At 46.8% G+C, this 72,089-nt stretch overlaps 1 protein-coding gene across 1 annotated transcript; it reads right to left on the reverse strand.

Moving 5' to 3' along the window:
- Positions 1-8,579: 8,579 nt before the first annotated feature.
- HTR1D (5-hydroxytryptamine receptor 1D) lies at positions 8,580-20,792 on the reverse strand. The gene is given in 12 exon segments (XM_032710229.1): positions 8,580-9,516; positions 9,519-9,551; positions 9,554-9,619; positions 9,622-9,780; positions 9,783-9,884; positions 9,887-10,096; positions 10,099-10,185; positions 10,188-10,233; positions 10,235-10,356; positions 10,359-10,394; positions 10,397-11,646; positions 20,729-20,792. Coding segments are annotated over 11 exon segments (1,149 nt in total). The 5' UTR covers positions 10,563-11,646; positions 20,729-20,792; the 3' UTR covers positions 8,580-9,394.
- Positions 20,793-72,089: the final 51,297 nt, after the last annotated feature.

Here is a 72,089-nt window from a genome sequence, read left to right on the forward strand (position 1 = left end):
CCATGATCTATGGTTTTATGTTTCACACTAAGCAGGTGAACAATCAGAAGAAATTCTGTGGAGACATTTGGCCTCTAGATCCCTGTACACGTGTACGCGCTGTCTCAGCTTTCTCAGCTGGGAACTTTCCTTGGCTTTGAGTACTGATGCCAACTCAGCTCTTTCCTAGAAATGCCAGCCTCCCAAGGCAAGGGCCAACATACTCTGCTGGGAAGTCTGTTTTTAAACAATGTCACTCCCTAGATACTGAAGGACAAAGTTCACAGTTTCAACTGCTATTGTGCATAAACCCTCTACTACTTATTAGAGAACTGACTTGACCCTCTGTCTTCTGCTTTCTAGGTGTGTTCTAACCAGTGGGCTGTACTGCCAAGGTCTCGCTTTCCTTTCCGTCTTCCTAGCTTCATTTGTATATGTGCAAATATCCTGGTTTTGGCCAGGGCAGGGTTAATTTTTGCAGTAGCCAGGAGGGGGCGTGGCCAGGACACAGAGCTTATTCTGTACCACCTCACAGCATTGCCGGAGTGGGGGAAGAGGCTGTCTCCCAGCGAAAAGGGGTTCCTTCTGGTCGAGTAAATGTTGCGAATGGAATAGTCGGGTATTGTTTATTGTTGGGGGCTTTCCATGTAAATAGTCTCTTATACCTTTTGTTACTATTGTTGCTGGTTTTGTTCTTTTTCTTATCTCATTACTGTTTCCAGTAAGTTTTTGTTACCTCAATCCCTGACCTTTGCCTTTTGTGTCTCCAATTGAAGAGGGGAAGGGGAAGTGGAGCATGGTTTTAGAGGAAGTACTAAATGGGAGAATACCCTTCCTAAACCATGACAGCCTTAATTGGCACACAATGTGGGGCTTGAAGGGTTGAGACAACAGATCTGCCCAGAGCATGTTGGAAACAAATATGATCTAGCATTTGTTGTATTAGGTACAAAGCTGCTGGTCACAATGTTGCTTGGTCTGTTCGTGTGGGTGTGTTACCGAACCCTGATATGTTTGCATATATGCACTGTGTGACCATCATGATGCTCTGTTTCAGAGCAAGGAGAGGGAGTGGGATTGTTCTGTTGCTGTACTGTGTGATATCAGTGTGAGGGTTATTCAGTGCTACTGTCCTGCCCTTACCTTGGGCACTGCCTTTGGGAGTCCATTAATAATTGTATCCAGCCTGTAGGGGGAACAGGGGAGGATGATTTTCCCTAGCTTTTCACCCCCTTTTCCTCCTTCAGGGCTGTTACAACAGCTTTTGAGACTTTTGAATTTCCTTTGGGTGTTAAGGAAAGCATGCTCTTGTTGCTAAGCCTGACAGGTCTCCGTAGTGCAGTCCACGCCATGTTTAGAGCCAAGAAAGAAATTTCTAGGAAGTTCATTTGGGTATCTGCCACGAGGGTGGATAGTCATCAGTGGCATGGAAATGTGGGAGAAAATGGGCCAGTTTTTGCATAAATTCTCTGCTCCAATGATTTAGGAATTCTCCCCTGAAGAAGTACAGGACCCTAGTAAAATGAGAGGTAATCTGCAAGGAGAATGCTGTGGCAGCTCCAGAGGAACAATTTATTGCAGTGTGCTGGGTCCTGGCTACTGTTTATCAGACACTGCTTGCTATTAGACAGCACCCTCAGGGGGAGGAGGAAAGCAGACCAACAGGCACCGGGGCCACTCAAACTACAGCTGAACCAGAGGAACAACCCGTGATGGTAGCATTTACCCCTACACGTTCAACATCAGTTTGCTTAGTGAGGGATGAAGAGGAAGAAGGGCCCTCAGAACAGAAGGAAGAGGCAGGGCTAGAGATAATCAACTGATCCCTATCCCTGGGTGAGCTGCGAGATATGAGAAAGATTTCAGTCACCAGTCATGAGAGCCCCTGGTGACCTGGCTGCTCCAATGCTGGGATATCGCAGCCCACATATGAAACTAGATGGGAGTGAAGCCAAGCAATTGGGATCCCTGTCCTGGGATGAGGGCATTGACAAAGGGATGGGGAAGAAGACGAAAACTCTCATGTCAAGGGTGAAGGAAAGGTATTCTCTTAAGGATGATCTAATAGTGCATCCAAGCAGGTGGAACGCCATGGAGAAAGGTGTCCAGTACCTGAGAGAATTAGCTGTGCTGGAGGTAATTCTATAGGGATCAAATAACAACCAGTCCTTCTAGATCCAGATGAGGTCCAGTGCACACAAGCCATGTGACAGAAGTTTGTATGGGACGTGCCATCATCATACACCAACTCATGGGCATTGATGTCATGGAAAGAAGGAGAACAAACAGTGCTTCAGGTGACTGCCTGACTCTGGCAATATGAAGATCAGGTCCCTCCCTACTGACCTGCATCTCGACTGTGGACAGGTTCAAAAGACACACTCCCTTCACTGAGACGGTTCCTGCTGTATTGTAGGGATACATTGAAAATGGAAAACTGCTATGTGGAGTCCTAAACAGTGAGTCACAGAAACTGTTAGGACAGTCACTGAATATAGAAATGATACCTGTGCTTGTGTATATTTACATATATATATATAGATATATGTATATATATATATATATGTATAGTATATAGTTGGAAGGTGTAGGATCTGGGTATGACATAGATGGTATAAAAACACGGGGTGGATAGTGCCCTGGTTTCAGCCAGGACTGGGTTCATTTTTTGGCATGGCCAAGGACCCAAGGTTATTCAACACTTCACCTCATTGCTGGAGGTGGGGAAAAAGGGACTCTCCCTCTTCAGGGAGAAGGGGTTCCTTCTGGTCCAGTAAATTTGGCAGACAGAACAGTGGTATTTTTATTGTCAGGAGCTTTTGTTCATTTTCTTCTCTTATTGCTGTTTCCAGTAAATAGTTCTTATCTCAGTCCTGATCTTTGTTTTTGTACCTCCAATTGGAGGTGGGGAGGAGAAGTGGTGTGTGGTGTTAGTGGGAGTACTAAATTGGAGAATGCCATTCCTAAACCATGACAGCAAATAGGGGAATAATTTCAAGTTGATCAGCTCATAATACAGGAGTTATGGGAAGGATGGTGGGTGGAAAGGTTTCAGATTTTGTTGAAGTCAGGTGAAGTCCCTGATGACTGGTGAAAGGAAAATATAACCTCCATTTTTAAAAAGGGGAAAGCAAAAGGCCCTGGGAACTACAGACCAATCAGTCCCACCTCTGTGCCAGGCAAGAACATAGAGCAGAGTCTGCTAAGGCATATGAAAAACAAAGAGGTGATTGGCTTTACAAAGGGAAAATCATGCCTGACAGATTTGGTGGTCTCTTATGATGGGGCTGCAGCAGTGGTGGATGGGGCAGAGCAATGGACATAATCTACCTGGACTTATGCACAGTATTTGACGCTGTCCCACACAACATCACTGTCTCCAAATTGGAGACGTGGATTTGATGGATGGACCTTTGGTGGGTAAAGAACTGACTGGATGATCGCACACAAAGAATTGTGGTCAATGGCTCATTGTCCACATGGAGACCAGTGACAACTGGGGTCCCTCAGGGTCAGTACTGAGGTCAATACTGTTCAAAATCTTTGTTGGAGACACTGAGAGTGGAATTCAGTGCACCCTCAGCAAATTTGCTGATGACACTGAGCTGTATGGTGCAGTCAACATGCTGGAGGGAAGGGATGCAATCCAGAGGGACCTGGACAGGCTGGAGAGGTGGGCTGATGCAAACCTCATGAAATTTAACAAAGCAAAGTGCAAGGTCCTACACCTGGGTCAGGGAAATCCCAAACACACCTACAAGTTGAGTGGAGAAGTGATTGAGAACAGCCTTGTGGAAAAAAGACTTGTGGGTAATGGTGGATGAAAAACTCAACATGAGCCGGCAGTGTGCGCTCACAGCCCAGAAAGCCAAACATGTTCTGGGCTACATCAAAAGGAACGTGGCCAGCAGGTCAAAGGAGGGGATTCTCCCCCTCTACTCTGCTCTTGTGAGACCCCGCCTAGAGCACAGTGTACAGTTCTGGTGTCCCCAACATAAGAAGGCCATGGAACTGTTGGAGCAAGGCCAGAGGAGGCCACGAATTTGGTAAGAAGACTGGAGCACCTCCCCTACAAAGACAGGCTGAGAAAGTTGGAGCTGTTTGGCCTGGAGAAGAGAAGGTTGAATGGAGACCTCATAGCAACCTTCCGGTATCTGAACGGGTCATACAGGGAGGGGGACTGTGCCTCAGGAACTGTAGCGACAGGACAAGGAGTAATTGGTACAAACTGAATGAGGGGAAATTTAGGCTGGATATTAGGAAGAAGTTCTTTACTGTGAGGGTAGTGACATACTGGAACAAGTTGCCCAAGGAGGTTGTGGACGTCCCAAATGTGGCAATGTTCAAAGCCAGGTTGGATGAGGCCTTGAGCAACCTGGTCTAGTGGAGGTGTCCATCCAACCAAGGACCATCCAACCCTTTCACATTCTATGATTCTCTGATTCTACGCCCATCTGAATAGTGGGAAGAAACAGAGGACACCAGGTCCTTCCCAAAGAACAGGCACAAACACTGGCACGGAAGCAGAGGTAACATCCTTCAATCCAAAGGGGTGAGAGGAAGAAGGGGCCTTTCTCTTTAGACTTCCCTATGATTTGGCTTTCTACATACCCTGCCTCCATTTGCCCACTGGTCTTTAATCCTTTTGAGCCATCTTCTTCGGGACTTGCAAGCGTGAAGAAATCTCAATTCAGCAACCACTTGGAGCCAGCCCTAAAGTTACATCAGTGAAATATTATTTATCAGAACTCCTCACGTAGCAGACATAAACTATGTGCTCTCCTCCTTCTCTTGTTTCTCTGAGACACTTTCCCTGTGGGCTGTGGTCTAAGTGAAAAGGTGCTGCACAGGTCACTCAGACTGACCTCTTTTGAGCTCCTGTTTTCCTGTGCCATCCTGCCCAGACATTTTCTCTTGCACATGGTCTGAAAAAAGAATGGCAAAGTTCTGGCCCTCATCTGTAATGCCTTGGGAGTCTGGATCTGAGCCAAGAGCACAGTGAACAAAGTGAGCAGTCAGCATGGATTTGCAGAGGGTAAATCATGTCTGCCCAGTTTGATTGCCTTGTACGAGACATTTACTGGGTCTGTGCATGAGCCTTGACAAACTCAAGGCTTTCAACACTCACACAATATCCTTGAATCCAGTTTGGGATGCTGGGGTCTGTATGGGTGGACAGCCTGATAACAGGCAGAGTACTAGAGGGGAGTGTCCTAGGACCTGTCCTGTTTCTTTATCAATTGCCTGGAGGAAGTGATGGAGTGCACTCAAGTCTGCAGCTGACACTGAGCTGGGGGGTTCAGTGCATACATTCAGGGGCAGAAACACTATTCAGAGTGACCTAAACAGTCTGGAGGAAGGGGCTAACAGGAACCTTCAGAATTCAACAAGGACAAATGCAAAGTCCTGCACCAGGGAAGGAAGAACCCTTTGAGATGATACAGGCTGAGGACTGACTGGCTGGATAGCAGCTCTGCTGGAAAGGACCTGGGGGTCTTGGTAGACAGCAAGCTGAACAGGGGCCAGCAGTGTGACCTGGTGCAGAGAAGGCTATATTAGCAGAAGCATAGTTAATAAATCAAGGAAGTGATTGTCCTGCTCTACTCAGCCCTTGCTAGCCCACATTGGAAAACCGTGTCCAGTTTTGGGCCTCTTAGTACAAGAAAGGCATAGCTAAAGCAGCGTGAGGTTGATGGATGGACACCAGAATGGTCAGGAGACTGGAGAACTTACTTGCCACAGGAACACAGAGGAGAAGCTGAATGAACTGGGCTTGCTCAGCCTGGAGAAGAGAATGATGTGAGGAAACCTGACAGCAGCTTCCCCAGGACCTAGCAGGAAGTGATTGGTGGGAGACTGAGAGACAGTAGACATAAGTGAAAAAAGAGAAATTCAAACTGGATATAAGGAAAATCTTTGTCTAACAAGATTACAACTTCGAAATTAAGAGTCTGCAAGTGAAAGTGTGGAAAAGGACAAGAACAGCTCTTTATTACCAAATCCGAATAAACAACAATGGTGCAACCAAAACTTTCAAAAGAAACAAAACAAAGTCCTAATTCCCCAGGGGGGAAAAAAACCCGCAGCAAACTGGGTGGGGGGTGGGAGGGAGGGCTGATGGCAAAACTGTCCCTGCAGCTCAACAGCTGCTCGCAGCACGGGAGCGGCCGGTGGCCTTCTTAGAAGAGTCCTTCTTCCCAAGGCGCAGTCTCAACTCAGGCAGCTCTGATACTGAGCCCCCACGCCCCAAGAGCATCTCGCTCCGAGATGCCGTGGTCTCTCAGTCGCTCTCCACGCGGTATCCGGCAGGGAAAGAAAAAACTTCCCATCAGGAGAAAGAAAAAAAAAAAGAGGCGCCGAAAAAAAAAACACCCAAAGCAGCTCCCGCTCTGTCCATCGGTGGAAAACCCCCCAGTCCTCCGGACAAAAGGGCTTTCGAGGCGTGGCCCTGGCCCGGGTCTTTAGAGGGGCCCCCGCCCCGCTCCCGCACTGCGCAGCGCTGTGGCGTTCGCTCCTCTCCCCCTCCTGACTCCCCCCCCATCCCGAACAAACAGATTGGGGAGGGGGGGGCGGGAGACACTGGGGAAAAATTCCCAGATCTCTTTTTCAAACTATGACAATCTTTTTCGCCAGAAGACAGTCAAGCACCGCTCAGGTTACTCAGAGTGGTTGTGCATCCTTATCCTTGGAAAGCTGAGGAAAATCGCTGTGGCTATGCTTTGGACTAGCGACCTCCAGAGGTCCCTTCCCACCTGAATTACTCGATTCTATTATTGTACATCCTAGATCTGAGAGGGAAGACAACTACACTCTCATTGCCCTGTAAGTATTTCTAATGAGATGTGCCATACAGCTGCTCACAAGGCTCTGATTTCAAGTTAGAACCAGGCATGAGACCACTCGAAGGGACACTGTGGAGAAAGTCCCTAAGTGAGTGCAGACCAAAATTCAGCAATCATTTAGACAACAGAATGACAGTCTTGCTGCCAAGTTTTTGCAGGAGCACTGTGACCCAAGGCTCATGCTAGCACGACGTCCTGAACATGAGATAGGAAGAGAATAGGTATGTAGAGGTAGTTCGGAAGTAACCTGGCTGAAGACAAGCCCTGCCTCAGGCAGCATGAAGCCATATGGTGGGAAGGCCAGACTAGCTCTCAGCAGAGACTGGTACAAAGCAGGAGGCACCAACACTATGCTGGTGCTGCTGGAGGAGAGGCAGAGAAACCATGTTTAATTCTCTTATTCAAGTCCCCGAGGAACCCAGAAGATGCCACTGTTCTGGAATATGCAATGTTTCTGTGTTTAAGCTAGGAGAGCTTTCTTGAGTGTCTACAAATGGTTCTTTGAGTGACAAGACCCTGTAAGATTCTGCAGTTGTATCTCTGAATCTCATGTAGTCACACAGGTCCCCTGTTGCAGGCCCAATATGGAACTATGTATCCCATTTTCTAGCAGAAGTGGTTATAACAACGTTTTGTGATGCCTCCGTACCTCAGCTACCTCCAGAGCAAGACTGGACTGGTAGTGCCATACCGTCTTGTCCCTTAACGGTAGCAGCTCTGAGTGCCTGGGCACAGGGATGGCAGCCCAGAAGGGAATCTGAAGCTCCAAGTTGGACACTGCTGTAACACCAAATTGAATAATGCCAGGACTGGCCTTCAGGTGTGAAGGCTCAGTTGTCAACACTAGTTAATGGTTCAGGCCTTCCCCTGTGTGGCTATGGCTTTTGCAGCTCACGTGTCCCTGGTGAAGCAACAGCACAGCTAAGGAGTGAGCACAGGCGAGAACCACCACAGCCGGTGGGCACTCTGGAGGCACTTTAGAAGCAGACTGTGTGGACATGGCCAGGTAGCAGCACCATCAAAATCTTGAGCTGGATTGAGCTAAATCAGCACACTTCTGGAGGGGAGGAGAGTTGTGTCCCAAACAGGGCAGCCTTACAGTGCCCTTGGTGGATACTGTGAGAGAGAAGAGTACAGTTCTGTGACCAGACAACTACTCTGCTTGACTCTGCAGCATACAGGTGGTCCCAGGCCATCACTTTATGGTCCAAGTTCTCAGCAGAGGCACCGGCAACAGGGAGAAGCTGTGAGGCTGTGCCTCAAATGCAAAGGAGAGGCTGAAAGCTGTGGTGGGCCTGGGCTGTGGTGGAGTGCATTGGAATGGCCACAGCAGCTGATAGTGGAGATGAACTTGGGGCAGGACAAGAGATTGAAGGGCTCTCAGAAGGAATATGGCTAACTTTCAAGCAGTGGGTGCCTCTCATAACACAGTATGGACCTTCTGCTGTAAAATGCCCAGAGACTAAAAAGTTGAATGAAATTTGGGCTGCACCACGTGGTGTGCTGTCCTGTCCAAGAGTTCAACCAAGACCTCCATGTGCCAGCTTCCACTGTCAAGCAGGGAAATAATCCCAAAAGCAGAGAAGTGCAGATTTAGAGGGGACTTGCTCCACCCTCCGCAGCCCCAGTAGAGGGTTCTGACAATATGATTCCTGACAGATGTTTGTTTGACCAGTATTTAAAGACTTCCAGAGACAGTGATGGTCCATCCAACCCAACCACCTTAATTACTAAGAAAATTTTCCTTAGTGTGTCACTTCATTCTCTCCTCTCTAAATTCCCATTTCTTATCACCAAGGAGTGAAGCTCCTGGCTGTTTTCTGAGGTTCCAGTCATTCCACACTGGCACTAACCATATTCTCCTGTTTCAGCTTGCGCATGCAAAAAAATGAAATAAAAATATAAGATCAAGGTACTTTGCAATAATTTTCATGCTATTTATTTTGTAGTATTTCTGCACTGGCTATTCTATTCATGATAAAATGTGTAAAAATTGCTTCCAATAAATGTCTCTTTCTGCAGTCACAAAAAACATAGCTTCAAATGCAACAGTTGTGAAATATTCATATAACTTACATGCCTCTCTACCCTGCTGCTCGTTATAGTCAGGCTGTGTCACACAACTTCTGAAAAAGTTACAGGTCTTATCAGCTTCACGTGGATATGATACAGACTATAGAAAATGTAGATATCAGATCCTGCTCTCCAGAAACTTTCTCAGCCTACATAAATGATTAATAATATACAGCAGAAATACTGACATACACAATTTCCTCCCACCAGGTTACAAAGCATGGTAGAATTGGATAATGTGTCACCTCCTCACACAAGCCCAGCTCCTGGTTTGCACACCTTCCCTCGTTACAAAGCTTATTCATGTGTTGTTCATCTTATATACACACATGATCACTGCAGAGACCACAGACAAGTTCTGTTACGGAATGCAGAATTCCAGACAGAAAGTATCAAATTGGCGAGAAGTCCCCAGTTACATGCACAGAACAGGGTTGCAGCAGAGTTGGCAATTACCACTCTGTTCCTTAGGAATAAAAGCATGGAAAGTTTCAGGTAGGCTATGAGATTGCACAAGGGTCAGTAACACAAGAGGAGAGTCTCAAGATGAACACTTTTGAAAGTATTAGTTTTTGGAAAGCCTGTTTAAATTCTTCATTAAAAGCTGTATAAATGACTGGATGATCAATGAATTTAAGTAACCCAGCCAGGTAAAAAGTCCAGTAGGATGGGATGAAACCAACAGGCATCTTGGCAAATGGGTAGGACTAGGGACATGACAAAAAAGGCAGCCAGCAGAAAATGAAAGCTCCCAAAATAATGCCTAAAGTTTTGGTGGCTTTCCTTTCTCTTGCAGCAGAAATTCTTTTCCTTTCCAAGACGCTATCTGCAACTTTTATTTTAACATGACTGATAAATATTGGGGATCCACCTGAAAGGGAATGCCTTCATGGAGGCTAGCATTAATGGAACAGAGAGAAGACCCCGCAGAGCCGGTGATCAGGTGTGCAGTAGTAAAACGTTTCCCACATAATGAGGGTGGCTTCAGAATCTGGATCGAGCTGCTACATAAATTCTACCATATAATATCAGGAGGAGCACAGTTGGGATGTAGAAAGCTCCACAAGTGGAATAGATTGTGTAGGTAATTTGATCTGTGTTCACAGTACACTTTGCAATTTCTTCATGAGCTTTCACTTGCCTCCAGAAAAATGGTGGCACAGAAATACTAATAGATATCATCCAGACCACTGCAATCATGAGGCTGCTCGGCCAGCAGTCCGGCGTTTGGTGTATTCCAAAGCATCTGTGATAGCCCAGTATCTGTCCAGGGCAATAACACAGAGGTGCGGATGGAGGCTGTGCAGCATGTGATGTCTGATGACAACCAGATATCACACTAGCACTTGGCCAAAGGCCCATGTATGGGTGACAGTGTAAGCAATATCTGATGGGCATTACAAGGACAGACACTAAAGATCAGTCACTGCCAAGGAGCCAATGAGGTAATTTGCAGGTGTGGGAGCTTTCTAGTCAGAAAAATTGTAATAATAACAAAACATTTGCAAGGATTGTTGCCAAAGTTATAACAGACAGAAGGATTGACAGTGAAATCTTCAGCCCTAAGAGTGTCCTTTCATCCCAAGCCAGTGGTGTTTCAGTGAAATTTAATGACTTATTTGCTGAGCTGTGGAGAGAGAACTCTGCTGAATGGTTATACTGAGTCATCCTCTGCTCTGGTTTCACCTTCCAGTGTAATCTTTCTAGGACAATGAAGAAAGATGCTCACTTTTTTTGATGAAATAGAACTTTTCATACTTCAGTCCAACATGGAAGAAATATTAACTTGTTGAAACTTCAGCTGACACAGTAGATGAGGTACTCTCCAAAACAGGATCTTCCATCACATCACATCAATGACATCATTGTTAAAGCAAAATGCTAACATAATCATCCAGATATCAATCTGGTGTACAACAATGCAAGCAGTACTATTAAGTGACGAGTGGGTTTCATTTTCATCTTGAAGATGACTGAATCATTCTTTGTCTTTTTTCTGAACTAACCATCTGCAAAGCTGCATAAATCAATACTGAAGGGTGAGAGACAGAAAAGAAACATCTGGGCATGTAGTTAATGCCCCTTTGCTTGGGATAAAGCTGCCCTCAACAGTATTTCCCCTTTCTCTCTAATAGCTGACTGTCATGTTTTGGTATTTACAAGGGACACTTTATTAGTAGAGTACCTAAGATATAAAACAATACCATCTGCATTCCTTCTGTAACACAATTTCTGCCAGAACTGCAAATCAAGACTTCTTTTTGAAAAGTACAGATCTTTGGTTTCATTTATTTCTCCAGACCATTCAGGTTTTCTCTCAACATTTAGTCTTCGAATGCTGAAGTTAGGTACCAGAACTCAATGTGTTGTCACACATTATAGCACAGTATGCAATCTACAGGCTTTCCATACTTTTCCTTGGATTCACTTAGTGTAACATGAAGTCTTCACAAACCTGAGAAAACATCCTAAGATAGATTTCCCTCAGGCCTTTCACTCACTTCCACCCATGAGTACCAGAATGTTACTTACATTATGCCAGCCCAACCCTTCTTGAAAGACATCCTGAATGTGGGTCACAAACGGCTTTGCAGTGTGCGAGGAGGGCTGCAAAGAGAGACACTGAACTTCTTCAAGGAAATAATCATCAGGCCAGCCCTCTCCCAGTCATCGAGGAGAAATGCCTCTCTCAGTCATCACTGGTACAGATTCATGCATCCAACAGAGAATGGACAGTCACTTGATTGGGAATCTGTGGAGCAAGAGCAGCATATATTCTACATGAAACATTAGCACTTTGATGTCAAACAGCCTCTCTGAAGCTCCTAAATCCTAACATAAGAAACACTTTTTGGTTTGGTGTGTTTGATTTTTTTTTATAAACAACCACCTTCTGTGAGTTAAATTGATTTTTAGAGATGCTTTTTCTTTTGAGGTGTACTTTTCCAATTAGGGGACATGAGTCTCATATTTCATACTAGACTATTACTTTCTTGATTTTTTTTTTTCCAGGAAGGGGAAGATCCCTTCCTAATAACCATTTTTGCGACACTGAACAAAGGTGCGATTTACAAGAATTTTTGAACATAAAAATGCTCATAGTGACCAAGTCCATCAAATCCTGACAATGACCCATACATTCAGCTCAACCTCGTTACCTTTTTCTGACACTTTGCCAACACTGATATGTTCTTTTGGAGACAGAGACCAGAACCACAAACACCTGTTGAAGATGTGGATACACCACAGATTGATACTGCAGCATAATGGTGTTTTCTGTTCTCAGTTTCTTTCCTCATGATTCCTGAAATTTACTTTGCTTTTTGAATCATTGCATAGCACTGATCTGACATTTCCACAGAGCAGAGCAGTCCCAATTAATATAATTCCAAATACCTTGAGTGGCATATCAGCTTTTTTTCCCTGGCAGCTCACTTTTTACATCTATGAGCACTATATTCCTTCTCCCACTTTTTAACTAAGGTTCTTTGCAACTCTGCACAGTCAGTCCTCTGCACAGTCAGTCCTTTATTACTCTGAAGACCTTTGTTTCATCATCATATGTCATCACCCCACTATTCATGTACTTTCCAGATCACTCAAAGTCTCTTGAGAGTCTAAGTAATTGTATGGGTTGGACTTCACTCACTCCATATACTCATCTGCTTTTCTTAATTACTTCAACAGATTGGTGAGACATAACTTACCTTTACTAAAGCCTGAACTGTGACTGTTCTCCAAAACACTATATTTACTATGTGTACAGTAATACTATTGTTTATTGTAATTTCTGCCAACTGGCTATATGTACAGATGTTGGGTTATGGCTCAGCAGTTGTCCAGATCTCTTTGGAAAGTGACACCACAGTGGTTGTCTTGCAGTTAGCAGGTGCAAAGGGAGTTGAAGTAGAGGCTGACCCTCCCACTGATACCATTGCACTTTGGATCTTGAGTTGCACTGAACTCTCTAGCTGAGCACTGTCTCACAGTGAAGTTATGTTGTTGTTCCCTTTGGCCAGAAATAAAGAGTCCACTTGTAAATATCCCCCAGTTCCTCTTTAGTGAACAGGGATGCTGAAGTTAATCTAGTTTTTCTGTGAGAAATTTCCTTTATCTTCTCTGGATTTATTTTTTTTCCATAGCTTTACCATCCCTTTAACTCTTTGACACAGTAATGGCTCACTTCAGAGCTCTCACTTAGAGAGTCTAAGAAACCTCTTACCTGAACACTGGGCTGACTGCACATCCCACGCAGAAGAAAAACTAAACCAAAACCACCAGACAGACTGATTAGCAGTATTAAAGACAATGACTGTATTTCTTTGTAGTAGTTTGAATCAAGTTTTTCCCCCCTGCAGTTGAAAGTGGTAACCCCCAGGGGGTGGTAACTCTTGAAGTTTTGAAGTTTTGTCCAATGAGTGCTTCTGCAAAATATAAACATATCACACCAAACAGAAGAGAAGAGTTGTAGTTTGGGTAGTAGAAGTGGTAGCCATGTTGTAGGAGCCACGAGGAGAGGGCAAGAGCCCTCTGGGGGGCCTCTGCCCCCCCAGCCCCAGTTGGGGGCTACAGAGACTTGGAACAGTGTTAAACTGGACTATGTGACTGTAGCTATGAGCTGGGAGATGTTTTCTTCACTGTGAGCAGCAGCGGCAGCAGCAGAACTGCACTGACCGGAGCGGTGGCAGAGAGCCAGAAAAGATAAGATGCGGCAGGAGGCATTACAGCCAAGCAGGAGAGAGACAGTGTTATCCGAAGAGAGAGAGACAGCAGCAGAGAGACAGAGTTTTGGGGCTAAGAACTGAACCAGACCCTCCAAAAACCCTTGGAGACCCCTCTTAGAGAGAGGAGGATGATGAACTAAAGTGAAGTGCACCTCACCCACCCACCTGTACATGAACAAGCTTATTAGTAGTCCTACTGCTTCCAACAGCTCTCAATCACCATGGGAAAAAATAAGTTGATGTGAAACGTGGCATTTTCAGTGAAATGAACTAGCCTAGAGTTCAAAGGAATTATTAATCTTCAACATACCAGTAAACAGGACACTCCTACACTGGGAGAAAGTCTTACTGAAACCAAATAATGCGTTAACATATATTGAGTTACTGAATTAATTAAGTGATGTCTCAGAACAAATTTTTTACAAAAATGCTCCAAGTCAGGTATTTATCCTGTATTCAGAAAAAGTTACCGTCTAGATAAAATGAACATACTCCAGTAATTTAGCATTTCAATTAAGTTACCTTTTACTCAATAAAAAAAATGCTGAACAGAGGTAAATTATTTTCCCATAAAAAAAGAAAAAGAAAAACATTTGCATAAACTACAGACACTGAAAAAATAACACTAGATGTTGAGCAGTCATTAAATTAAGTCAAGTATAAGGCCGTGCACATAACTGCCTATTAATAAAAGCAGAACACAAATGCACAGGCACAGACATCCTGAAACCCCAGAGCCCAGGAGTAGTGACTGGACGTGCTGCCTGGGCAGAGCGCATGTTGTCTCTGGAGCATGAGGAGCACTGGGCAGAACCTGGTTGTTGAGGAAAACATTCAGTGCCAGTAGCTCAGGGTGCAGCTGCAGCAGAGCTGCAGGTTGAGCTCTGTGGGACAGCAGCCTGAGTCCGAGGCAAGAGGCCATGAACTGTCGACTCTTTGGACAACAAAGGGCCCCAGGAGCTGTGACCCAGCCAGGGGACCGACACTCAGAGACACAGCAGGAGCCGACAACCCCCAGACCTTCCTGTGCTTGGACTGTGCGGGGATAAAAGCCCAGGGGTTCCTTTGTTCTGGGTCCCTCCTCAGAGGCACCAGCTCAAGCTGTTATTTTGGTACTGCACCATGATCAAATTACTTTTAGGAGTCTGAGACTCAGCAATGGGAAACGTGGGGCGAAGCTGGTGAGAAAACCAGGTCTGACTGTATGAGTGTGGGGTGAGCAGCTGCGAAGGGGCTTCTGTCCCAGCTCAAGTGGTGCGAGAGTGAGTGCCAGAGGGGCTCCTGGAAGGTCAGACAGGGAAGTTTCCTTAATACTGGTGATGTTATCACCCCTAGATAAGATAGCATTATTGCCTCCAGTGTGTGCAACTCGCAGCCTGGGTCAGTGCTCCTGCTGCCTGCAGGCAGTTGTGTGCACAGTGTGGATCAGCCCGCACCAGCCCTCTGGCCCTGCCAGGCAGGGCATAGCAGGTTTGTCACCCACGCTTTACAGGATGGGAATCCTCTCAGATGCCTTGGCTGCATCAGCACTGTCCTTGGTTCATCTTTTCTTGGGCTTCACCTGGTGCTCTTGGCCATGGACTGTGGGTATTTTTTTCACTTCAAAGTTTCTGAAATAAATTGATGTCACAGCCAACCAGAGTGAGGTTTTCACAGTACAGCACGTGTGATGTACAATGCCTAGCTGGAGCAAACCAGCATTGTCTTAGATGCTTGCAGGTGAGGCAAGATGCTTGCAAGAGCAGCCAGGAACAGCATAGAGCAAAGGAGGGTACACCTGTCCTTGGTTTATCCACGCTAGTGTCCCCAGTAGTTTATCCACACTACTGTCCCTGTGGATTGTGCACACTACTGCACTGAGTAGCATGGAGGTGTGGCAGTTGGGGGAGGATAGGGCAAGTACAGAGCCGTGCAGTGAGAATGATGAGAAACCAAGGACAGTGTGACCTGGGGGTGAAGAAACGGATGATAAAACCACAGCAAAGCAGCCCAGTCACCAGAGCCTCTTCTGTAACGAGTAGGGACAGAACACCACGTCTGATTGCAAGACCACAGAACCAGGACTGCCCTCTGCAGCTGCCTCCCTCCTGCATCCCAAATTTGATCTGGGCTGACTGTGGCTCTCATTTATAATACCTCAACAGTACTGAAGGTTGCATGGGAGGGACCTTTTGATCCCTGTGTCCACACACTCAGTAGTTCCTGTGAAAGTCCAGGAGGTAAGGAGATGTGTAATAATGTCTTGGTAACCTGGAGAGATTCTTTTTCATTAATCAGAAAGAAGGCAAGAGCATTTAATATGGAGAGACAATTTCAGACACTGCAGTGCTATGTAACTTAGCAGAAAGCTCAGCTCAAGGACTGGAAGGTGAAGCAAGATCATGTGGCATGTGAAAAGAAAACACCACTTTAGCTGTTGGTGATAGCATGGGACTGCTTCACTGTTCAGGTGTCCTCACTTAAAACTAGGCACTTCTTAAGAAAAGGTGCTTTGCGTCCCAGCTCTGCAGTTAAACCACGAGCAAGGGCAAGGGGCAGGGCAGGGGTCCCTAGGAGGAAAACTGAGTTCCAGGTGTGCCAAGGCAGGAACACCGGCGCAGGAGGAGCTGGGTGGCACCAGGAGCTCCTTAGGACTGGAGTGCCTCGTATAGGATCCAGCATGGAGCTGCAAAGACCACTCCAGATTGCCAGAGCTACTCAATCCAAGGGTAACAAAGTCCTGACACATTTCTGTCCTTTCTGGAGTACAGCCATTAGCAGAGAGTGGGGTAACTCCCACAGACTGCAATTTCATGGTGCAGCTGATACACTTTCTGAGGATGCTGAGCTGCAAGGAGAAGGCTTTGGTGCACTCTGAACTGGGCTGGAGGTGGGTAAATAGTGTGTACAAAATAGGTATGTTGAAATCAAAATTCAGAAATTTACTCTTTCACTAAATAGAACAGTAAAAAAATGGAGAATAAGATAAAGGAAATGTGCAACATATTAAGGAACATTTTAAGTTCACACCAAAGTTAGAGGAATTAGGAGATTCATTCTCTTTCCTTGAAGCTGGGGAACTGCAAAGGGATGGCTGAGAACAGAGTTAAAGTTCAGCAAACTACTGAAAATCCATTTTGTAACTGATTCTCACTTTTTACACGTAGAATCCACTTTCTTACCTAAATAGACCAGGTCTATTCTGTCATGCTGAAAGCATGACCAGCAGTGAAGCTGCTCCCAGTGTGAGCTAACAGCAGGTGGCTAGGAGGCACCCCTTGGGACAGGAGGTGGCACTCCAGCCAGGAGGCACCCCTCTAAAGGCATATTTCAGAGCAGAACTCAAAAAAGGGAGCAAGTTTTGAATAAGTTCTTGTAGATTTGGGACAACTGACTCAAGCTGTGGTGTCCAACTTGGAGACAAAAGCCCTTTTCAAACATCATGAAACACATTTAGAACTAGCTCTAGGAATCTGCCTATCCAGAGATCATAATCACATGCAGATGCAGCTTCTGGCAGAAAACCAGGCAATGCCATAGTGCACTGAAAAGGTGAGAGGTACAGTCTGTAAATTCTGTTTGCACCTGAATTTCTGGTCAGCCCCAGCAGCAGCTGGGCCCTTTAGGTCTGAGCATCTCTCTTCACTGCCTGTGAGAGGAGCTGGCACAGAAGAGTTCATGTTTCTAAAGAAGTGAACTGACACCGCGAGTGTTCACTCCGGCATGGCTCATGCAGCACAGCTAAATCTCTAATGATATGGTTATTGTGACTATTTCCAAGGAAATCAGGCATTTTCTTTCTTTGACACAGAAAACAGCACTCTATGTGAGAAACTGTAGAGAAAACATTTCTCATTTTAAATAAACAACTATAGTAATTGTCACGCAAATATTGGCAATGTTTAACACTTTTGCTGCCTTCTCCCCACCTTCTATTTTGCTCGGCTTTCAAGAAAGTATTGTTTTTTTTCCTTTCTTACCTTTATTTATGCACAGCCAACATGTATTAGCAATTAACCCATTGCTAACTACCAAGTTACAAATGCTGTTATAACTAAATATTACTTATCAAAGAGACAGGCTGAGATTCAGGAGCAGTAATGTTGGCAAATACTACATCGCAAAAACAGACTCTATAGTATGTTACCATAAGTTCTTTGAAGGCAGCACGGTCTGGAGCACTTAGCTCCGCGTACTCCCTCAGCCATAAACAAACACACACAATGCAAACACACACAATGCAAAATCTCCAGTTAATTATTTCTTTCTCGCATTTCATCTTCCATTATTATTTGGTGTCATGAAATCAGTGGAATTTTAAGTACCAAAAAATACAGTGGGGTGTGAGATTGTAGTGCCAGCTGTGTCCAAGTGCCTGCAAGGTGGGATCTGGGACAAGCAGTGACATGACTGATCTTGGGGAAACAGAGCCCCCAGCCTCCAGCATTTCAGAGCATGAACAGGAGGAAGGAACTCCCCATAATTGTGCCAGGTAGGAGGACTGCACCACAATGTTCTCTTGACACACTAGGGCATCAGCCCCATGAGTATTTTCCACATGCCACTGACTTTCTGAGTGTTGCTCCCTACCAATGCTCTACCCTCCTCTCTTGCTGCACTCTGAGCTTTAGTATACTCCTCTGCCTTCTGGTTCACTTTTTAGGATGCAGACACAGGCTTCTCTGATATGCAATGCTTGTTCCTTTGGTTCCTGAACGTTTGTAAGGCACTATGAAGTAGCATTCCCCCATATGACCTATTAGGAGCTCTCCAGTTTTGGCAAAGAAGCTGAACGGTTATTGCTCTGACCACAGTGTTTATGGCCACGATGCTGGTTATTTTTTTCCCTGGTTTAGAATAACTACTCTCCCATCACCCCAATTTCAATGAGCTCAGAGATGGAAAATATCTGAACTGCCCTCTGCACAATATCTCTGTGCTCATATAGGTCAGGAATGGGCAGGCTGGGAGTGGGCAGGAAGGAACATCTTAGCTGAGTCCTGCACTGTGCCTCTGGGGATCACAGAGAATGGATCATGGCTTGTGTGCACACTGAGGGATATCTCTCTTTACATGCATCTCTGAGTGCCTCACCAAAGGGCAGAAAGGAATCTTTACTCCAAAGACAGAGGAAAAACCAGTCAATTTTTATTCTAATTTTTGATATCAGGCTGGTTCCTGTATGTAGGACAGCTCTAGCCAGGCAAACAGTTGCAAGACGACTGCATCACCTTGCTGTGTACATGCCAGAACAGAGTGATACTTGCCATTGGGTTTTGTTCTGCATTTAGGTGAGGATGGTGCACTGCCATCATTCTTACTTTGTGTTAGATGCTGAAAGTAGCCAGGCCCCTCACATCTTCCTGCATTTTGACATGTTTCAGTTTAAGAAATACATTTCCCAGATTTCTAAGGAAGCTGCAAACCAGCAGTGGGTTTGATTTTTTTTTTTTAATTTCCTTATTCTCTGCCATTTACTCACACATGCTTGCATTACATGTGCTCAATTACCAGCCCTTCAGAAGTGTGATACATTAGAAGAAAATGAATGAATGATGACTGGTGAGGATGTTACTCTGAGATCATCCGGATGTGGGGGTAAATGGGAAAACCAGAAAATGTTACAAGCAACATGAAAAACAACAAATTGACTATTTGTTTGATATTTGTTAACTTTACTATTTGAGAAGCATGTGTGATATACAGCCTAAATCCTTTGTTATGATGCTGCCCTGACTTTAGGGAGAACATGAAAAATAAAAGGAAATTTGTCTTGAGAAACCTCACACATCCCAGCCATGGTTTTCTGGAATAATCTACATAACACTCCACTGACAACAGTTCCTATGAAGTTACAATTACCGGCAAAGTAGTCCCACCTCTCTGAAGTCAGCTGTCCACTTAGTTTTGCAAAGGGAGTTTCTTCCTCGGCGTTTACATCAGGCTCACTGCTAGGAAAGGGACTGTCTGTCTGGGGAAGCATTATTCTCATTGAAATCTGTGTTCAAGTCTCAAGCATTGCTGCCTGCAGTATCCTGGAAAAATCAGGATCATCTCATGACTGCAGGGCAATGCAGTCCTTGTTCTTGGCTACGTCCTGCTCTTCGCTGTGGGACCAAAGCTCATCCCAAAAGTGGTTCACATTCACCACTGCTGCAACAAGTGACAGGTGGTCCACTGGCTCCATGTGAGAAAACAGTGTGTTCTGTCCTGGAAAGCCTGGCTTGCATCCAAGCAGGTACATACATATGGATAGGTGAGGACTCCAGAAGTACAACATTACAGCGGCAACTCCTAGCTTTGCGCTAGCACCTCATCGGAGGTGACATTTCGTCACCATCATACCTGAAGCAGGAGTGAGGAAGAAGCCAGGTTAGCTGGTTCAGTCATGGAATACAAACCAGGATGGCGTGGGATAATGACAGAATAACCCTAAGATGACATATCCTCAGAGCCACAGTAACCCAAAGCTGTCCCCAGGTCAATCCACATAAAATTACATTTTTAAAATGGTCACTTCATTTACCCAATATCATCCTGTACTTGGAGGAAGAGACCTGCAATACGCATTTAAAGCTCTAAATCCCCTGTGAGAGCAAAGCCTCCCTCTCAGATACACGGCATACAGGGTCATTACAAGCTGCCCAGAGAGGTCGTGGCTGGAAACATTCAAGGTCAGGTTTGACGGGCTCTGAGCAACCTGATCTGGTTGAAGATGCCCCTCGTGTCAGGGGGAGGGACTAGGTGACCCCTAAAGGTCCCCTCCACCCGAACCATCCTCTGATTCTGTGACAAAGCCCCGTGTCGGTGCGCGGGGTTCCCCGCTCTCCGCTGGCCAGGGCTCCGCAGGGCAACGCCGCCGAGGAGCTGTGCCGCCCCACCCACCGGCGCTCGCCGAGCCAGGGCGATGCCGCCGCAGGCCCCGGCCTCCAGCTCCTGCCCTCGCCCCCGTTCCCCCTCCTCCGCCGGCGGGTCCTGGCGCTTCTCCCGGGGCCACAGTGGCGAAGCGCCCGGCGCTCCGTCCCCGGGAACCAACTTCAGCCGGGGCTCCGCGGGCGCCCCCGCGCCTGGCCGGGCCATGCGGCGGCGGGAGCCCGCCCCGTCGGCAGCGCTCCGGCCGCCAGCACTCACCCGGCTCCGCGCCGTCCCGCTCTCGCCCGGCTCCGGCAGCGCCCGTCCTCAGCACCGGCGGCCCCGGCCAGGCTCCTTCGCGCCCCGCGCCCCTCTGCGCTGCCCCTCCGCTCCGCTGCTGCCCGCTCCCCCGCTCCGCTCCGCCGCTCCCCCGCTCCGCTCCGCCGCTCCCCTGCTCCGCCTCCGCCGCTCCCCTGCTCGCTCTGCTCCTCCGCGCCGCGGGGGCCCGACCGCTCCTCGGCGCGGCGGCGGCGGCGGGCTCGCTCAGCGTCGGGGGCCGGGCCGGTGCTCTGCCCGCTGGCTGGGTCGGGGCAGCGCGCGGCCCCGGCCCAGCCTCCAGCGGCCGCCTGTAAGGGCAGCCCGGGTCGGCGGCGGGTGCAGGGGCAGCGCTGCCCGGGGGGGGCGGGGGTGGGGCCTGCCGACCCCCTTCCCAGGAGGTCTCCTCCCGGACCCACCACGCCAGCCCGGGCCTTGTCCCCGGTGCCGGGAAGCGCCGCCGTGGCAGGCTGCGTGGTCGGAGACCTCGCGCTGTTCCCGTTGGTTCGAGGATCAATAACTTGCAAGATAACGGTGATGCCCTGAGCGGCAGCGGAGGCCCCGCCGATAGCCAAGGATAGAGGATTGTTCAGAGCTCACCTAGATGGGCTTGACCCAACTGCTGCATCAGCTTTGCTCCGACCCGGGGCTCGCAGCCCCCTTTGCAGAGCAGCCCTTCTGCATCCAAACCTAAAAGATCCAGAGTGTTAATTCCAGTTTTTATAAGCTATGCAGTTGGTGGGTTTTAACTGGTTTAGTTGCTAATGAGAAATAAAAGCTCTTTTTTTTTTCAGAGAAGCAGTAACTTTTCACGCTAGACAAAACTTTTACAGAAAAGTAATGCAAAATCCAAGGTCTTGAAAGAGCAATGCTAAAATCTCAGCCCCTTTGCAGCATCATTTAGGGTTCTAAATAGATTCTAAATTAGCCATTGCCAAACAACTGTCTCCATTTCCCTCTCGCAGCTAATTTACATGTTGGATTATTTCAAATACAGATAATCTCCTGATTTTTGAAACACTTACTACTGTTGATAGCCAGGCTCTGCCCTCTCCACCACACTGTCTCAGTGAATGGTTTTTGACCCTGAGCCCAAGTCTGCTCGAGCTGCCCTCAGCTCAGTCTCAAAAATGTCACACACTTTCCAAATATTTCAAAGGGTTTTGTCCCAACTTCAACACGTCAAATAACTGGCTGCTCACACAAACAGCAGCATTTCATCTATTCTCCACTGCAATGTAGGACTTAGAACACGCTTTTGAACCCAAAGAGGCTGGGTATTGTGTAAGTCATAAAGCTAAAGCCTCATTTGAGACTGAGAGGAAAATGGGAGCTTTTTAAACTGCAGACACATGGTGTGAATCTTATACAAGAAATAATTCCCTGCAGCATCACTTCACTTCCAGGCTGGGAGAGGACACATGGTGAATCTTTTGAGCCTCCAGAATTTCCCAGAGACAAACTGAGACAAGAGTAGCTACAATACGTTTTCTTCGAAAGTCTGAAGATGCCTCTCAGTTTATTTTCTTCCCAAACAATGTGGGTGTTGTTTCGTGGGTGGGAACGTGTTCGATGTGATACAATGTACAAGGAAAGAGGTTGGCTCCTTTATATCTCCAGCTGAGGAATAAATTCTGCCCTTAGGGTAGAGATACTCCAGGGAACCTTGCAGAGCTTTGCAGCAGAGTGCAGGCTGGTCTGGGATCTGTGGCCACCCCAAGACAGCTCCTGCTGCTCTGCAGTCCCTTGTCAGGAGAAGGGAACTCATGGGCCACAGGCAGAGGCCAGATTCCTCCTAGCACAGGAAAAACATTTGCTGTAAAGTCATCGTTCTCCCATGCCAGGGCTTCACAGATGTCAGCTATTTTTCAGAACCGTTAGTTCTATGCAGAAAAAGGAAGTGCCTGGTGTCTTTCCTTAGGCTGACTGGGAAAATCAGAGAAAATTTTGGGGTGTGGACTAGTCTGATCCTCCAGATACTCTTTTGCCCCATAAGAGCTATAGCTCATTCTTTTATGCTTTACAAGGTCGAGAACAGTATTGTATTTAATATCCTGTGTTAAATGCGCTTAGAAAAATAACACAACTACTCTTTTTTTGAGATATTTTTTGAGATTTTTTCATTTTTGTTCAGGCTGGTGCACAGAGAGAATTCATGCGCAGGCCAAGAGCCAGTATGTATGTGCATCAGTAAGACAGGCAGATCTACAAATAAAGGAGATCTACAAATAGAGGCAGATCTACAAATAAAGAAGCCTTTGAAACAAGTCTGCTCTTTTGCTTAACGCTAGAGAAATAAACCATAGCTGCGTTGGCAAGGTTGGCAGAGTCACAGCAGTGTGTTGGTGATGCTTAGTCTATAGACCCCCATGTTGAAGTAATCAGAGCTGTACATCAGTGGAGCTCAGGCATGTTTGTACCCACTTGGTACTGGCTGAGGCAGGTCCTTGGGAGAAAATCTGAACTTCACACACAGCTTTTAGTGAGTTTCTTCCCTTAATCCAGTTATTTTACTTTCGCAAGACTGATTTCAGTTTTCAAACTGAGCTCATCTCAGCAGTCCTACCTCTAATTTTGTTTCCTATTATGTGTGACTCTCAGAATTTCTCACCACTGTTGCTCACAGTTTAAACTTTTCCCCAGCAGCCTGAACCAAAGTTAGGATGCAGCTGAGTCTTCGGTCCTTGGGACTGCAGGAGGGTGTGGGTGGGGTAGGTCACAGACCCCTACAAGGAGAATTAAACCTCATTCCTTAGAATCCTGAGTGAATACCTCACCACATCGACCAGACTGTTGATTGCTCTAAGGTGGTGAAGTGCATGTCCCGGATGTCTGATCTCAAAGGGCTCAGGTTTTTATTCTCTTGCTGCAGAAGAAAGTCTGAAAACTTCGTATTTTCACAGTGCGGGAAACAGTTTCCTTTCTTGGTGTAGCTGGAAGACCATGAAAGGCAAAATGGATGCTTTCCTTCCCAAGAGTATTGGCTGTCCAGGCTGTCCCGGACTGAGCCCAGGATCTGTGGCCTGAGCCCTGCTCTGGTCTGATCTATCTCAAGTTCAAATACATTGGAGTGATGTTGCTTTTCCTACTGTGACTTCCCTGTGAAGTGGAATAATAGTAACTATTTAACTTTCCCAGACATGCTGGAGAAGTGTTTTTACTTGTTTGAGCTGGCAGGAGGAGTGGCAATCAGTAATAAAGGGCTCTGCAGGACTGTGCATAGGCACAAACTAATCTGGTTCTGGTTAAAGACTGCTGAGTTGTTATACTGAAACCAGCACTACTTGCACAAGTGAGAGACACGCAGCACCACTCACACAAGTCAAGGCAAAACCTCTGAGACTGGAATTGTTTTGCTGCCCTAATTGAAGTTCTCCAAGTGCTGAAAACTGTCCTGGTCATATTGTCCAGCAAATGGGAGGGACAGTAGACCAAGCAATTGCAGTGAGTTCAGCATGGAAGCCGTCACCTGAATACAACCTCCTCACAAGATGGGAAATGACATTAAAATGGCTGTGGCCTGGATAGTGTTCAAGTAAAAATACCTCCTTCCTTGCCAGCAGCGTGGCTCCCTGTGGATGCACCTCGGTCAGATCCATTGCTTATGTGAACAGAGAGAATTCTTTTTCTCTCTGTAGATCTTGCCAAGCCCAGACTAGAGAGGAGGGGAGGCAGATGTCATTCTGAGAACTACTCTGAGTACTTCAAAACTGCTTTTACTCACTGTCAAACTATGCTCAGAACACTAACACATGGGATCATCCTAATTTTCATCCTAATTTTGCCCATTGCTAATTTACATCTATTTTGCCTGCATTCAGTGGCTCCTTCTTTGGCATTTACCCTTGTGATTAACCAATCAACTCTTCTGAGGCAACAAAATGTACTGGCTTCTTGTGACAGAAATTTACTTTGGTCGAGGAAGGCAAATGCATCATGTGAGGTCCCTCCTTTTGGTTCAGGAATTTTCTCTGCTCTTTGGTATTTTATGTCACCTTACTTTGTCATTGAAAACTGAATTAAAGACATGGACATTTCAAAAAAGGAAGAAACTCACAGCACTTATTTTTCCTAGATGAGTCATTTTCCTCTGAATTCCACATTTTTGTCACATTCCAAACCTCACAGTTAGACACTGGCATATGGAGAATTCTTCAGGCACCACTTCTCTACAGAAGGTGTATTGTGGCTTTAAAGCTTTATTCCCAGTCTTGCAAAGGACCATAGCCCAGAGCCCAGTCGATGCTTCCTTCTCCTGAGGCTGCTCTCTTTCCCTTCTCTTTATCAAGTAGAGAAATGCTCAGAAATTGGTACAGTATCAAAATACAAAACTTGCCTTATAATTGCTGAGATAACTGGTACCAAAGCCTGAAACTGCTTGACAACTGCCTTCCCAAAGAGTTCCTTGAACCTGTTTCAGACTTCAATGCAGAAGATGGCTGAGAAAGACAGCCGTCTCCCAAAAAGTTGTATGTGCTCACTGAAGCTCCATGAGGTCACAGGTCTTATTTATACATTTAAAAAAATATCATTTTGTTACAGATGGACATTCATTTTCTTCCACAGGGGAGAGGAATTCTGTCAGCACTGTTCTTCCACTGACTTAGTGAGGCATTTTTCTGGACAGTGCATGGTTCTGACATCAGAGCTAGAGGCAGCCCACCAGAGGGCACTGGGGCAAGAGGGGCACTGGAGCACATTGCATGAGGAGAGGCTGAAGGACCTGGCATGTTCATTTTGGAAAAGATAAGGGACAGGGGGATCTAACTGCAGTGGTCAGTTAACTATGGGGTTATAGAAGATGAAGCCAGGTTCTTCTCAGCTGTGCACAGTAGAAGGACAACAGGCAAAAGTCACAGCAAGGGAAATTCCAACTAGACTCTAAGGAGAGTGGCAGCTCCTGCCCATCACACTATCCCACTGGAAATTTTCCAGTTGTCATAAAGGAGTGAAGCAATCAAAGATGTGAATTCCTTACAGCTCTGGGAAGTGTCAGGAGTGGGGCAGGGAAACAGAATGGTGCAGACTAACTGAGTGATCGAGCAGATATCTGGACTTGGAGGCAAGCTGCAAGTGTCCTAATCTGTAACCAGCCTTGTGATCCACAGCAACACGGCAGGCAGGGAAAGGAGAGTAGCAGCACTGCTTGGCATAGCAACAGCTTTGAACGATTCGTGGCAGGATAGCAGATTCATGAGCAGACTCCTGACAGGGTCCTTCTCCTGTGATTTCCAGTAACTACCTCTGCCAGTTGATTCTTCTGAGGCAAAGACAACCAACCTCAAAGCTCTCAGTACTGGCCACAATGCAAACACATACGTCACACTCTCCATGAGGAACTGTTTGTTTTGATCCCAACCATCTAGTGAGAATCACGTGACTTTTCCATTTGTCCTGCGGCTGGTGTCTCAGGAACAAAGTGATATGTGTCAGACTCTATGAAACACATCTGGCTGAAACTCCATGTTCTCATGTTCACACTTGGAAAGTGGATATTAAAACATTGAAAGCATTTTAAATCGTTTGAATTTGAACCAGGAGCTCTGATGCTCACTTTTCACAGATCTAGTGAAGAGATTCCATTCATCTAATGTCAGAAAAAAACAGCTTCATGGAAAAATAGGGTTTGGGAAATAAACTTGGTTTTATTTTATTCTTTATGGAGATGCTATGTTTAACAGCTATAAAAATGTTGGCACATCAGTAGTACACAGTTTTTTAATTTTGCATGGCAGTTGCCTCTGGCAGGGCTGTACCACAGTCCTGTACCCTGGGAGCCCTACCCGGGTTTCCTAGCCCTCACATTGCTGAGGGGAAGATAGACTGTCAGGTCAAAGGCTTTCACTGCCGGGACCGAAGGCTCAGATTGGAGCCCCTCCACAGTGGGTGGCTTCAGTGACCCAACGGGTCCCCACCCGACTACCCACACACCCAACACTCACACAGTCAGACCAGGTTTCCTCACCGGTTCCACCCCAGGTTTCCCATAGCAGACCCTCAGATGCCTCGTTCCATAAAACAATTTATTCACGGTGCAATAACACAGAAACAGCTCTGAGCTGGTGCCTCCGAGAAGGGACCCTTGAACAAAGGATCCCTGGGCTTTTATGCCCTCACAGTTTACCTGCGCAGGACTCTCTCTTTTCCTCCTGAGTCTCCCGCTCCTGCTGTGTATCCCAGTGTCCATTCCCCTGGCTGGCACCACAGGTCTTCGTGCCCTTTGTTATGCAAAGGATCGACAGTTCATGGCCTCTTGTCTCGGGCTCTCACCCGGAGCTCAATCTGCAGCTGGCACTGCAGCTGCATACCGAGCTACCTGCACCAGATATATTCCTCAACAAGACTCAGGTGTTTGCCTTCTGGCTGCTCAGAGCCAAAGGGCAAGGCAGCAGTCTGCCAGGACTCGGGGACAAAGCATCCATGATTCACTGAATTGGTCTAATTTTAAATTTAAGCTGTCACCAGCTGTAGTTGCAACTACTGCTTCCTCTCAGGTAAAACCGTCTGGGAGCAGGGAAGTTCATCCTCTGCACCCCACTGCCAGTGGGACAGAAATTGCGTGGGCCGTCCTGTGAGTTTCACTCCAAAAGAGGTGCTAAGACAGAGCCGAGTACTCAGAGGCTGTGCAACACCTCCATGCAAGGTGTGGGTATTGCCGTGTCCATAACTGGCTGGGGCTGGGGTCGGTGTACACAAAAGCAATCGTCAGTCACAGCGTGAAAAGGAAAGGGCTGTAAATAGGCTGAGTCAACATTTAGGTTTTTTGACAGTGATCCCTGCATGCAACAGCAAAGAATCTTGGATTTTGAGCTGCCATTCAGCTCTGTTGTTTTGGCAAATCCTCTGTGGAAGAAATGTCCTTCTGCCCCAGATGGTCATTAATGAGAAGGCTATTAAATAAATATTTGTATTCTTGATTAAAAGCCATACTTCCCTTGCCTTACAGGCTACTATGAAATTGTGTGAAGAGAAGAACAAGAGAAAATAGCAAATACTGAAGCACTTTGATTTGATTTAGAAAAACACTTGTCCCTGTCAACTCCTATTATGTCCCTAAAAATATGTTTTGCTAAGAGAAATTAAAATATTCAAAGGTGTGAGAAAAAGCAGTCCATGGGAAGTGCATGTTCCCCTGATCTCCAGTAAAGAGGTACAGCATGCAGGATGGTGCCCAGCAATGCAACATGGGTGAAGAGTGGGAATGTCCTCTGTGGTGGTGGTGTCTTGGCTCTCATGTTATTTTCATGAATGTCATAGACTGAAATAGCCCCAGTGTATAGAAACACAAGTCAAATCACGGGATAACTGGAAGGGATCCCTGGGGATCTGTAGTCCAGCCTCCTGCTCAAAGGTGGGCATTCTGGAAGGTATAGACCAGGTTATGCAAAGTCTCGTCCAGCTGAGACCTGAAAATCTGTGAGGATGGAGGCTCATAAAGAGCTAGATTCATATGATACCAGGGAGTGAAAAAGAGCAGTGTTGCCTCCCTTCGGAAGCAGTTCCCACGATGGCAAAGCACCAATGATCCCAGTGGTCCCACTGACACATTCCAAACAAAGGTGTTCCTCCCACACCACAACAGGCAAGCACCCAGCAAGATGTTCTAGAGGATTATATTACATAGCAGAGGAGAGAGACAAACCAGATACAAAATCAAAACCAATTGAATGTTGATGTCTTTAATGCATGATTCAAAATTACACATCTCTTTTTTTCAGAGGTAAAAAAAATCAAATAGAAAAAGAGGAGAAGGATCAGCCTGGGAATGGAAGATCTGCTTCATGATTCACCTAGAAAAACTGGTCTTGGTGTTTCTAGTCAGGAGAAAGACAGAATGTATAGACATAATGAATAATTCCTCATAATTTGCAAGTTTATAAGTAATCAAAAATTAGAAACCATATGGAGAAAATGATACTGGGGGGAAAAACAATCTCATCGTAATTTTCATTCTATGCTTTTGTAAAAAATACATTTTTGGCCTTTTTTCCAAAACCTCTTATGAAATTTTTGAAAATTTGTGGTTTTAAATTTTTTACTGGCTATTATTTTTTTGTTACTTTCTGTCTTTTTTTGTGTGTGTGTCCAAAATTTTGAGTGGATTCTTGTTACTTTTGCTCCATCTTCTTCTTTTCCTTGTATTTGGCATTGTCTCACTTGTGGGTTTTTGTGGGAAAACTGAACAGTTAAAAAAATAAACTATTTGCACTGATCTAAATCCTGTCTAAAATTGCACTACAAAAAGGAAATTAAAGAAGGGAGAAGATAAAACCCATTTGATCAGATGGAATCTAGACTTATAAAGAAGAAGAGGTAGGAAGAAATATCTGGAGGCTGCTGGACCCCACCTGCCACTCTGAGCAGATTTAGTTGTACAGAGCCTGGTTCAGCTTAGCTTTAAATGAAGGATCAGGAGTCCACAACTCCTCTGGGCTCCTGTTCCACTGGTTGACTGTCTTCACAATAAATTTTTTTCCTAGTACCTCATTGAAATTCCCAGTGTTGCTGCTTGTGTCCGGCACAAGCTCTTGTCCTTTGCTCCGCACCTCCAGGTAGAATCTGGTTCAGCCTTCCCTTCCATTAGATACCTGCAGGCAACCATGAGATCTTATTTTTGTTTTCTCCATGCTGAACAAACAGAGTACCTTAACCATTTTCATGTCCTTTGTTCCCAAGTTCTCTGCTTGGTTAAGTAAGGGGATGCAGTTTTTTAGCATCTCTTTTTCTGCCAACGCATTTAGAGAGTCCATCTGGTTCTTCCACACAGACTGTGCTCATTCCCACTCCAGCTAGGAGTGCTCTGATCAAGTGTGCCAGCACAGTGATTTTACAAGTCAGTGTTAAAGATATGCCCTGGGCCATGCTGTGAAGATGAGTTAGTTGGGGCTTCGGGGGGTAAAAGGGAAAAGCACTGGAGAAGGATGTTAAATGTAGGGAGACAAAATTATTTGGTTTTTCTTTTGGTACCTACTTTCCCAGTTTCCAGGCACAGCTTAACCAGACCTTAAGAGATTGCCTAAGTAGGAAACATGACTGACTGAGTGACATAGCTCCTGAAAAAATTGGCATTGCCTGTTGAGAGACTGCATGATAAGGACAATTTATAGAAACTAATTAGTTAGCATTGGCAATACAGAATGTACAACGGAAAAACAGTAGCAATTCTGCTTCCCTGGCTCTAGTGAATTGCTGACTGCTAATTCCTTTCAAAATCTTACCAAGGCCAACTAAGACACAGATGGCAAAAAGGCAGCCTGGAAAGCCCCTCCAGGTCTTCACTGCAGAAATTTTTTGCCCCAGTAGGAGATTAAACCTTCTCAGCATAGGCAGTAGATGTTGCTAATTGACTGTGTTGCTGACAGGAGAGCTTACTGCACAGGTAACATCTTGATTTATATCCATGAAGTCAGACTGTCCCATACTGCCCAGGGCTGACCAGTGCAGTTGGTCCCTGTCCTCCCATCAGAGCACAGGCTGCTTCTCCCAGGGCTTTTTGCATCTCCTCAGCACAAAGCCACCCACCTGCTCATGGCCGTGTGCATGGGCAAATACAGACCACCGGCAGCCCAGGCTTCCTCTCGGAACTACAGAGATGCCCAGACTTTTGCTGGAGCTGAGGAGGAAATGGTGCTTCCACATCACTAGATGTCTCATAGAGGAATCATGGCCAGGCTTCGCAAATGAAGATTTGGGGAAGGCTCTACCCACGTTTGTTACAAGTGCACTGGTGGCTGAAAAGGCCAATACGAGACAAGCACATCCAGCTGCAAAAGGCGCAGCGGAAAGACTCCTTAGGTGGTATATTCTGCAGGGCACAATTCTTTCTGCGTTGTCTTTTCTCCTCGAGAGTGATCCTGTGTGCGTTCTCGAAGGCATCAGCAGCATTATAGATGGTGTGTCTGCAGACCTCCCCATTGGAGACCACTCTGGTCTACTCATAGAGGAATATACAACAAAAAAAGGGTCATCAGTCCTCTCTTCTCTTCCAATTCAGCTGCAAAACACAGCTGCGGGCTCTCTGTCCACATGCTTAGAATATTTTTTAGAAGTACCCTCCATCAAAAGCAAAGAAAAATATATGCCCAGCCAGAGCAGGACCAGCCTGTGGCAGCAATGACTGTCCCTTCAGAGGCACAGCAGTCACCTCCAGGCACGGCACTGCCACACAGCAGCAGGATTCTGACTCTACTGGGACACTGTCCTGGGGCTGTCTGGCATCTGATGCCCTTGCACCCAGAGGTAGGCAGAGCTTTGTTTAGTTCACTGAACAAAGGGACTGTCAAAGCAATTAGGTTGTTTTTATTGTGAGGTGAATGTTGACATAAGGACAACAGGCTGTTTATTGAGTTTTTGTGTTATATTGGTATCATACCTCAGGTAGCATCACAGTCTGAGTTGCTTGCTATTGTTCATGGATGCTAGTGAGGGGCTTTTACTATTATTATCTCCCGTTTTATAACCATGGAGCTACTTTCACTTTAATATCATATTTAGATTCTGTGCTTTCAAAATAGTTGCTTCAGTATCTGGCATTGTCACTAAAGTAAGGTATTTTGGATATTTCCCCTGGGTCTGATCCAATTTTTTCCTGAAAAGTGTAGCAAGCGCCCCCATCCATACCAAGGCAGCTCACAACGGAGCTTTAGTGCCTAAGAAATTTGTAATTTCCTTCTTTTAAAATCTAGCAGACAGGTATAGTAGATAATGCTTTGTTCATGAAGTTCGACAGATAAAGATATTGTTTGTTTTCATAGTAAATACCTCAGAAACCTCTAAGCATGGCAGAAAAGAAAGAGCTAAGCATTTAATGTCAAATAAAGAAGTGGATACTGTTTAGTTTGCCTCTGGAATAGAACTGCTTGGCCCACAGCTCCTCAGACAAGGTCCGATGCCCTGTGATGGCAGCGGGCTCTGCACAGCCCTTGCAGAGCAGCACCCAGCAGAGTAAAGGGCTGCTCCTTCCAGAGAATCCAAAGACCCTGGAGATAAAGTTGGCCCAAAGAAGTGGATCCAAACCCAGAGCGCTCCGTCTGTGCTTCCTAGTTGCCAGTCAGGAGATGAACTGCAGCTTGGCAGGCAGAGCTGCCCTGTGGCTGGGCTCTGCTGAGGACGGATGGGCTCAGTGCAGAGGTGGGGTGGGCACTGGTACTGACCTTGGAATGTGAATTTCTCCTCTCCGCTCAAGCCACACATGTGAAGGTAAGCACTGCCTTGTATCACATTGGCTAAGGATTAAGCACAAGGGGACTGCGATCCAGAACAAAGTCTCCAGATGTTACTCAGAGAATTGCAGTTGATGAGCTGAAGGTGGCCCAGCAGTTCCATGACCACTTACAGGTGAATACTGCCCAGGAACAAGGTGAAACACTCAAAACAAAGCAGAGCAGGTGGACCATCACCAGGTAAATGTCTAAAGGATATTTTCTAATTATTCTACTTCCTTCTTGTATTTGCTGTGCCTGCCCCAACACTTGCATACAGAGCGGGCACCTCACTGACTGCAAAATCTGCTGGGAAACGGGTGAGATGAAATGGCACTGCAGCTGCCTGGGGGCTCAGGTACTCACCCATCCCTCCCTCTCTTTGGGAATACTGAGGCTGCAGTCATGCATATTCAATGTCAGTGCTTCCTAGAAAATGTTCACTTTGAAAACTTTTTGGATCTTCTGTGCTGCAGGAAAGCTCCTTAGCGCTTACCTGGCTGTCTGCAGGCTCTTCAGCTCTCACAATGGAAGGATCTGGCTCTTTGAAGGATTTTCTCCCACAGCAAATTTCCTTACAAGTTGCACAAAGTAAAGAAAATTAGAGCTATGCTTCATTTCTCTTTTGATTTCCACTTCTAGCTGGGAACAGAGCTTATTTCCAGTCCTTCTTTTAAAATGAGCACTGGCATGTTGCTAGTTACTGCCCTGCGCAGAGCACCTCTCCCTGCTGAGATTGTAATTCATGGTCCTTGCTGTGGGTGAAGTCACACCCTCTTTACTTCCTTATCTTTCCTTGTTCAGCTCTCTTTTTAGCTTTCCTCATGAAGCAGCATTCACATCACTTGCTTTGAGCCTCCACATTGCAGCCGTCTGAATGAGTCACCCTGGAAAGACAGCGAGAAACAAAGTCTCCCAGAAAGTGACTGATCTGATCTAGGTCCTCCTTGGGTTTGGCTAACCGCACCTTCCGGTGAGTTCACTGCTAAAGGGAGCACTGGGTTGGACAAAAACACCGATTTCATCCACCACTTCCACAGTGCAACTGGTGCATCCTCCAGCATGCCTCTGTCCCCAACACCTCCCCTGCAGAAGCACAGGAAAATCAACAGCTGCCTTCCTTTGGAACTCTGCACCACTGCTTTAATGGCACATTAAAGTCCACTCTGGGGACTGTGCACTGGAGGGAGGGACATCCCCCCAGAGCCCTGGCCCACCAACCATGCTTTCTGTCACAGCAAGGAAGGATCAAGCCAGGACTACCACCTCAAGTGGGCTTCTCCCAGTCTTTCTGATCCATAGCTACCAGCAAACACTGGCCGTAGGAAAACACTGCATGACAGTGAGCAAGTCTCCACTGCAGAGGTTCAACCACAGGGTACCAATGTGCTGCTCAGTCTGGAGTGTGAGTGGGCTGGATCTTCACCCTCTTCCTCTGCTTCCTTTGCTAGACTCTTATTACATGATACAAAAAGCTCAGTCCATTGCTCTCTCCTGCTGATGTGAGAGGAACCACAGTCACAGTCTTCTCAGATGTAACCACATCTCTTCCCATGCAGACCATGCAGACCATTAAGTGGTGTTCGCTTTGAGAACACAGCACCCTCTTTATCCAAAATACCAGCCAAGGCCAAAACACTCCCTTTTGATCCTAATTAGCTGAATGCAGGTGCTACTGGCTTAACTGGTTCCCAAAATGAAGATATTAAATAACAAAGTTAAATATTATTAAATAATAATGGCCCAGAGAGTGAAGGATCTGTAGGAATTGTTCTGTCAGCATCCTCTACTCCTGAAATAAATTTTTTCATCACTATAGCAGACATTCTGGCATAATCATGCAGAAACCCCAGCCTACAACTAGCCATACCATGCCGGAGTATTGCTCTGTTTCAAGGAATCACAGTTCCAGAACAGGTATTTTCCAGGTGTTGCACAGAGTGCTGCCCAGGAAGGATGGAGACAAATCATTGGTGTGGGGAACTCTGAAGGCATTCTCAGCAGCAGTTTCTCTGAAATCTATGGATACATGAACCAGAGAAGAGTCAAGACAACCTTGCTGTTAGACAAGGGCTATGGCTCTGTGCTAGGTGTGTCGGGTTTGCTCTCCTGAGCAGGCAGGGTGCTGTCACTTCAGATGCGTTAAAGCAAATGGGAGCTGTGGGGATGGACAGATTATGCCACCAGCTATAGAAATCAGCTCTACTTGCCTGTGAAAACTTTCCTCTGAGAAACAATTAGCAAGAAAATGCAAACCAGCCTGTTTTGTGTTACATGTTCACTAGGACTAGAGCGACACTTAACAAAGCTTGTAAATGGCACTGCAGATATCTGACAGGTCTCTGTTACATCAGTGCTGCTGTAGTGGCAGCATGTTCCCAGTGTGATAAAGCATATTGCGAGACTTGTCTGAGACAGAGGATTATTTTGTTTATTTCACTGAATTATTAATCTTTATTTCAGTGAATTTCTAATAAGCTACTTACACTTTTGCATTTGCAGCTCTTCATGCTTAACATAAATATTTGCTCCTTGGGGTGACTTAGAATCATAGAATCACAGAATCCCTGACGTTGGAAAAGCCCTCTAAGATCATTGAGTCCAACCGTTCACTCAGCACTGACAGGCCACCACTAAACCATGTCCCCAAGTCCCACATTCACACATCTTTTAAATCCCTCAGGGGCAGTGATTCCACCACTTCCAATGCTTGATCATCCTTTCAGTGAAGAATATAATATCCAATATAAGAAATATAATATCCAATCCCTAATCACAACTTGAAGTCATTTCCTCTGGTCCGGACACTTGTTACGTGGGAGAAGCGCCTGACCCCCACCTGGCTCCACCCTCCTGTCAGGAAGTTGCAGAGAGTGAGAAGGTCTCACTGGAGCCTTCTTTTCTCCAGCATGAGCCCCCCCAGCTCCCTCAGCCACTCCTCATCAGACTTGTGCTCCAGACCCTTCCCCAGGTCTGTTGCCCTTCTCTGGATACACTCCATCCCCTCAATGTCTTTCTTGTCATGAGGGGCCCAAAATTGAACCCAGGATTCAACTTGTCAGTATCTACGAGGATGAAGAGATCTTCCATAAGAAAAGCAAATATCCTTCTGAAAGAAGAAAGGCGCTGCTCTTCCAGGCTGCAGCACAGAGGCTAAGGACCACACACTGGGGGGGGCCCTGTAGCTGTCATGGGGTGTCCCCTCACCTGCCATGGGGTGTCTGCCCGTGCCACCCATCCGACTGCTGCCAGTGTCCAAGGGCACCCTGGCTGCATGCACTGAGGCCTAAACCTCCCCCCCCCAGAGGCTTTTACTTTTTGGTGCAGATGGTCCTGCCAATTGGTCCCTACCAATGCTCTACCCTCCCCTGTCCCTATGGTGACCCCAAGAAGCAGTGCAGGAGAATGTCTCACCCCGGGTAGCCTCAGGCATCCATGAGCTGTTTGTCTCCATCTGAGGTGGTCTGGGCTTGTTTATTGTCAGCAGAAACAAATACATTTGAGGGGGTCACTTGGACACTCAAAAGCAGTTGACTGAGCAGCCCTTAGGAGGATGGGCTTGTAGTGTCCCTCTGGTAATGGAAAGGATTATATAGAGTTACATGAGATTAATCCCACCTGCTTTAGAAGGTGCGAGAAACAGATCCAATAAAGAATCTTGTATCTATATATGATAAATCTCTATCAAAATGATGCTTTATATCAAGACATTTGCTCTGCCTGACTTTGGAGTGATAAACCTTAGAGCCTTAGTGTATTTCATGGGGTTTTCTCCGTGAACTGAAAGGAAAAAGAATTTTTACATCTCAGTTGTTTTGGGATAGTAGCAATTTAAAATATAATTTTTCTGCACACACTCTCAATCCCTAGGGTGCAACAGAGCCTCACTCACACACATATTCCTGATTCACTCTGCTGCCAGTGGGGAATATTTCCTATGCAGCACAAACCTGTTCCCCTCAACAAGCCCATCCTTTGTCCTGACAGAGGGTAAGAAAGGGATGATCAGCTCAAGTTAAATATCAAAACTCTAGAGCATTTCACTCTCAAACCATCAGCCTGTGAGCTTGGTAGAGAAGGAAATGAAAAGAAGGCATGGTTATGATTGCTTCCTGTAGCTATAATCCATGAAAAGTTTAGTGCTGGTCATTTAGGAGGTCTGGGTGCCACAGCATCCTGCATGGTGCAGACAAGTCAGAGTTAGATGTAACAGGCCTATGATGAACAGAAGGACCATCCAACAGGGCTCTGGAGGTGCTCCCTGCTCCCTGTGCCTGCTTCACAGGTACTTTACCATCATTTCAGTGGAGATTGCTTTTTCCCTGTTGTCGTGGCTTAGGAATGGTACTCCCCAATTTAGTGTTCCCACTGAAATACTCCAAACCATGTGCCAACTCACTCACTCCCCCCTTTCCCAGGGTGGAGAGGAAAATTGGAGGGACAAAAGCTAAGATCAAAAGTCGAGATAACAATTTACTGGAAACAGCAATGGAATAAGAAGCAAACACTAACAGCAACAGTATTAAATAACAGAGGATACAAGAGAGATGAGCGATTCACAGGGAAGTGCTCACCATGTGGAACCAGCACTACCCTGACCGCTCACCTACCACCGACCCACCAGAAGGGTACATTCCCCCTGCCCCCTGCTAGAGCCTGAGGGGGTACAGAATAATCTCAGAGCCCTGGCCATGCCCCTCCTGGCTACTGCAAAAATTTAACCGTGTTCTGGCTGGAATCAGGACACCTGTTGAAGCTGCTTGTACCGCTTTTATTTTGGAGTTTCTTCAATAATTATATTAAAAATTATTTTAAATAGTAAAAAACCAAAAGGTTTTTGACCAGAAAAATTTTGGTTTTGCCTGAAGTATGATTCCTGAGGTGTTGTGGGGTCTGATTTTAATGACTTTGTCCTATGCACTGATCAATGATGACCCTTTATTTAAATGCAATACTATAGTTCATCGATAGCCACGGGGTAATCCAAAGGCCATGTCTCAATTGAGCTGGAGCTGTTGTGTAATGACAGATGAGAGGAACAGCTCTGGGTTTGGAAGGGGAGGTTGCACTGCACCAATGGAAGCAAACCAGTATGGCTCAAGTCAAGATCTGATGGATGGAAGGAGCTCTGGCACTCAGTCCACTTGTCCAGGAGAGCAAAAAATCCACCATGTAAGCATGGGATTTTCACCTCTTTGTGAAATACAAAACACATAGAATGAGCAGCTGGTGAGTATGGAAACTGTCTTGTTTATCCTGAGAGCTGTCGTGACTTGTGGGGAATCTGTGCTGCTGTAAATCAGGGGAATTTTTGCAACGTACAATTACTAAATATTCCTTAAAATCCATTTATTTCCTCATGTAGTTGCGCAGATTTCTTCCTACTGTTAAGTGGAAAGGTGGAGATAAATGCATCTGTTATTTAAAAATATATTGACCTTAAACTTCTAATTATACAATGACCAATTTACAGAAATGTCGTATTTTAATCACTCTTCAGTATGCCAGAAAAAATCACTTTTAAAAGGCAGTTCTAACTGCATTTTTGTGTCAGTGGGTGAGGTGCAAGCCAACATTTTGTCAATATGCTAAACTTCACGAGAAGGGAGTTGCATATATCTTTAACTGTGTGAGGGAAGGGGCCTGTGTGGAGAGGGCTCTGGCATAGAGCAATTAGTGATGGCAATGCTTTGCACAAGGACTATTGGAGGGAAAAATTACAAAGCAACATTTATCACAGTTTTGTATTCTTCCAAATGCAACCTCCTGGGACTTTGGCTCAAACCTGAATGACCATTCGTTATACTTTTCTTTGTTATTTGTTTATGAAGTTCAGAATTACAGAGTAATACAGATATTAAGGGATTTCTGGTTGCCACCTGGTCCAACCAGCCTCTCTAAAGCAGGACCACTTTGAAAGTGGATTAATTTTGAAATTAATTTAGGTTGTTGTGGGCCTTTCATGTTAATATCTTTAAGATGGAGCCTCCACAACCCCACTGGGCTCCTCTTCCATTACTTGATCCTCCACTTCAGAGTGGAAACGTTTGGTATTTAGAAACCTGGAGATAATAATTCATATCCCTCTAAAAGCCTGAGCAGACAAGTTCCAGCCTATTGGCTGCTTCACAGAACTGAAAAGTCAGCAAGGCACCTAAAGTAGTTAATAAGAGCAAGCCTCCTGCTCCTGAAAATTTCAATCAAACAAACAGCCTGTTTTTCCTCAAGTTTTGGAGTGTTCTTTGACACAAACCAGGTGACACTCATCCCATTATCAGTTTTCTTGGGCAGAATATGTTAACCTGCATTTGCTGTGTTCTCTAAAGATGCAGTCTTGGATCCATGTGCTCTGACTCACTCACTGGAAGAGGCTGGGGGAGTTCTCAGAGCCAGTTGGTTTACAAGCTGCTTCACTTCTTTAATTGATCTTATTTGCCTGTGAGCACATTTGTATGGAATATAAGACATCTTTGATATGAGATCCAGCTCTACCACAGCAGAGAACATCCCACATGACCAGATAAAGTCAGGTTCTGGTATGTTACCCTCAGCCAGTCACTCTGTAATAATGTTTTGCAGGTTCTGGGATGTGTAGGTCTATCTATGTGCAAGGAAGGAGAGTCCACATTGGCTCCCACAGGATGTGGTTTCATGGGAGCAGAACAATGAGCTGGCAGTTGAAGCTGGCTTTGTGCCGGGTTTTCCTGCAGCTGACACTGCCACTCCATCTCCTGGGATAGTGTCTCCTTTTTGGGGGAGCCACATCCACTCCACATCCACATTGTCCCAGCTGCAGTATTTGTCTGCACAAGATCCAGAGCAATTTCCATTCCACCAGCTAGCTTAGACAGGTGGGCAACACCTGCAAAAGTTGTCTGAAAGGATGAGGAGACTGTATGTTGCAGGGTCTCCCCTGCCATGTGGCATCTTCTCAGGTCTCTCTGTCCATCCCCGACTGCTGCCCACTATCTGTTCCCAGCTTGGCACTGGGATCACTTGTGTGATGGCTGGTTCCACACTGGGACAGCCCAGCCTCTCTTTCTCCTGATCACTTCATGTAGAGCTACCTTTGTGAGCTGCATCCCTTCATTGTCCTACTTTCCTTCAGCACCACAGCTTACTTTTGCAGGCCCAGGCAACTTAGATGAGAGACCCCAGTACCTATAACGCTGCATCCAGCTCTGGGACCCCCAACACAAGAAAGACATGGACCTGATGGAACAAGTCCAGAGGAGACCACTAAGATGCTCCAAGGGCTGGAGCACCTCTGCTAGGGAGATAGAATCAAAGAATCTCAGAGTCATAGAATCAGAGAATAGTTTGTTTTGGAAGGAACCTTAAAGATCATGTAGTTCCACTGCCCTGTCATAAGCAGGGACACCTTTCCCTAGGCCAGGTTGCTCAGGGTTCTCTTCAGCCAGGCCCCTTGATGAGGCATCAACAACTTCTCTGGGCAACCTGTACCAGGGCCTCACCATTCTCACAGCAAAGAATTTCCTCCTAATATCTAATCTAAAGCTACTCTCTTTTACTTTGAATCCATTCCCACTTGCCCTGTCACTACATGCTCTTTTAAGTAGTCTCTGCCCATGTTTCTTGTAGCTTCTTCAGGTACTGAAAGGCTGCAATTAGGTCACCGCAAGCCTTCTCTTTCCCAGGCTGGACAGTCCAAATTCTCTCAGCCTTTCTTTGTGGGAGAGGTGCTCCAGCCCTCAAATCAACTTGGTGCCTCCTCTGGACTCGCTCCAACAGATCAATGTCCTTCCTGTGCTGAGGACCCCAGATCTGGGCAACCCCTGTTGCCCACACTGTGGGATCAGCCCAGGGCACACGGGGTTCCTGGGTGCATTTTGTTGACATTGATCCTGGGTCTGACTGAACCAACACTCCCTTTCCCTCAGAAAGCCCCAGTTCAGTTTTGTGTAGGCTGGGTTTCTTTGTTTTCTTTGGGACAGGTCTAAGCCTTGTCCCAAGTTCACACCCAGCAAATCAACTCAGCTGTTTGGGAACTCTGTGAACTACATGTGCTTGGGAGTGATGATGCAAGTGTTTTATAAAAGCAGTGTGTTAAAGACAAGGAGAACAGGAAGATAAACAAGGTGCTCTGTAATGAGCAACTGCCCATTTTCCAAATATAGCTGTAGCACTGACACTTTTTGTTGTTGATCTTTTGATTCTGAAATTGTTTGAAGAAAATAGCTGCTCCCCACATCTGCTCCCCACACTACTCATCATGGGTGACAAGCTATGTGCCTGCCTGTACCGGGTATCAAGACCTTCTCACTGCTCTGACCCTGTAGTACAGAATTCCTCAAAGTCCTTCTGGATGCTCCACAGGTGCACTCTTTAGTTTGAATTTCCCAACACAAGAGACCACACTCAGTCTTTCCTACCTCAGGAATTATTCTCAGATAAAACCTACTCTTCTTAAGGTAGGAGAATTGCATCCCAACACAAATTAAGTGATCACTTACCTCAGCAGTTTCAAAAGTCTGATTTGTCATTTTATATTAGAGATTTAAAACTTTCTTACCTTAATTTTAAGCGATATGACTCCAAATATAGCAAAACAAAATGCAAGTAACTGGGTTTAAGTTCTTTTGAGTAGTCTCATGTGACACTGATGGTAAATTGTGAGGATCTCTGAAAGGTTTTACAAAACCAACAAAAATGATGGGGCAAAAATGGTCTAGAGAAGAACACAGCTGCCTTCCAAGGAAAGGCTAAAAGGTAGCGTTCCAGTTTGAAGAAGGGAACACTGAGGAAGGCAGTGTGATCAAGGTTCACAAAATCCTCAAGGCAGGGGACGTGCTGAAAGCTCAGCTGCTCACCCAGTCCCACCGTACCACAACAGAAAGCCCTCGGGAACTCACCAGAGATGGGTGTAAGACAACCATGGAATTATGGATGCAGCAGGTTAGGTCATGGGCTATCCTGGGCTGCCATGGGAGCTGCTGATTGCTGCAGGTCCAGAGAGGGACCGTACAAAATCATGGGAAACAAGTCCCCGACTGGCTGCTGGAGGGCGAGGAAGGGACAACCCTTCCACAGTCCCTCATCTATGGCTGCTTGAGGGGTGAGTGAGGGGTGGTGGAGGTGGCCAGGCTCACACACGTCCTGCCGGTGGCATCTGCTACTGGAGACAGCACGCTGGGCTGGGTGAGACAACCAGTGGGGTTTTTTCCAATGAACTTACATTGGGGCCTTCCCATTGGTTTCTTTCATTCATTTTCCACCTCTCCATAAAGGGAACATACATTCTTCTTTCGCAGGGCTCTTGGTAGAGACTGCCCTTCCCTCTCAGCCTCAGTCGCAGGCTTGCGCCTGCTGGACTCTGCAGGTCAGAAACACCTTCACTGGGCAGTGGAGGTGTCATTCCAGGAACATTGTAGTTGGCAGCAACGCCAGTGCAACACTGCCTCTGCTTGGTTGCTGCACAAATCCATATAAAAAATAACCATATTCAATAACCAAAATCCAAATAAAAAGAAATCCCTCAGCATTGCACAACTGGACTACCCCAGCATTGCAGAAAAGGCAGTGTGGTCACGTGGGTGAATGACTGAGATGGAAAAAACTACTTACAATTGACCAATTGAGTGCTTATGAAATTAGGCTTTAAAAAATACTATTTATTGAATGTGCTTATCATTTAAATTATAATTAGGGCAATTAGGGCAACAGGGAAAGTTTTTGGTGCAAAAATTTTATAAAGGAAAATATTCAACATCTGCTTAGAAAAACCAGCTTCATGTAAAAATTGACCTAGTGTCCAATGCAAGTAATTAAAGTGAAAGAGCTAAGTAACCCCAGAATATAAAGCCGAACATTTCAAAGAATCACAGAATATGCTGACTTGGAAGGCACCCACAAGGATCATAGAGTCCAGCACTTAGCCCTGCACAGGACCATCCCCAAGAGTCCCACCATGTGCCTGAAAGTATCCAAATGCTTCTTGAACTCTGTCAGCCTTGGGGCTGTGCCCACTGCCCTGGGGAGCCTGGGCAGTGCCCAGCCACCCTCTGGGGGAAGAACCTTTGCCTGAGATCCAACCTGAACCTGCCCTGACACAGCTCCAGCCGTTCCCTGGCTGCTGTCCCTGGTTCCCCCAGAGCAGAGCTCAGTCCCTGCCCCTCCTCTGCCCCTGCCTAGGCAGTTGGAACTGTACTGAGGTCTCCCCTCAGTCTCCTCTACTCCAGCTGAACACACAAGTGCCCTCAGTGTCCTCACACGTCTTCAAATGAAGGCCCTTCCCCATTTTTGTTGCCCTCCTTTGGACACTCTCTAATGGCTTAATGTCTTCCTTATATTGCAGCAACCAAAGCTGCCCCAATGTTGCAGGTGAGGCCGCCCCAGGGCAGAGCAGAGCAGGACAATCCCCCCCTGGTCCGGCCAATGATGCTGGGCCTGATGCCCCCAGGACAGGGTTGGCTGGCCCTCCTGGGTGCCAGGGCACTGCTGACTCAGGGCCAACTTTCCAGCATCTCATTCCCCAGTCTTTACGTACACCCAGGGTTGCCTCCTCCCAGCTGCAGCACTATGGCTTGAGAAAAATACCCCAGGTTTACTCAAAGTTTAAAATATTCTTAAATTTCTTCTTGTCTTTCATCTGGGTTAAATTTTCAGTCAGATGCTTGGACTGACCACACAGTCAAAAAAATGTTCCTTTGTGTGATGAGATCTGGGTAATGGTGACTCATAGCGGGTGATGCAGGGTTCGATGTAGACACATTTTGGGAATGATTGTGTTGGCTCTTCTGTCTTGTGCAATGCAGTCATTGTGGGAACTAAGACATTACCATGTGTCTAGGATGTCTGGAGAAGGGATGACTCTGTAGCGCAGCCTAAATTTGTCGCAGTGGGTATGTGAGCACATACAGAAAAAGCAGTTGACACACATGACACATTTAGGTTTTCTATACATGGAGTGGGTGAACTTTCCTATCTGTGCATGCAAATATAGACGCAAATGCTGCATCACAGGGCTCGCCTCTGCTAGAAACCTGCTCTAAGACTCAACTGACATGCAGGAGTTAAGCAGCAAGACTTTCACTGGCAAAAGTATCACTGAAGCCTGGCGGGCTTCAGCAGTCCTGCAGAGCTACCAGTTGCTAAAACTTCTAGGGCAACTCTATAAGACTAGACAAGTGTTTTCTTGGCAGAATGAGGTAAAACAACTGAAGAAGGCACAAGCAGAAAAGGATCGTATGAAGAGAAGAACTGGATGGAATCCTGGAGCACTTTTACCCTGAACAGCTCAGGGAGCTGTTATCAGCTAACTCTGATGGGTTTTCCGCGGACCTGGCTGAAGACTGACCTGCCATCCAAACCTGGGTGAAACTCTTTTGTGACTATTCAGGGAATGACATCTAAGCTGTCACAAAGGCCAGAATTGTTGCTCCCTTCCTATGCAAAGCACCATTCACCTATCCACAGGGCTCTATGAAAGCCAGCTGGTGTCCTGTTTAGCCACTTACTGCCTTCATCAGCAAATTCTTATATTTCCTTCTGGTACCAGAGACACACTCCTACTCTTTGCATGCAAATCTTCCTATTCATATCTTCATTAAGTCAATGTATTGCAGTTGATGCTCAGAAAACAGGATGGCTGGAGGACTGATGATGTCCAAGGTGGTCGTGTTCTTTTCCTTCTTGGAACTTTATAACCACACTCAGAGAAGTTCTCAAATGGTTTCCAGAGGTGATATCATGGATTTCCTAGGGAAAGATTTATCATCCAGAACATTTTAATAATAAGTCACAAATTGCTATTTAGTCTGAAGAGTGTAGGGTCAAAAATCACTTATTTTGTCTTAGATGTGTGAAAGGCTTTCCTCTGTCATTTGAGTGAGTGGCCACAAAAATGAATTAGCCTGTCAAGAGGTTCCAACTGGATAAAGTCCCAAGCAAAGCATTACAACTGGTCCCTTCTAGCTCCTTCCATCTTGTGATTACACGATCTATTAAACAGTCCTTTACAGTTTGTGGAATAAATTGACAGACATTTTTATTAGAATTTCAAATGTAATCCTGAATTTTCAGCAGCCAAATGCTCATTATAGCCAGCTCAATGAGTGCTTTGGGTGGGTATTTGCATCAGTAAAACAGGAACACTGAAAACTCACAGGGAGAAAATAGAAAATGGCACAAAATGCAAAATACAAGTGCTCAACTGCGAATATGCTGTTTTCATCTAAAGTAGCACTCAGAACCTGTCTTACTCAGCATTTTCCACCCAAATGAACCAGTGCCACCCAGTCAGCATTTCTGGAGCTCTTCCTGCTCATTCTTGAAGCACTGTTTGAGGCACCCTGTTCCTTGGACTAAAGGTGTGATGTGATCCTTCGAGCAGGCCACCTGAACTTCATGCCACCACCAAAGATGCTACCTCTCTCTTTGCATCGACACAGGTGTCAGTCTTCTTCTGCCATGAGGCAGGGAAGGAGGCCAACCTTTCAATCTGCCAGTTCAGCTGCCACCCTGACTTCCAAGGATTGGAGAGCAGCAGTGCTGGCTGACTACCGTGGTTAAGGAATGGTATTCTCCAACTGAGTACTCTGGCTAAAACCGCTGCCTCCTTTCCCCTCCCCTGGAGGCACAAAAGGCAAAGATGACAGGTTGGGATAAGAACAATTCACTAGAAACAGCAATGAGATAAGAATATGAGCAGTAACAGCAACCACATTAATAACAAAAGGTATAAGAAAAGAAAAGATTCACACAGAAACCCTGCAACAATAAACAATACCAGACAGACACACGTGCCCCCTCCGCCACCCCGCCACATTTTCTTGACCTTCTCCCCTGAAGAGAGTCTTCCCACCCACCCCCTGGCCCCAGCAACTATCTGAGGTGGTATAAAATAACCTCTGGGTCCTGACCATGCCCCCTCCCAGCTACTGCAAAAATTAACCCTATCCTGGTTGGAACCGGGACACACTGCTGGAGCACATCCCAGCATGGAGTGACAGGAGGTGAAAACAGCAGTTGAATTTAATTGGCTGTGGATGTAGCAGTGACAATTCTGAAGATTCACAACAGTGAGAAATTGCTTACTCACATGTAGTTTCTGTGGGCAGTTTTATGAAAAAAGGAGCTTTGTGCTTACCTTCAGCTCAAAATCAGATTATGGAACTCTGAGTAGAAGAACAGAGAACAAAAAGCAAGTGGTAACACAGGTGTCACCACCTCTTGTGTGCGCACACCTATGCTGGGTGGAGTTCTGGTACTTCTATTTCAAGTGATTACAAGGTCTCTGAAAGGAAGGACAAAAGATAAGCATAGGAATAGTTTTGCGGTGAAAGGAGAATAAACAGACCAGGAGCCACCAGGCTGGAAGGATGAATAGAAACCATGGATGCAGAGGAGATGGTAGGGAAACAATTACTTACCTTCTCACAGTTCAAAGACTAGAGGCCTTCCCCTAAAGTTACTCTGTAATGGACTTAAAACCAAAACCAGGGACACTTGGTCAATTTAATTATAAAACTTCCTGCTCTGGAAAAACAATGTTAAATTTCAAAGGAAAAAAAATCCATTAGATGAAAATAAATTCTGTAGCTGAATTTGGTCCCTTGTTCAGGGTGTTCTCAAAGCATGGACTTCCAGAAGCTTGAAAAGGACATATGGGATGAAATTACCCTCTCTGTACCATGTTTCTTGTATTGTTCACTCAAATAATGATGCCTGCCTTGGTCAAAGAGCTTATTAGCTAGTGGTCCTTAATGCTGTTTTCATCTTCTCACATGCAGCCTCCTTCCGGTTTAGGCCTCTCTGGGCCTAAAACAACACCTGACTCCTTCCTGGTCTGGAAGAAAGGTTGGACGGAAGCCAAACACCCAGTTTGTGTGCTCTTGTGCGTCCCAACCAGCAGGCAGGCAGCAATTCTCATATGCCAAAGCAGATGGGTTCCTTAACCTTCCCAGGGCTGCTTTCCTCCTTCAGGAGACGATGGAGACATTAACTCTCCCCCTGGCAAGGAAATACTCCTGACGTGTTCAAGAAAGTAACCCAGGTAGACAAGAAAGGAGTGATGGGAAAACTCCTTTGCTGGTGAAGGAGTCAGAGGAATACCCCAGTGTCAAGCCAGGTGCTTACACTCAGGGAGCTGCACAAACCTACGAGTTGATAAATCATTTGTCCACCCCGGATCATAAATCACGGTCATATTTAAATGTGATTCCAGTCCACAGTGTTCTTAGAAAATCCTGTACGAGGAGACTGTCTGGGTAGCAGGGTGAGAACCCTCCTCTCTGAAGAGTCTCTTCAATGAAAGCTAGTGAGCAGCTCCACACTAACCACAGGTCCACAACCATGCTTGGTTTTTCCTTTGACAGTGGGCCACAACAGGACATTTGCTGACTTTGCTGCCAAATGAAAATAAATTGTCACTATTTTTTTTTTGGTCATGAAGTCTGTGAATCGCAGAGACCTTGAATAGAGTCAGCTCTTGGGGCTCAGTCTCTCAAGGTGGGTTTCTTGAGAAACGCATGATTGATTTTTCCATGTCCTGCTGTGCAGTATCAGGGGAAGAGCAAGGTATTGACTGAAGGTTGGGAAATGCTAGAAAGGTGATTATAACAAATCAGTCTTGGCAAGTCACTTCAAGAAGTTCTAAAGACAAACTAACTATCAGCTAGTCATTATGCATTATCTTCTTCCAGTCTGGCACAGAACAAGTAGTTCTGTGAGTGTACAAAATGAACTGGCAGCATCACACAGTGCAGTAGGAGCAGGTACTGGAGGGTTTTATTTCATCTGACAGCATCACTAACACAGGTTCTCACCTCTGTTTATGGAGCCAAGGTTTTTGGCTGAAAGACTGGGCACTTCTGTCCTTAAAATCCATCCAGCTGGCAATCTGTAAGGAAATAGATTCAATAACTTATGTATGATTCTTCCACATACAAGAATGGACTAGTCTCTTCCTCCGACAGGAAATTAAAGAGGACATTTTGAGACAGGAAGATGAAGGCCAGACCATAAGCAAGATCGAAAATGAGATGAAACCACGAATGATGCGTGTAGCAGTGCCAGAGGGAAGAACAATGACGTGTAACAGTTAGGAAACAGCAGCCACTGCTGTGTTCCTCCTGTGCTTCAAAAAAGCCCATGGTGGTCCAGAAAGGGAGAGAGCAGCAACTGGATCATATTTTCCGGTACATCAGGTGGGTAAGCAGAGAAAGGCTCAGCTACCTTACCTAAAGGCAAAGATGACTCAAAACCCATGGATTGAGGCTCATGGGTTTAAGCTCAAAACTCATGTGTTAGTTGCTCATAACTAGATTTACACTAGGAAGAAAATGTGCCCTGCATGAGATCAGTGAGTGCCCAGAACTGCCTCACTGCGGGGCAGACAGGAACAAACAGCACAGCTGATTCAAGGGTTTGATGAAGAGGAGGATGCTTACTGTCATCTGTGAGTTCTGGGGCTGAATGACTGACCTGGAGATCCCTTTCAACTCCATTTCTTCTGACGAGAATTGTGACAGACCAGATTTGAAAACTACCCTCAAAAGAACTGTCCACCACCAGCAGTCACTGCTTTGGAAATTTCTGCTGGATCCTATTTCTTGTGTAGCATCCTTGAAATCACCTCCAGGCCGGTGAACAACTCTTGTAAAAAGTAATGGATGGTCAGAATCTGTGTGTTTCAATGACCAGAAGTGGGCAAAAGTTTCGCGTGTTCAAATTGTGTTAAAAATATTTGAGAGAACTGATAGACAAATTTTCCAGTAGCCCTACTAAAACCCGTATCTATTTTCTATAGTTCTAGTATATTTAAGCAGTACCCTTTTCCTACATCTCTAGCTTGATGTAAATAATTTTAACTGCAGAAAAAATACTGATTTCCCTTAGCTAATCACCCAGCACACATTGTTAAACCACGCCCAGTGATGGGCAGCTTTAGCTACCAGTAGGACCCACAGATCAAAAAATTACTCAAAGCTTCTCTTCACCTTCTTGGCCCCCTGGGAAGCCAAATCAAATGAAATGTTATTGCAAGAACTGTAACAAAGCATATACAATAAGGGGTTTTTTTGCTTGTAAAGTTTTTTTTATTGTTGGTAAACAGGGAGCATGAACCCAAAATAATCTCTAGACTGCTGATGAGTGCAGGAGGCACCACAAACTGCCTAGTGGGAAGAAAGTTCATTCATTCATATTCAAATTACTCAGGATTTCTATTATCTCTGCAGAAAGTTCACCTAGGTGTTTAAATCTAGTTATTGTTTCAATGTAGTTTATTTAGAATATGATTTGAACAAAGCAATTTGAAAAAAAGAAGAAATTGTAATTTGCAGAAGTTTATCTTGATACAGGCACCTATCATTTGAGCTAACAGAGTGTGGCATCTACGTGAGTTTTCTGCTCCTGTTTCCAGCATCCGAGACAGGCACTTCGCCAGATGTCATAGTTCTGGGCTTCCTGCTTGCTGCAGGTTTTGGAGAAGATGCTGCTCTGAGGGCCAATGTACAGAGGGTGATCCCAGCACAGGCCATGCCCTCACTGACAGGATCTTAGCACAGTGGGCAGGGCTGGCTACTGATAATGGGGTCCTTCATGACAGACATGGCAAGTGGTGAACGTTGTCCAAGGTCCATCCCTGGAGTCCAGGTCAGGAACAAAAGGAGATGGAGCCAGAGACAGAGCTGGTGTCCCAGGAGCTGGATGCTTCAAGCAGGGCTTGGACGAAAAAGTAGGTCACTAAGGACCCAGTCAAGTTCTGAACACCCCCATTGATGGAGCCCCCACAGCCTCTGTAGGCTTCTGCCCTTGTGTTTAGCCACTCCAAGTAAGTCTATTTTTGGTTCTGTTTGTTCAGGCTTTCCCTTTCTGCACTTGTGCCCATTGCCTTTGGCTGCTGTTCAGTCAGAGCAGCCCATGTGTGGAAACACTACCTAGTGAAGCAAGGAGCAGTGAGAGGCTCAAGTAGATTGGAGAGGATGAAATTTTCTCCCAGAGTCACCACTTTGCATGATACAAAACTTTTCCTGACTGAACTTCCTGGCTCTTTACCAAGATGTGGGATGCCAGAGTTCTTCCGGGAAAAGATTGAAAGAACTTACTGCCAAAAAAAATATTTTCCTATATTGCTGGAAATTGCTGTGGAATATATTCAAGCTGTAGAGACCAACTTGAAATAAACAAGATTATGCAAGGCATATGGAGCACACAATATTTCAGAAAAGGATCAGCGTGAGGATTGCATGACATATATACAGCTTTAATGTGGGATAAGAAAAATAAAGTTCCTAGTGCAGGTAACTTGAATTTTCAAATAATATCATGTTGACAGCTTAGATTTGGAAGTTGAGCTTGGAAGCTTGAGTATGGATAAGAAAAGCCCTACCCAAGTCATTGTTCCTGGAGTTGTCTTCATTACTATCTTTGAGCAAAAGAATTAGGTCAACCTGTCAAACTCAGACACCCACAGTAAGCACTTAGAGTTATGACCTCATTTCCTACAGTGGAACAGACATAATTCCAGACCATCCACAGAAAGTGAGCTTGCTCAGCCTACTAATAACTTTCTAGAACCCTGGAGGAACTATAATTCTACAAATCTATAGATTCTAGGATTCTATGAACTGGCCTTCAATTTTTATTAGATAGTCAGATCCTGAGTTTTACCACTTGCCAGAACTCTTGAATGTTCTGACAAGGGTCCAAAACTTCCTCAGCAAAGGGTTCAAAAGAATTTGAAAACCGTTTTTTCTTTCATCCTGACAGATCATCAGATGCAGGGTGGATTTTTAGTGGTAACTTAGTGCTAAATTACTTCTAACACTTATATACCCTAAATTAGCACACAAGCCCGTAGGTTTGCATCACTCTAACCACTTACATGCCCACTGCCAGGCATACACTACCTCCCAGCCCCTGCAGTGATGCACATACAGCACCTTTTTTGTGTCACAGTCTTGACAGGATTCACAAAACAGACTTCCCTCCCATCTCATCTTTGGGACATGATCTGTCAGATTTTGAATTAAAAAATAAGAACAGCAAACTCCACCATGTGTGGCTCCCATTCCCCTTTCACTCTGTCCCCCTTCCTGTGAGGCTACTGTCCCTATGAAGCCTGCCCTGTGCTTAGGGAGCCCAAAAGGTTGGACTTAGGGATAACAAACACTCTGAAATGAAAGAAGGTGAAGCCTGGCATAAGGGATTTCAGCCTTTGTTACTGCCCAGCTCAAGCATGAGGCAGAAGATGGTGGGGTAAAGCTGACAATTACACTGACAATCTCACTCGAGCTATTAAAATTTACTACTTACTTTTGGCTGCTGAATCTGCCAAGCAGAAGAGGAGCATGTACTGGTACAACCAGAGCAGCCATCCTATGAAGAATCCTTGCTATTTGAGAAGCTTGTCACCAAATTCTGACAAGGTGGGCTGGGAAGGATAGCCCTATGTTCTTCAGTAAGTGGCTGAGGCTTTCCATGCGTAATGGAGGTATTTTGTATTTTACAGATTGTGTAGCAACCTGCATCTCCTGCAACATACTGATGTCATCAGTAGGCACGGAACTCTAGTGTTTCCTGACAGATGTCTGATTTATGAAGAGGGGTTACAACAAAGCTTAGTTGAATAGGCCAGTATTAAAAAATGTCTACCTCTCCTCTGTGAGAAAGCAATTGGTTTTCTTATCTCCTTCCCCAAAGGTACTTGCTGAAATACACTCCCAGGATGCCCTGCAAGATTGTAGAGGTGCTCCTGATTGTAGAGGTTGCTGACCAATAAGGTCTGGGAGCTCAGGAAAATTTCTGTTAGCAGAAAATAAATGGAAAATTACTCTTTCAAAGAGGAATGAGAAATATAGAAATCACTTCTGCAGGTAGAGTAAGGGTACTCTGCCTTTTCTGAGATGGAAAAATATTTACATCCTCTCATGAACAAAGGGAGACCACAGCCTGTCCTGAAGGCTTGGACTATTAAGTATTTGTAGGAACACAGCTGATCACTGATTTTTAATTAGTTACAAATACTTCAAAGGCAAACGCTTTATTTCAGATCAAGTGGAATATTTTTTGAATGCTCAGAGTCCGCTTCACTATTCCACATTTTTATCATCGTTTTACATTAACTTCTTTGGTGACTTTCTGCCACTCCAGAGCTTGCAGATTTGCCAAAGGAAATATAAACAGAGAAACATAAATCTGTTGAGCTCTAATTTCAGTTTAGTGATCTAAGTTTGTATTTTTAAGTAATTTGAAACACCAAGCAGTGTTCCCATCATAGACTCTGTCCCTACATCATTTCTACTGGCAACGAAGACATCTCAAGGAACATTGTCCTCCGTAAGACTTTTAGGACCTTTTTATTGCTTGCTTTTGGAGTTGCAGTGACCCTGGTTAGCTTTTAGATTGGCACTGTTGAAAAGTATATCAAAAAAGACAGGAAAAGAAAACTGGAGCCCTCAAATGGAGCCAGACAGCCTTACTGACTGTAAGACTCATTCATTAGTAACTAAAAACAGTCTTGTGAGCACAGAGAGTCCAAAATGCTTTCTCACGGGTGGGCGAGTCTCATGATGTGCTGTGAAGAGAGCTAATCCCTTGTTCTCCCTGCTGAGAAAGTAGAGGCATATGGGGCCAAATCCAAAGCACACTGCAGTGCTGGTGCCGGGAGACATGTTGGATGAGTCAAGGCTCCCTTCTGGCTCCCTGAGCATTATCAGGAACATGGCCTGCCATGCCTTGTGCCTTGTTTCTGCCCCGTACCTTTGGCTAAGGTAACTAGGAGAGAGCACTTTCCCTTGGAAACCTTCCTAGCCAGGAAAGTCCTCTAAATGTATAAGAAGACTGAGCATCTCACCCACATCTCAGTGCAAGGACCCTCCTTACCCCCTTAAGGTGCTGCTTCTTCTAAATGACCTTGTGACCTTTGTGTCAGGCTTTCCCACCCCATTACCAATAGGAGCAAACCCCTGGCACAGCATCACCCCCGACAGGATCCCACTCAGCACTCAGACCAAGGGGGACACAATGACACTTCCAGAGGATCACTAATGAAGAAGGAGAATGATGGGCTTGGAGGCACTGACAGAGATCAGGGGTCTGGGTTGGAGTGGGGTTCTCAGTGTCTGCTGAGTGGTGGTATGGGGGACTAGGGGTGCAAAGGGGCTAAGGACCACACACTGGGCGGGGGGAGGTTTAGGCCTCAGTGCATGCAGCCAGGGTGCCCTTGGACATTGGCAGCAGTCTGATGGGTGGCACGGGCAGACACCCCATGGCAGGTGAGGGGACACCCCATGACAGCTGGGGGCCCTGTAGGTAGACCAAACTCCTGAACGTGGATGCAGGAGGAAGGGAAGTGGTGGTAGGAAAGAGGGGAGAGAGCTCAGGGATATCTGACCACCAAGATTTTCCAGGTATGTGAGAAGGATGAAGACAATCCCCCAGGAACCCATTCTCCACTGCCTCTTGGCCAGGAACCTCCACTAGCAAGGAAGAAGGGCAGTGGTCCATGGCTGCAGCGCAGGCACAGACCCTGTAGTGAGCTGTCATTTTCCTTTGTGGTCCCTGCCCTTCTTTCCCTGCATCCTCCTGCCACCTTAGGAGACAATGATGTGTCCTGAGGTGCAGGCAGTGATGTCCCTTACTGTCTCTACCTGTGTTAAGTGGGCTTGGTGTTCAGCTGTCTCTGCAGATTGACTTGGACAAGGAGGACTGTTAAGGGAGACTGATTTTGGAAAGGCATTTCCCTCCCCTCCATTCTACCTGCCCATGTCAGAGCAGCCTCACATGTGCTCAGGGCAGGATTGGCACTTTGCAAGGAAAAAGCAACTTGTGGAGGGCTAAAGGGTGAAATTTCACAGAGATTCACAGATGGGTGTTTGGAACTGTGTGCTGGAAATTAAAAAGGGAGAAACCACTCCTCTGGCTCTGCCACCAGTGCCAAAAGGGTTGTGGGGGCTGATGAGAGAGAACAGATAATTGCACTTGGAGGAAAGGAGAGACGAGATCGTAGGAAAAAGAACTGCATGAGGGGCTAGGGTGGTGTAATCATGGAATATCTCAGGTTGGAAGGGACCCATAAGGATCAATGTATCTCCCCTTTTAAGATGCAAACAATAAGCCTCCTCTGTAGAGAAGAGGAGAGAGAAAGTGAAGGCAAAAATGGCCAAGCAAGGTCAAGCAAGAGTGGATGGAGGGGTTCCTGCTTTTGCTTCTGTCTCTGAAGCCTTTTTGTGTGCAGCTGGCTGAGAAGTCAGAGAGGTCCCAGGTGTCTTGGCAGAAAGGTGGACTCGTCTGCTCCCCAGTGTTGACAGGGCAGCTGTGAGTGCTTGGCTACCATCATGTCCTGTCCAGTACAAGGCCTGGGAGACACTTGAGTACATCAGCAGAAGAGACAGTGACCAAGATAACAGGGGTGGTTCCTGCAGCCACAGTCATGAAAATGATGTTGGTACACTGTGATAGGATCCATTTCCCTCTGGACATCAGTGGTGGATGTTCCTGTTGTAGCCAGCAGGCCCAGCTCCCAGGGAAGCAGGTAGAAGGCAGCGCTATCTCATCTCCTGTGCTCACCATTCATGCAGACATCCCCAGCAGCTCCATTTCATCTGTCAGTAACCTCAGGAGAAAGTCCAGAATGAGGTTTCTCTGCTCCTTCCCATACCAGCTCCCACCTGCTGCTCATCTGCTGACATCTGAACTCGGCTGAACCTGATGCTTCCACTGTTTGATTTTATGGAAAATATCATCCATATGGACTTCACTAAAATTCTTGTTGAAGTAGAACTAAATAACGAAGCCAGAAAAGACAGGGGTTTTTAATGGAAATGCAGAGTGGGCGAGGAGCTCACCCACAGGGACTCAGTGAAGGCAGAAGTGGAGATGACAGTTTGGGTGTATCTGCCCAGTGCAGGTGTTCAAAGGTCAATTCACATATCTGTGAATCCCTCTGATATTTCACTCTTTTTGCCACAAGTTGCTCTTTCCTTGCAAAATGTGTATCCTGCCCTGAAAAAGTCTCCTTTGCTACACTCTGCAGCATTCCCCTTCAGTGCCTGCCAGTGCACAGCCTTCAGAGGGGTTCTTCTGCATGGGACTTGCCCAAGGTGGGAATGTGAGGACTTGGAGAAGGAGGAATCCAAGGTCACTGGGGAGGGGACCAGATAGAGGCACTGCCTGAGAGCTAAAGGGCATTCTTAGGAAATTCGGGACTTTGATGGCCTCTGCCTCAGCTAGCTATATTTAGCCATTGGCTCCTCCTCAGACTAGGTGCATTTGATTAATGCCTTCCTCCTAAATGGGACTATCTATCTGAATCACAAGCAAAACTTGGCCTTGGAAAGGCATCAAAGCAGATCTTGAGTCACACAGGTCTGTGGAGGGCACATAATGGAAAACAATGAATGTTGTGCTGCAGGAAAAGAATGCAATGTAAGTATGCAGCACAGGCAGAGGGCTGGATTGCTCACTCCTCTGCTCCTGTTAGCATATACATTCTGCCCATCTGTTAACACCTTATTGTGCTGTCTTGTTCCATTACAATCTTTTGCAGCCACTCTTTCTGTGCTGTAGAGGATGTGCCGCCACCAGAGAACATCAAATGCCTCTCCTAACACTCATTTCTTTTAAAGTCAAAGGGACTGAACTGATGAAGAACCCTCCTTTCATCAGAGCACCTTGACAAACTGCCTTATCCACCCCAATTTGGGCACTAGATGCCACATGGGTGGGTGTCCTGACTAGTCTTTTTCTCTTACACCAAGTACCTCTCCACAAGGCCCTCTTACACCAAGTACCTCTCCACTCGGATATCAGGGAGATCCATAGGGTTAGGTGAATGTTATTACAATTGTGCACTTCACAGAGCTTCAACTCTGTCCCACTGAGGATGAAAACAAAAAGTGTGCATGAAAAATCTTGTTACTTCATTTCGGGACTCCTGATCCCTGCCAAACTGAGTCATGCTATGCTCCTTGTTTTCACTCCTGCAGTTATTGCCTGCCACCATGACAGAATGGAATGGCTGATACCATATATATATGAATGATTTTGGATTTAATAAGGAACCAGTTGTATGTCTGGATTTCCCATGCCTAATATATTTGGATCTCCTAGTAGAATCACAAACAGATTCAGGCTGGCAAGGGCCTCTGAAGGTCACCTTGTACAACCTTCTGCTCCAAGCAGGACTAACTCGGAGTCAGAGCAGATCTAGCAGAGTTTTCTCCAGTCAGATTTTGGAAATCTCCAAGGATACAAATCTCTACCAGCTTTGGGCACCTCCTCCAGTGTCTGATGTCCTCTTGGTTAACAATTTTTTTCTGATGTGCAATCACAGTTCCTCTCACTGCAATTTGTGTGAGATGCCTCTTGTCCTTGTGCTGTGCACCTGCAAGATAAGTCTGGACCAATCTTCATTATGACCCTCCTTTCAGGTAGTTGAAGAGAAAAGTTTGATTATCCGTAATACCTCTTCACTTCAGCTTCTTGTACATTGTGCATTCTTGTTCCCAATCATCTTATTGTCCCTCCATCAGAATCTTCAGTTTGTCAGATCTCCCCTGCCCTGGGGAGCCTCAAAGCAGGCACAGTGCTGAGGTGTGTCTCAGAGGTGCCAAGTCAAGGGGATTAATCACTTCCCTAGATCTCTCTTTTCTCACCAATACTCAGTATGTGCCTGGCCCTCTTCACTACACGGATGCTGTGACTCAGACTCCTGTGTGGTTGTTGTGCAACAGGTCTTTTTAGGGAGCTGACCCCCAAATAGTTGTCCCCTACCTGTCCTGGTTGCATGGGGTTATTCATACCATGGGCAAGAGCAGACATTTTCCTGTGTTGAACTTCATAAGATCCCTACTGACCCATTCCTACAGCTTACTGAGAACCTCTAAATGGAAGCTGTCTTTCCCAGGGCTGACTGCACCACTTCTGACACATTCCTGAACTGCTGGCATGGCTTCTCAGATTTAAGTCCGTATTAACACAGGAGTTGATGGTAGAAAGCAGCAAGAGTTGTTTAACAAATCATAGCTCATTTGTTTAACAGTATATAGTTGTGAGGTTGTGGAGAAATGCAGAGAGGGTGTGCTTTGGCAAGAAATTCTGAGGGGATGGGATGGTGATGTCCCTGCAATGGGGACAGGAGGAGGCCCAACCCAAGGTGGAGTACAAGACTGGGCACATGGAACAAAAGAGCAAAACCACTGAAGCCCTGAGCTTCAAGGGAGCTCTCCCTCCTCCCAGCACTCGTTTCTGCTATTCCCATTCCCTTGTGTATAAATACTCTCTCCCAACCTCCCAATCTCAATATCTCAAGGCAGTAGATATCCACTTTTCCTCCTCCGTGAGCATCCAGTCCTTGGCCAGAAGGGAAGAGGCACCAGGGAGGACAACTCCTCCCTCCCTGTGTCTTGGTTCAGGTGAGCTCTTCAGCTTATACCTTGATTTTGCTGGTTTTCAGAGACTTGGCAGTGGTGTGATGAGGTCAAACAGGACCAACCAATGAGGGCTATGAAGATGGCGAAGAGTCTGGAGGGGCCATATGAGAAACAGCTGAGGTCACTTGGTTTGTTCAGCCTGGAGAAAAGGAGACCTCATCAGGGCCTGCAGCTTCCTCATGAGGGGCAGAGGAGGGGCAGCTCCAACCTCTGCTCTCTCTGAGCAGGGACAGGACCCGAGGGAACGGCTGGAGCTGTGTCAGGGGAAGGTCAGGTTGGATCTCAGACTGTTCTTTCCCCAGAGGGTGGTTGGGCACTGCCCAGGCTCCCCAGGGCAGTGGGCACAGCCCCAAGGCTGCCAGAGCTCCAGGAGGGTTTGGACAACGCTGTGAGGGACAGGGTGAGATTATTGGGATGTCCTGTGCAGGGTCAGGAGCTGGACTCTATGATCTTTGTGGGTCCCCTCCAGCTCAGGATATTCTGTGATTCTGTAATTCTAACCTGGAGATTAACCCAGGGAAGTTGGATGTGGAGGTGCTGTTGAACCCTCTGCACTTCCCTGCTGGGAATTCGCTTCTCTCCATTTCAGATTTACAGATTAAAATTAAAACCACCGGCAATTCAGTGTGGGAGCCCTGAACCTGATTTTGTAGGGCCATGGCATCATTATAAAGTGTGGGGTTTTAATGGCATCTAGCTGGTTGGGGGAAAACTCAGTGCCTGCTACTGCGTTATAGTGATAAAACTGTGTCTTGCCATAAAAACTTTTCTTCTACTTTCTTTTAATACATCACAATCATTAATGAAATGCAGAGGCAAATAATTAAATTGTGCATTACTCTGTTTCTAAGGATGAGAAGGGCTTAGAAAAATCAATACTTTTTCTGCTTGTTCTTTCTGCTTGCTCTTTCATTACAAATTCTGGCCCTGTGCATGCAGCTTCTCCTGAAAGATGCGAAGGTCAGCTGGAGAGCTGGTCAGAGATTTCATAGAGATCAATCACAAAAGCACCCTCAACAGATCTTCTTTGTCTGTAAGTTTTAAATATAATGAATTGAATCTTGTTTTCAAATAAGGAAAATTTTCTTAAGTATTGTGCTATTACTGCGTCTGCATTGTTGCTTCTGTCCTTTGGTGTTGAAAAATCTATATCTAATTTTGTACATCCTGTGATTTTTCTGAGCAATCAGATGGACCAAAGGACATAACACACAAAAATACTCTGCAACAATGGCCAGAAGGGCATATTTTAAACCTCCTTTCTTAGGGTACTGCAGTTACTGTCCAGAGACCTTGCTTGTCCATTCGAGTGTGATTTAAGAGGAACTGCAGGACCAGAACCAAGGAATACCACCAAGATATGTTCCCTGCACATCTGAGACCGGAGACATTGACCATGGTGTGAGCCCCCTATTCAGCCCCAAAGATTCCCACCCTAGGGAGAGCACAGAAGGATGTAAAAATACACTTTGTCAGACTGTTTTTATTCTGTCCTGGATTTTATTGTCCAGGATGACATAAAGTGTCTGTGCTTCAGCATGTTCAACTCAATATTTCAACAGGCCCCAAGATGCCCTGTGGTGGCAGAGATGATGCAGCAGCGTCGTGGGCAGCACTGGTGCTGCTGCACCCCAGCCCACTGAGGGAGAGCCTACACTGTGGCAGAGGCAGCTCGGGAGGGCAAGGGGTGATGAGCTTGGCTGTGGCATTTGTTCGCTCCAATGGCAGGAGCAGGTTAGAGGAGGGACATCATTCGTTCTCGGTTCATGGCTGGGAAGTCATGGCAGGCTGTTGGTGTTGGAGGACTGGGGGCAAACACACTTCATCTCAGGCAGCAAGAGGTGAGGTACAGGGTGGATGCAGTCTGTGGGTTTGTTGCCTGAAATCGGCTCTTATAAGGAACCTTTAAGGCTCAATTTGTGAGTTTTAGAAGCCAGGCTTTCTTTGTCACGGCACGCTGGAATGATTTCAGCACGCCTAGTGCCCTGGGAATCAGTTCACCAAAGTGCACCCCATGACATTTCAGTCACAGCTTATATGTCTGCATTACATAATTATTCATTTTTGTTCCTCATATTCCTGTTACATGTTTATGACATTTCCCAACACTTATTAGCATATATACATATCCTTATAAGGTCTCTGAGGGGCTTCACCAAGGGTCTTTGGGGGTCATCTGTGTCTGGAGCCCCCAGAGTTCTTAGTGACTGCCTTATGAATTTCTTTAAGACAATACTCCTGCTTACATGTCAACCCAGCATCGCCTGCTCAGTTGCTTCAGCTCCCTTCTTTATTGTTTTCTCACCTTGCTTGGCTGATTTCATTACATTGAGGCATAATAATTTTCTATGGTACGTTCTGCTACAAAAACTATTAGTTCTTGTGACATCTTGAAACTGAGATATCAGGGCAGTACAAGGCAACTTGCAAGAAGGGGAAATCCTCCTGCAATGCTGTGACCCTCACTATCCCCTCACCTCATCACTGTTCCTGTCAGAGACTCTGTGAAGCCCAGGCCCCATATCCCAGAGGCCAATGTAGGCAGCTCTGTCCAGCTACTCCTGCACACCTCTGGTGCTAGTGCTCAGTCCCCTTCATCTCCAGAAATCTGCAGGGAGTTGTGCCCTGTCACACGACCAACTACTGCCCCCAGCCCAGATTCTGCACTTCTTAACCTTTGTCCTTCCTACTCTGTCCTTTGCCTGGCAGGATCCTTTGGGGTTTTTCACGCTGAAGGTGGAAACTTTAGTCCCTGCACCCCAGAAACACCCTGAATCCCTTTTGTCTGGCTGTGCAGGGCCCTGTGAGGTGCAGGTGGCAGGCTGGCTCCTCATGGAGCTCCAGTGAACCACTCACCGTGACCATGCACTTGTTTGGTCTCCAAACAGTCCTACTGTTGGAGTGCCTACTAGAATTGAACTATGTGTGCCACAAGAGCATCCCCTGACCTTTGCCACTGTGCAGGCACCTACTGTAACCTCCTTGCAGGTAGCCCAGGTCTTCTCCCTTCCCCGCTGCTCTCTCTGCAGTCCTGTGGAGCTAAATAAAATTAGCTCAGCTGTAACATTTCACATGACCATAACTGCAGCAACAGGGCTGTGACTTCGTCTGTCTCCTGCTAATGACAGGGGCAGCCCCATACTCAGGGACTTGGCCACGGCAGCTACAGCCACCTCCTGCATGGCTGGAGGCCAGGGCTGCACAGGGCAGATGGGTCTGGTTGCAGCAGTGTCAGGAGTTTCCTGCCACCTTCTGGGTACCAGAGGCATGAATATGCCAAAGTGTTTTCTGTAATGTGCAGCAAGGTCAGCATGTGGCAGGAACCAAGTGACCCTCTGCTTGCAGGACGGTCAGCTGGACTTAGCAAATCAACCAGGTTCTTCCTTGTGCTCCAGTAAACACACCACCATCCTCACCACCAGGCAATAAGACCTTCACATCTCAGCACATGCTGCCAGTCTGTGGCTGGAAGCAGTCCCATCCCATACATGGGATGATGGTTTAGGCATCTTTCCCAGTCTGCAGGAAAGCTTGAGCTGAACCTCCATTAGGAATGGCTGCAGTGAGTCTAACACCATTAATTGCTATCGTTAGTTTTTACCAAGAGAATGAGGATAAATTCATAGTGTCATGAGCCCCGTGGCCATGCAGGGGTACCACAGCCACCCAGCTGTGTGGAGAGGACAACAGGGCTGATGCAGTACCTGGGGAGTGCTGGGTGCTGCCTCCCTCTGGGTCTGGTAGGACTGGTCAGGAGGTCAGTGTGGACCAGACATTTATTTTCCTGCTTGTTTTGGGAAAAATATATATCTGTGACTTAAATACACCTTAAACTGCCTGTGAGTTTAACCCAAACCTGCCAGCACTGCCCTTGAGCTGAGCTGGGTTACTTAAGCAGGGAGAACAGCATCCACCTGGGATGTTCCCTGCCCTTTCTGCCCACAGGATCTGACCCTCCAGGTGTCCCTCAGGCACAAGCTGTCTCAATACTTCTGCTGTGCTGCTCTTTTCAGTGTTGCCTCTCTTTAATTTTATTTGCCAGTCATCAAAAGAAGGGCTCAGTGGTTCACCCCACTGAATTCACCTGTAATGCTGCCTGCAGCCTGCTCTAGAAGCTGCACCCACTGGCCCCATTGCTGCTGCACATGTTTGGATCTCCACATTCCTTCCAGCCAGCACATGTCCCCTTCCAGGACTAGACTGTGAGAGGTAGTCACCCTTTCTCTCTTTTTACTGGGGTTTTTCATTTATATATCTTCTGTCTTCACTACTCAGACAGTTGCCCACTGTACAGCCCCCCCCAGTCCAGCCCAGTGCCATGGACCCCAGCCAGGTGGGGTGCTCCTGGGCAGAGGCTGTTTCAGCCTCTTTGGGATGCTGAGTCAGGAGGTAGAGGGCAGGGTTCTAGAGCATCCCTTTCTCTCCTGTGGGTGCACCCATGCATTTCAAGCCAAGGGGTTTTTCCCCTCACTGTCTACCAGACACAGTCATGTATTCTGCCCTCATGGTGGTTACAGCTGCCTTGGGCACAGTTTTTCTCTGGGGGAAAAGGGGGGCGTGAAGAACAATAATTTCGACACAGAAGAAGAGATAGGTCCTTGGACTCCAAAGCTCACTGCGGTTCAGGATGTGATGCCTGGTCTTCTCCACACCATGGTCCCCTCTCTTCCCCACAAACCCTTGAGCCACGCAGCCCCCACTGACCTTCCCCATTGCCAACTCACAGACCACAGACTGGAGCACATGGGGACTGAGTGAGTGGTCCAAACTCTCCAGGCTCAGATTTGGCTTGGGGACACCAAAACCAGCACGGTTTGTGAGGCGGACCCTGGGACAAGCCCACCAAAACCGCTGCAGTCTGCAGGACTCAAATGTCCCAGCACAGCCTTGGGATGAAGGGGATGAAGATGTGAGCACTAGAAGGGGAGTGGGGCTCTTTACACTTTAGCCATGTTTACTTGGAGCAGATTGAGACAGAGCTAACTCATTTGGCGTTTAAATGAGTTCTCCTCATCACTTCTCCATCACCTCTTCACTGTAGATGCTACACTCAGGCCCAGAGGGGCAGCATCACATCTGGTCCTGTTTTAGGGGTGGTCAGACTCCGGGCAGCACCTGTGGCAGCTGAACATCACAACATGAAATCGCTCAAGTGGAAAACCAGAGTGACCTTCTTCAGCAGCCAAACTGCTGAATGTTTCATTTGTTTCCAAGGCCCAAGGTTCCCTCTAGGGATGCCTCGAGTACTGGGAGCCCATACCTGCCTGGAATCTTCTGGACTTTCTTATTCCCTGTTACACTTGAGCATCACCAGAGGCAAGGCTTTCCTAGCCAAACAGTCCCAGGTAATCAGAGGCAGGATGAGAAAGACAAGGGTCCTCATCCCTAAGAATAAATCCTTGCTTAATTAGTCACATTAGTCCAAAGAACTTGCTGTGACAAAACACCCCCACAGGGCTTGTGTTTGCAGGTGTAATTCTGTATTTGCCTTGCTCCCTTCTCTCAGGATGTTAAACTCCATGGCCTTACGATTGCTGCTGCTGTTTGTAAAGACTGATCTCCACCAGCTCTTCTTTGTCTCTGAGTGACAGAGCCAGCAGTGCATCCCTGGTTTCACTTGCTTCCTTTCCTCGATCTGTGTGGGTCCATCCCCTGGGCCTCACCAACCAGCTCTTACTGGCCCATCACCTGTCCCCAAGCACAGGGTGCTCTCCCCCCTCTCCTGTGCACAGAGCACCCACACTCTCCCCCCGCCCCTCCCAAACTGCCCACATGCAGCCATGAGAGCCATCTCACCCACAGTACTGTTGTCTCTCCTGAAAAGTCCTTATTCCTCTGACTCAGTAAATGCATGTTAAAATGGACCGGATATTATATTCGAATGAAACAAACTGAAGTGTTGCATGCTTTGCAAACTTCGTGGAATTGGGGTCGCTGTGCTTGAAATGGTGCTTTGCCAGCAGCAAACCTTGATTTTGAGGGATTGAGATGTGCACTGAGAAGGACTTCTAAGAGGAAGAATACTGGAGTCCTTTAGCCCAGGAGCTGTGACCAGGATTAGTTAACTCAGCGAGGACATGATGGATCCAACTATCCACCCCCTCCTTTCCCCTTCACCACCTGGACTGAGGAAGCATCCTCAGGCCTCCAGCCACAGCCCTCACCCCAGAGCCATGGGATCCCAGGCATGCTGAGGGGCTCCCTGGGCCATGTTCTTGTGGGCATGTCAGCTGCCTGCTGGGTGCTCCTGGATTCCCTCCTGGTTGCAAAGGAAGATGATTTTGTGCCTGCCATTTCCACATCAGCATGACCCAGCTGTTTTAGCTGTACCTGGAGGTCTACAACAAATCTATGCTTCCCATCAGGCTGCTCCCCAGACCAATGTTTCCTATGCTGTCTTTATGCATTGATTATTCCAGTGATGGGAACATAACAGGCAGCAATGTCTACCAAAGAGCATTCTGTTGCTTTCAGATAGATCTCCAGTTTGTCCACTTGAGCTGGAACTTTAACTTTGTCTTTACAGTGTCTTTACAGTCTTTACTATGTCTTTACAGTCATAATGTCTTTTTCAAATTTCTGCCTGTTCCATATTCCATTTTCCACAATGGCACTAGTTATTAATGGGAGTGGACGAGACATGAATCCTTCCAGGCTGCCCTTTTCCACACACCCTTCTGCTCTGGCAGTGAGTATCCACCCTTGGAACACAGCTTTCCCACCAAGAGCCTGGCCAAGGGCTGTAACAGCTGCATCAACTGACACTGCTAGTTTAGGGACTGGGATGGCTGAACTGACCAAACCACCTGGTTGCTCATTCCTAAAGTGGAGCTCTTGGACCCTGCCCCTTTTCATCTCCAGAAGCTTGCAAGACCCTGAGGTGGTAACACAAACCTTCAAGGATGGAGATGTGATGCGAGCAGACGTGCTGCTCTGTGAGAATGGCAGTGTCCACCTGACACCCTGCAAGTGACAGCTCCTGGGCTCCAGGTCAACACTGAACACTGAGGGCATGACAAAAGCCTGTATCGATCCCAAGCAAGTCAGACACACTGGCTATGCCACGGCACTTCCTATTTCTAGGAGTAATGTTACTTTCATCAATAATTTAACTCAATGCCTGTTCCCTCATAAGAACCCAAGACATTATGTTGAAAAATTACACAATAATCTTATTTTTAATGCAGAAAGAAATCAACAGTGATTATATACAGGGAAAAAAGACATTAAAGTACCAGTAACTAAGAAATTCTCATGAAACAATAGCATCTGAGTAACACGGAGAGGAAGAGGGTCGGAGGATATGCCACAGATGAGAAAGCAATCAGGAACTAGTGCACACAAACATTTTAAAAATTAACTTCCATGCTGTCCATATGCTGCATTATTTAACATGGTGTGGTTACAATACACTTTCCTTTATCCACGTTGTCATCTTTGAACCAACTTCCTATGGCTCTGGAGACATCCGGGACAGAGGAACATTGTGGAAAACATCCAGTTAAAGATGCTATTCGAGGGACTGAGATATGAGAATTGGGGTGTCCTCTGGGTAAGAAGTAGGTTCAAACACAAGGCACAATCTCTGCAGCCTGGCAATAACACACCTCAGGTAGCACTTCCAGAAGTGAGTCGGGTACTGCAGGACATGTTCAGGGCTGGTTCTAACCAGGCACCTAGCAGGGCACAGCCTGAAAACACCCTCATACACTCACACCAAGTGGTGTCTCAGCTGCCTGAGGATCCCTCTGAGCCAGTGTCTCACCCAAAGTGTCAGGTCACAGAATTAAAGCAGTGCTGTAGTGCGAACCCTTGGAGGTCTCCAGTCCACCCTCCCATGTAGAGTAGGACTATCCCCCAAACCAGCTCAGGTTGGCCATGGCTTTGTCTAATCCAGCTCTTGATGAGGGTTGGAGATGCCTCACCCCTCTGGTGACCTGGCCTGGGGTTGCACTCCCTGGGGAAGAAGTTTTTCTTCTCCCAGTCCTTACTGCACATTTAGTCATCTTGCCCCATCACATGCTGGGCTGTGGTTCCGCTAATCACAGAGAAGAGCATGATCCACTTCCCTCCAAGGCAACCTTCCCCCAGCACACAGGCTACTTGGGAGACCTCCCTCTCAGATGCTGTCTTGACCTCCTCCATCAGCTGGAAGTGGAGGTAGCTGGAGGAGCTCCAGGTCTCTCACCTGGCTCATGGCTGCACAGGGCCGGCCCTTCTTCCACTACCACTGGCCACAGTCAGCTTCCAAGGCACAATGTTCTCATGGGATGATGTGGGTCACAGCATCCTCTACCTCTGTGAAGCAGCCCAGGTGGCCTGTATCATGCAGGCAGCACTCAGTGATGCTTTCCCAGACAACCCATCCCTCTGCAACCCATCTGGGGCTCAGGGGCTCATGAGCTGTAACAGGGTTCTCTTCTCAGATGAGTTTCCGAGAACATGTGAGCCCTCACCCTTTGGACCACCACAACCAACCATGTCTATGTGCCTCACTGTGTGCCAAGGGGAGAAGGGACTAGTTGTGTTTTGGTTAACATCCATCAGTTTCTTCTGACATCCCCAGCTCTTATTCTGAAAGAGGTAAATAGGATATTTGAGCCCTCCAATCTACATGGGATAATCCTGAACACACTTCTTAGGCATCTTATGTGCAATTTGAGCTGTCCTGTTCTGTTCAGTCACTTCTCTGACACAAGTTATTCCATAATTTCTGTTATCTTTGCTGCTCCTCCCTGTCAGTTTACCTTCTTCAGGGGTGCTGTAGGCTACATCACTATACAGACAGGCCAGGGATTTAAAGATGTGCAAACACGTCTTGTATTCTTTTTAATCACTTTTCCAGTAGTTTCTAGCATTTGACTCCAACTTAGAGCCTCTGCAGTCTGGGCAAAATCACGATCACTTTTTTTACACTGATGGCTTCTCACTTCCAATAGCTCTCTCAGCCTTGCTGAGTAGCCAAGAAGGTATAAGACTCCACTATCTTCAAACAGGCTTCACACCTTCTGCAAGTATTGTACCCTTTGGTTTGTTCTTTTATTACATTTTTAACAGGACTTCTTATTTTTACTTGTCATCAAACACTACTGCAGATTATTTTGTCAATTTAGTGTCCCTGCACAATATCATATTAAATACAGGTGAATCAAACGCTGTGCTCAACCAGGCCATGTCAAAAGTCACTTCTCTCGTGCATTACCTGTTCTCTGCTCATCGTGTGTGGTGTCCCTAAAGTCGGTTTCAGCATCACATCCAATCCCTGCTGAGAAATTGAAATCTCCTCTGCAACCTCCTTTCCTGCTTTCAGCCTTTCCAACGTCCCTCTGTGTCCTGAGCCAGCTCCCACTGTTCTGTTAGCTTTTAGGCCTGTAACTTCATTCCAGAAGGGCCTTGTGTTATTTGTTGAGCTACTTATTTTACTAATGTTTCCTCAGTACATGGCACCACATGACATTGACACTGGAGGTGTGTTACATTCTGTGCATCCCAGCATCAGAGTGACTTCCTCGCACCAGGTGGCTGATGCAATGTGCTTTTTAGTGTCCTCATTTAAAACTAGGCTTTCAGCCCTTTTCTTCTGGCGTCTGTAAGGAAGAATGAGGCACTTTGGAGGCTACTGGGCCTTAAATGTGAAGCATCACAGCTCCTGGAACTTGGGATTCTGCTACCCAAGGGCCTCCCAGCACTCTACTGGCCATCACGGAGGCACCTGCTCCTAAATCAAATATGCTTTTTAAATCCCAGCAGCTGACTTTGAACTACAGCCGTGTAAGCTTGTCCTCACACTTGGCTCTGCCCAAAGCAGGAATGGACACGAGTGCCATGCGAGGGGCATGGGCTGAGTCAGCCCCGTGGCCACGTGTGTGCTGGTGGCCCAGCAGCATCACGTGTCAGAGGGCTCTGGAGGGCTGCGTGTGTGATATTTGCACACCCCATCCTGGACCTTCCTTGTGTTCTGATTCTCCTCGTATATCAACCTGGATCCAAGTGCAGCTTCCAAGTGAGTTTGTCTCCTCTCCCATACAGAAGCCTCTTCCTCTGGATGCAGCAGAATCCTGTGCTATCTGATGCCTCACTTGGGGACACCTCTCAGCCCAGTCCAGGAACTGCTGGAAGGTGTCCACAGTGGCAGCTTGGTCATTGTCCTCCCATCACATCCCTGAATGTACCAGAGCCAGGATTTCCCCAATCCTTGTTGGAATTCCCAGGCAGCAGAGCACTCCAGACTCAACTATACCTGACCCACTGGGAGACAGCCCACGGGAAGAGATCTCTACAGCTCGTAAGAGACAGACTCTTGCTCAAAGCAGAAAGCCAGTCCAGAGTCCTGAAGCCCACGGTCAGAACAATGACTGAGAACAAGCAATGAGCTGGCCTGGAGGGGACTAGCAGAGGTGATGGGAACACCCGAGTAGTCCAAGACAGTGACAGCAAAGGTCTCCTTTGCCTAAGTGCACCTGGCACTTGCTTCTCGAGGCCCACAGCAGCTACAGAACCAGCAATGGTTTCTTCATGTTTCATCTGCAGCTGATCCTGCCAATTCTTGCTTTGCACATCAATTCCCTTTTCTGTAGCTTGCCAGCTGTCATCTCAGGAGTAGCACATGGCAGGGCATGGCTCCATGGGACTGGCTTCCTCAGCCTTCCTGTGCAATTCAGGCACCCCCTTGGCCATGGTCCCAGTTTGGTCCCACTGCAGATACTGCTCAGGCAGAGCCTTCCTGATGCTGTTGCTGATTTAACATCGACCACCCAAACCTTTGTGTGAGCTCCTCAAAAGGCTCACAAGAGTCTATGTAAACATTAGATCAGGCAGATAGGCCTGTACAAAGATGGCTCTAGCAGGAGCCTCATGGGCAAATGCATTTTATAATAGTTTTCAGAAGTGCCTCTTTGGAAGGTGTCACATCCCAGACCCAGAATGGTGTAAAATCTTCCCATGAAGGGACCGTCCTTTCCTCTCACTCAACACATTTGCATTTGTCCCACTTCTATTTCTGTAGTCCTCAAAATCATCAAATTCCTCCTCTCTGATATGCAGTCTCCTCTGTACCACCCTCCCCAGGACGCTACACCACAGCATTTGATCAGAATACGTCAGGACTACACAGAAAATATTTTAAGAGCTTACTCTGCGTCAGGAACTCCCCCAAACTCATGTTCTGATTTCACTTCACCCCAAATCACCTTGGACAGAGCCAGGAGAAGAGACAAAATATGAACATGAGAAAATACCTGTGTTTTATTTTATGTCTTCTCTGTACAATTAAAACAAACAAAGAAACAAAGGAAAAATTATACTAAAAAGCAAAACCCTGCCTCTGATAAGCACTGACCAGCTGGTGCTGCCTGCAGCTGGCACAGACCAGCTGACTGCACCCAGGCTGTGTTCTGCCTCACCCCCGGTCTGTATTTACCATGACACTTCAGAAACCTGTAACTGAGAGCAAAAAGCTGCAGCCAGGTGACCCTTGCTGTGCTGAACTCCACAACTCTGGAGCAGAGGAACAGGTGGGACAATGACTGCCACAAGCCGGGAGGACCCAGGGGCTCTTGCAGGAAGTGTCAAGAACCCTGAAAGCCACCAAGAGCACGATGGCTAGTTGTGTCCTGTCCCCTGCCTCCAGGGCAGAAATAAGACAGGGCTGATGTCTTCCCCAGGACAGCCTCTAGTCAACGGCTTAGTAGCACAAGGGCAGTCCTGGGTCACTTCCTGCAGCTCCTCACAGCAGCCACCATCCGTGGTGCCACGATGCCTCACCCTGCAGGCCACAGACACTTTTCTGCATGTCCACCGTAGAGAGTTTGCAAAGTCATTCACCTCACTAGGGGCAATCACTGAAGATTTTTAACCAGCCAAGACGAGTGGATTTCTGTAGCCCCACTGTCTTGGATGAATGATGTTTGTTATATTTGGGCACCATCTACAGTGTGCAATGGCTGCAACAGTCCTGCGCAGTTCTTACCGGGATAACGAGCACGGGCTGCAAGTCCAGCCTGCTCTATTCCTCCCCTCCTCACAGAAGTGTTTGGTGGGAAGTGCCTGGGCAAGCAGCACCAACCCCAGCTGCTGCCGACTGAGCGCTGCCAGGACATGTTGCCATTGCACACCAAACCTCCCAAAGCAGGAGTGTGGCTTCCTCCAAACCTGTAACCAAAGGAACTAGGGCAGCACAGATGATGAGCTCCTCTGCCCTTGACAGCCAGGAGACTAGGAGCAGAGGTCTTCCATTCATATGCCAGGTAGATGCCAAGGCCACATTTCAATGAAAACAGCACCTCCGAGCAAACAGAGATCCTGCATTAACCTCTTCTATTCAGAGGTTTCCCAATGTGCCAAACAGTCAGATCCCATGTGAAAAACCTCCCAACTTGGTTCTCTTCAGCAGCTCTCAGCCCAGTTGAAGGACACGAAGTCATGTCCTGCCTCCAGCCATGCACTGGAGTTGTGAGCTAGGTCACAGCATCTCCATTGCACATATATCCCTGGAAACAGCATCCTCACTGCACGTGTTATAGCCAGCAATTCCCTCCTGCCAGGATGCTGCTGCTCAGGAGGCACCCACAGTCCCAAAGGCATTCCTGTAGCCGTGAGCCCTCACGCAGCCACATCTGTGCATAGGGATACACCTCCCTTTGGGTTACCCAAAGGAAGAGAGAAGAGGAAAAAGGGAAGAGACTCCTCTGAACGCCTGCATTTTGGAACAGCTGCCCCCAGCGTGACCTCTGGAGGGAGGTTGGCCATTGGGGAAGAGGTCTAGCAGGGTATTCACAGGCTGTATTTGGACCAGCAACTGCAGGGATACCCATGCTAGGAGGTGACAGTTGGATCTTGTTTATCCTGAGGGAACGCAGTATGTCCCCGTACTTCTACAAATTCTAGGACACCCAGACCATACGGGCCCATTGAGTAAAAGAAAACTACATCACATTTGAAAGGGAAGAGCATTTGGAGAGGGGGTCCTTGCCTACAGGGCCTGGCTTAGCCAGTTCTCCAGGCACAGTCACCACTTGGGCTTTGCCTGGAACAGGAATCTTTCTGAGTTTAGCACATCCATATCAGATCTAAATATGAATATTTATCTCTGTCTAGACAGATCCCACAGCAGCCACTCTGTCCTGCTGCAGCCAGGGGCTGTACTTTCCACACACCAGGAAAACGCTTATTTTTGCTAATAAAGAGGAAAACCAGAGCATTGGCCCCAACACAGGTTTACCCTGAGGCTGGAGTGGGTCTGACCAGTGCTGTTCTCAAGGGAGCCCAGCCAGAGCCCTGGATGAGGCACTGGGGAGCAGCCCCACAGCATCCCACCCGCTGCAGCACCAGGCACAGGCACACAGGATGCGTGAAATCATTCCCATGTTGCACAGGGAAGATGAGGGCAATTGCATATGTAAATCATGAATCCCCCAAAAATTGTGATGCGTTTCAGGGGCCTTAGGATCTCTAATCTGATGGGAGACGCTCACTGCCCTGCAGGAGACAGCTCCAGTTTGCACACTGGGGTGCAAAGAGCCAAGGAACTCTCAGACTGGAGGTTCCCAATGCAAAAGGCAGGTAGAGCCACAGGGTTCCAGCCGAGGCAGCCAGGGCACAGAAAGTACCAGATTTCACAGAATTTCAGTGTGAAGACCTTCGCCCTTGAAAGCTTTGATGTAGGAGGGAGATGGGTGGCAGAACTCAAGATGTGGGAGGCAATGACAGCAGCTGTGGCAGACAGATAATAAGACAGATCATCCCAGCAGACAATATTCAGGTAGAGGAGCTGTCATGTGGATGTGCGTGGTTTCATGGAGGAGATGATGGGAGTTCACTGAAGTTCAGGATCAAGTGTGCTCTGATTTCCAACCAGGGACTGACAGACAATCATGCACACACCCCCAGCCACCTCTCTGCACCTACAGTTATTTTGCTGCCAGCTTTCGGATTTTACCAATGATCAGTTTCCAGTTAATTGTGGAGGTTACTCCAACAACAAACTTTGTATTGGGGTGCAATAAAGAACAATGGAACTGTCTGTTGTGGAGTAAACTTAGAAACATAGAATATTCCTCAGTTGGAAGGGACCCACAAGGATCATCGAGCCTAGCTCTTGGCCCTGCACAGGACAGCTCTAAAGCTTGAAGCTTGACCTCCAACATGAAGCTATTTAGGAATTACAGGAAGGATGATACACCTCAAGCAGGCCCACAGGAGGACAGGTACTTCGCACTGCGGTTGGGCTACGTGCACCTCCACAACACTAAAATTCAACTCAATGCAAAGAAATGGCTTATATCCAGTTTAACTGCTTTATGATGGATAAGGAAGACTAGAAGGTCATTCTCGATAACTCTAACCTCTTTAGCCCCTTGAGGCCCACTGCCCAGCAGCACCTGTACCAAGATGCCAAAGAACCACCACAACACAGGTCCTACACCGATCTCTCTCTCCACTGTTCCCTTTGTCTCTCAGGAAGCATCACGAAGGGCCAACCCCACGTGGCTGCAGTTTCCAAAAGCACAAAACATAAGTCAGCACAGGTGGTGCTTCTGTCTGGACTGAACCACCTGAACTGCCACCTGAGGACAGACAGGCACCCTGGAAATATCCTGCCCCCACTCTTGGCTCTTTGCTGCAGCTGCACGGAAGTACAACACTGAATGTCTGCAGTCCCCGGGGCCATGTGTGAGGGCGCTCTGCCGAGGCAACTACCCAACGTTTCACCTTCAGTCCCCATCCCTGCACATCAGCCCAAAGGCAGTAGGATGGAGCCAGCTGTGTCCTGCAGCTGGGTCCAGCACTGTGGTACTGCTCCGGAGGCAGAGCCCAACAGTTCCTGCATGGCTGGCTGCTCCAGGGGGACACTTCGAAACTCCTACTTTGAAAAGTCTTGTAATGTGTATTAATTAATTAATCTCTTTTTTCACAGTTCAAAGCTCCCTCCCTACAATCTTTCCTCAGTCCCAGCAAGGCATCTTATCAAGGCTGTGCCTTGCTGGGCAGAGAAAGCATCCAGCCCTGCACCACACCCAAGCAGTGCCCAGCAACACCCAGCTCCAGCACCTCTTTTCCAGGTAAGGGAAGTGTGGGAGGGGTGCAGGCTGTGTGCTAGGGCAGGGCAATACCCTGGAAAGCAGATGTGCTCCCAGTTCTCACCCTGCATCACAGTGTGTGGCCCCAGGCTGCCACATGCCTGACTTTGCTGCTTTATGCATTTACTTTTAAAAATGCACAACACACTCCAAAGCTCCAAAAGCCTTCCTCATGCCATGAGAGCCCTGGAGGCCCTTGCACCACACCAAAGAATCACAGAATGGTTTGGGTTGGAAGGGACCTTAAAGATTATCCAGTTTCACCCCCTGCCATGGCAGGGGCACCTTCACTAGCCCAGGTTGCTCCAAGCCCCATCCAACTGGGCCTTGGACACTTCCAGGGATGGGGCAGCCACAGCTTCTCTGTGGCAACCTGTGCCGGGGCCTCCCCCCCCTCACAGGGAAGAACTTCTTCCCAATATCCCATCTAACCCTGCCCTCTGGCAGTGGGAAGCCGTCCCCCTTGTCACTAGTCCCTCTCCAGCTCTTCTGGAGCCCCTTTAGGACCTGGCAGGGGCTCTCAGGTCTCCTTGGAGCTTCTCTTCTTCTCCAGGTAAACCCCCCACAGCTCTCTCAGCCTAGCTCCAGAGCAGAGGGGCTCCAGCCCTCAGGGCATCTCTGCGGCCTCCTATGGACTCCTTCCAATCAG

Source organism: Chiroxiphia lanceolata, chromosome 24 (genome assembly GCF_009829145.1).
Source record: "Chiroxiphia lanceolata isolate bChiLan1 chromosome 24, bChiLan1.pri, whole genome shotgun sequence".
Lineage (NCBI taxonomy): Eukaryota > Metazoa > Chordata > Aves > Passeriformes > Pipridae > Chiroxiphia > Chiroxiphia lanceolata.